This window comes from Ammodytes marinus, assembly GCF_949987685.1.
Source record: "Ammodytes marinus genome assembly, chromosome: 13".
Taxonomy (NCBI): Eukaryota; Metazoa; Chordata; class Actinopteri; order Uranoscopiformes; family Ammodytidae; genus Ammodytes; species Ammodytes marinus.
The window spans coordinates 21,226,433-21,298,521 of NC_137217.1; the positions used below are offsets into that span (position 1 = coordinate 21,226,433).

The following is a 72,089-nucleotide window of genomic DNA, read 5'->3' on the forward strand; positions in this document are numbered from 1 at the left end:
CCGGCTTTCACTGGCTGTGTAAAAGGGGCTTGAGCTGTACCAGCTCACTTGCTATTATCAGAAAAAAAAGACTTCTTGACCAATGGCAGAAGAGACAGGGGGGACCTCCTGGCTTGTGGTTAGAACAGAGGGACTGATAGGTGTGGCTTTACAAACAAAAGCCTAGCTTCAGGCAGAGAAAGGTGTCAAAACACAGACAATGCCTTGGCTCAGGGCAGAGGAATGTTGGGGGTTTTGACAAAACACTATCCGTATTTAAAGTCACAAGGCCAGTGAATGAAATACATGTACACATTCACTACACAGTTTTGAATAATTTAAGTTACTTCACACAAATAAAATTATATTTTCTTTGAGGAAAGAGTGAAATGAGTTCACATGAAATTGTTTATTTTATAACATAACAGTTTTTTTTAGGAAAACCAAAAGAAATTACAGTAAAATCAGAAGTTTGCTTCAATAGATACACATTTTGTATATTTTATTGAAAACATTTCCAAATGTAGTATTTATCTGTGTAAATATTCTATAATTGTAATACAGAAATCAATTCCTGTAATGTTGTCATTTACTGTAAGGATGCAACTCTAAGCTGTTTGTTTGCTGGAAGATTCGTATTACAGATGTGCAACTTTAGATTTTTGCAGATTCAATGCGAGACCATGATTCACAACATGGTCTATCAGTGTTGCCCTTACTGTATTTCATCAGACATTACAGCTTTATGTCTTCTAGGTCTTCCTCCACACATCCACACTCTCACTGCCACTCTTCTACCTCCAACAACCTGTCTTCCTTGGCCCATTTCCCAAAAAAATTATATTTTTGAGCTTTCCCTTTATACTGTATATATGTTCACTAACAAGACATCTTAGTGTTTCAGTTGAAATTGCAATCCGCAGTGTTTGAAAGGCATTCTCTTGAGTGAGTTAGCATTTGAAAAAAGTGCTGGAAATCCACATTGTTGTGCAGGCTGTGGTTAAGCCATGAGATAGGTGTGTAGAGTTTTGAAAATTATGTTTAAGCAATGAAAAACGAGCTAGAGTTTGGTCCGAATGAATCGGTGCTCTGCATACTATTGTTAGAGTTTTGCACTTGTCTTTCCAGTTGTGCCCACTGTGGTTTAGCAATCGTAAAAAACTGTAACGTTCAGTAACGATAACGGCGTTGTAACGACGGAAACAGTAATTAGTTATTTGAAACGGCGTTATTCCCAACACTGCACAACACTGTTGATTTCCAGCACTTTGTTCAAATGCTAACACACTGCTGTCACAACTGTAAACAACACATTCAAAACAGAATGGATATCAGCCTAGTGCATTTCAAACACTGCTGATTACAATTTCAACTAAAACACTAAAAAAGTGTCTTGTTTTAGGCTTGTTAGTGAACATATCTAACAGTATATAGGGAAATCTCAAAAATATTTTCTTTTTGGAAATGGACCAATGACAGGTTGTTAGAGGGATAAGAGAAGCAGTGAGACTGGATGTGTGGAGGAAGACCTAGAAGACATTGAGCTGTAATTTCTGATGAAATACAGTAAGGCCTACACTGATAGGCCTTTCACACCAAAATGAACCAAGAGTCAGTTCCAGGCGGGTGTTGGGGTCAGTTCAAAACTGGTTACAGCCTTATCCCAGTTATGAACCGGTTGGTTTCACATCGACCGGAGACAGCCATGGAGCCGGCAAGAGAGCAACGTCATGACGTCACTGTAAACGTGTGTGTACGTCACCCGACGCCGCTGCTCTTGTGGCTAACGCTAAAGCTACCGCTAGCTTTAAGCACAACAACAGCGGCGAATACGTCTTATTTTTACACTTGTTGGCTCTCGCTTTGCTTTCTTAAGCAAACAGGACCCATACAGCGTATTCTCGCCGGTCAATTTGATCGCTACGTTCGGTAATTATGTTATGTTTACGTCTCGTAGTAGCGGTGTTTTTAAATATGGCGGGCATGAGGTTTGAGTTGCTCTGGTTGGTCAGGATAATCCCTCCCCCAACCGTTCGCGCAAGCAGTTCTTATCAAACCCTGCTCAATCCTGGGGTATGAGTTCCCCCGGTTTTTACGGCCCGGAGCAGGCTCTCTGGCGGTGTGAAACCAAAACACTGGCTCTAATTCCGAACAAGCCCAGAACTAGCTCCTATTTTGCGGCGGTGTGAAAGGCCTATGAGACCCTGTTGTGAATGATGGTCTCTCATTGAGAGAGGCAGGGTTGAGGGTGCAACGCAATCTGCAAAGATCTAAAGTTGCATCTGTAATACAAATTTTCAAGCAGACAAAAACGTAAGAGTTACACCCTTACAGCAAATGACAACATTACAGGAATTGATTTCTGTATTACAATTATAGAATATTTACACAGATACATACTACATTTGGAAATGTTATCAATAAAATATACAGAATATGTATCTATTGAAGCAATTTCTGATTTTAATTAATTTTTGTTATCTAAAAAAATGGTTTGTTATAAAATAAACTATTTCATGTGAAAGAATTTCACTCATCAAAGAAAATATAACGCTATTTGTGTGAAGTAACTCAAATTATTCAAACTGTAAAGATTAAAAGTTTGTAATTTGTGTATTGGGGTTTGATGCCAGTGTTTATACTCTGAGCATGTTCTGAATGACAGTATGTGTTATCTCAATGAGGCTGGTTCATAGTGTTTGCTGCAATGAGCCTATTTTTCAGGTGAAGTGAACTGTTCAGCTCCAGTGACTGTTGATAGTGCAGACTGTAGTTAGAGTTTTGCACATTGAGCTACAGTTGTGGCCACTGTGTTTTAGCGATCGAAAAAAACTGTAAATGCAGTGCGTTACTATGAATTGATTGAATAAACTGTGTAATCCGAACGCACACCTGGCTCCTTACTACACAAACTAGTAAGGAGACCGGTGGGTTAACAACAAGATAAATTCTTATTTCTGTGTTTTAAGATGTGTTTTATTTGGTGTGGATGACATTATAACTGTCAGTTAGCGCCGTCACGTCAGTCAGCCTGAGCGCCTGTTTAGTGAAGTTTCTTTTTCTTTCTCTTTGCCGCAGTAACCACCTATCAATCCACGGTTGAAACTAGCTTTCACTGAGTGTGTTGCTTTTGTGAGTAAGTTCTTGGAGTTTCCCGATCTCTATTATAAGTTATATAATTTATGCACATTATTAAACGGCCGCGATTCGCGGGTCGCAACAGCTGTTTAACGTCAAAGAATGTTTATTTTTGTTGAGAACAAAATAGCCTAATTGAAGTGCAGGATAAAACTCTTATCTTGCTCTCTGTTCATGTGCAATAATTAGGCTATCAAAGGTTATGTAGCATACACGTAGGCTACTTGTTTGTTATACTCATTTCAACTGACTTGTGAAAACTGCTTAGACAAATCCAAATTCTTTGACATAGGCATATAGCAATTTTTTTTTACAGTACGTCTAACGCAAATAGTTACTTTCCCTGGTAACTAATTACTTCTATTATAAAGTAATTCAGTTACTAACTCAGTTACCTTTTGGAATAAGTAGTGAGTAACTGTAACTAATTACTTTTTTAAAGTAACGTTCCCAACACTGGTGTTGTGCAGGTTGTGGTTAAGCCATGAGATAAGTGTGTAGAATTTTGAAAATTGTGTTTTAGCAATGAAAAACAAGCTACAGTTTGGTCCGAATGAACCGCTGCTGTGCATAGTGTTGTTAGAGTTTTGCACATGTCGCTCCAGTTGTGCCCACTGGGGGTTCGCAATCGAAAAAAACTGTAACAGACAGACCGATGGACATACTGGCAAACAGACATACAGTAAACATAAACAAAATCAGACAGGTAAGAATGCACAGAACAGTATAGGAGAATTTGGTGTGCACACCTTGCTAACAGTCACCATCAAACAGGTGCGCTCACTCACACACACTCACACGCACACACACCTGAGCCAAAGCCCTGCGGCTTGTTTTGGGAATACAAGTCAGCAGGCAGCTAGCAGGCGCACAGCTTCACATGGCTGCATGCAGTCACACACTCTCAAAAAGTACATTCAGGCATATACCCATGGGTATGCAGTCAAACACACATGCACACGGACACGGACACACACACACACACACACACACACAAACACACGCACACACACACACACACACACACACACACACACACACACACACACACACACACACACACACACACACACACACACACACACACACACACACACCTACCTCAAAATACACAATAAAAAGCATATTGCACAAACACACTACAGTCACAGTTTTGGATGAGAGAGGACCTTGGGATATTGCCCATGGGATCCACACACCTAAACACTACACCAAAAACACACGCACGCACGCACGCACGCACGCACGCACGCACGCACGCACGCACGCACGCACGCACACACACACACACACACAAACACACACACACACACACACACACACACACACACACACACACACACACACACACACACACACACACACACACACACACACACACACAGCATGGAATGGAGGATGAAGAGAAATAATGAAAGTGGATGAAGAGATGTGTAGGAATGCTTTGCGGCATGCAGTGTTATGCAGCAGTCCTTCATAATGATGGATGGGGCAGGAAATGACAGCATAAGTGGTTATTAAAAAGAGGAAATGGGGGCATTTATAAAAACTATGTTAGCCTGTGTCTGCGGCCCATGTCGCATGTCACCCTGGGCTGCTGTGTCATGCCTCCTGATCTGTGAGACTTCCCTGCGCGGCAAAGGGCCAGCTTTGTTAAAAGCCTTTGTCATTCAACCCACCAGCTGGCAACTATAGCACCTTTTGTACCGGGGTGAATGTGCTGGATTTACAAGGTGCAGGTATACAGGTGCAAAGTTGAACCTGTTTTTATTTTACTTATCACTTTGTATAAAAATAGCTTTGCTCTATTTTCTTTCAAGTTTCAATGTGAAATTAATTCGCAAACAGGTGCCGGCTATACATCTGTTACAAAAATGCAAATATGTGTGTTTGCACCTGAATGATATTTGCACAGCGTGGCAAGGGAGAGGGAACGTCAGCACGGAGATGGAAGAAAGCCTCTGATGAAGATATTTTGATGTTCCCAGGTTTATTTTAATGTGCTGTCTCTCTGCATGTAAATAGCTTCTAAAACTGGCTTTGCGATTTGAAACATTCAAGCAGATATACTCCTGTGTTTTTTTTATGGAGAAAAGTATGAAATGTACATTATGCTTGGAATGCAGGTATTCAGATTCAGGGTCGGGATTGATTTGTTCTCAGTTGGTGGTTGTGGGGTTTCATTATTCAAATAGTTTTTTTAGTTTTTTTCATCGAAGCCTTCTTTAGTCTATCTCCTGAAGGGTGATTAGGAGTGAATTCTCTCTTTTCAATTATGTAATAGCAATTTCAATCAAATTTTTTAATACGAGCCAATAAATGACTCAAATCTTGGTCTGGTGCTGATCGGGCTCATCAAGTTAATTGTTATGTGATCTGTTCAGTGCTAGACGTGGCATATTCTCTACCAAATGCCTCAGCTTTTTGGGAAACAGAAACACTCATTCACACATTTTTGCACCGAGCAGTGATGGGAAATAGCAAGGAGATCAATTGTTGGCACCGGATGCTCTGTGTCATCTATACCCAAACATTAACACTGTCAATCACATTTCACAACACACAATTGGCTATAGGTTGTGTGACTTTGTATAAATGCACTATTTTCTGAGTACGTAGTGTACGTATGCAAGTGCATTAGTGTATCATTTTCATGCATGTTTCTGCCCTTTTGTGTAATTTCAGAAACTTGAAAATGGTGACTAATCACTTATGTGTTTAGTGCAATAGTGATGCTGCCTTCATGCCATATTGGCAGCATGGTAAGATCTGGAAAACAAATCTCGTTGTTCCAACTTGGGAGCATGCGCACATTTTTCAAAGATGGTTAGTCACACCAGATAAATAAAGTACTTATTGTGTTACAAATGTTAAGTATTTCATAAACACGTAAGCCAGAAGCAAATACAGATTACCGTTTATCTTTAACAAGCTGTATTGATTGTAATAGTGGTAAAATACAATTCAAATGAGATGTAACAGCAGCAATGTTGTCACTTTTTTTCAAAATATAATTTTACACAAAATAATTTTCTATAAATGTTTTGGGGATATATTGACATTAACAGTTTTTTTTATCTGGGATTATCGCAAATAAATTCTGTACAATATGACGCAAAACCATCAGAAAGAGCTGTGGTTATATCTCAGACTACTGAGGACCTCTTTGATAAAATGTGGTTGCTCCATGTATTACATTAAAAACACATGAGAAGACATAGTTATTTTACATTTGTTGCTATGAAACAAACATCGCAGGATTAGTGAGTATATGTCTGTTTGAAGACACCACTGTGGGCTTCTGACATTCCCTTCACTAACCTCTCACCACATTTTACTCTGAGGCTGCACAAAGGAGAAAACCTTCATTGGTCTCAATCCTCCAATTCCTCTCCCCTGATGGGCTCCTGTCTGCATGAGAGTACATGTTCTGAGCCCAACTGATCCACCAACATTAATAGGATAGGCTGACACAAGTGTTTCTAACGCCTTCTGTTATGAGCGGGGGCAGAGCCAGATGTGCTGTGAACATGTACACACCATTGTAACATTGCAACGTTACATTTTACGCAGACGGAACCTGACTCGACTTCAGCAACAAGTGGCAATTGCGACTGACATATTGTAGCTTATGGTTTCTCCTACAGTATATACATTTTAATTACATATTTGTTTGGGTTGTGTATAGTGCATGTCTGACAGTCTTGAGTATCAGACGTGTGAAGTCTTCTTGTGTGATTGTGTGTGCACCTGCCTGTGCGTGACCTTGCAGGAACGTGCGATAGTCATCAGTGAGGGTTTCCCACACCAGTTTATTCTGTTTATCCTCTGGATAAGATTGTGAATCTTTACTAATTTGAGTCTTGAGCATCTTCCTAGTTTGTTGTTGCTACAGAATGTTTCACCTTACTGGTCCTGAAGGGCTGCAGTGTCGGCTGCTTTTCACCTTGCTCTTTTAATTAGTGACAGATTTAGATCGGCTAGGTGATCCCAGTGTCCGGCCAATCAATGAGGAAATGAATGGAAGAGCTGGTGCAAGCAGAGTGGAGCAACACTGACTCCAGTATTTGTTTTGAGCAGTAACGTGATCCCTAGACTTAATTCAACTGTGTAATCACATCTGCTGAAAATATTTCATCCAATTTTGTTCCTGATTTCAATCTCAATGCTTGGTAAAAAAACAAAAAAACAAACAAAAAAACAATCATGCACGCTTTTCATTCATGAATGTACAGTAGGCCTTCATTATGTAAATGTACTGGATAAATGCATGTTTATTCTTAGATGATTGCACTGATCTCTTTGCACTGTGATATTATACCTTTTTCCTCAAATACAAAGCCCTCAGTTTCTTTTTAAAAACAAACATAATAATAGAATCCCCCAGGTCGTTCATTGAAAAGACAACTTGACAGAGGATTTAGGAAGAATACAGAAAACAATTATTATGTACATTCAATCCAGTGAATTATGTGGTGTTATTGTCAACCTAGGAGAAAAAGAGGGCTGGCAAGAAAGCAGCGCTGCAGACCTTTGCTCCTCACTGTATTGGATGTCTGGTGTCGAGGTGGGGAAATAAAATATTCTTGCTCTTTGGCCAGCCTCTAAGTAAGCACTTATAATAGCATTGGCACTGGCCATACAAACGATGTAGTCTCCTTACAAAACCATTTTTATTCATTCAAGTTGAGTTAGCAAAGGCCAGTTAGGCTTATTGAAAGAATACCGCTGTACTGTTATGTGACGCAAGAACCCCAGAAATGAGCCTTTCCACATGAAGGCATGTGACCTTACAGATATTTATGTCTGAATGCTCATGAGGCTAGTAAACCATTTGTAGCTGATGTTTTCTCAATGGGTATGTGTGTATGTTTATGTGTATGTTTATGTGTGTCTAAGCGAGCAAGAAGATAAAATAGAGACCGTTTTTTAAATATGTCATTGCATCTTTTATACACAAATTGATTTTGTTTGCAGTCTGTGTAACTCAGTGCTTGTCTGAGCTACGCATGGACGCTCAAGTTTCTTTATTAGTCAATTTTCACAAGGTACATCGAAATTCATTCTTTGCATCCCTTAGAATATGTGCAAGGTTGTATTAAAGCAAAATCAAACAAAACCTCTACTTAGCTAATTATATACCCTGAGATGAATGCTTTGAGATAAAGATGTGGTAATGTCATATATTTCGTTAATGATCATACGTAATGGAGGTGATTTCCAGTCACTGTTTTTCATGTCTGGTGTGACAGATCCCCAGTGGGTAGGACAAAGACGTTTGCTTTTTTTCTTAAAAAATGAGGTCAGAGAATTGTCATTGCTAAACTGTGGCAGGATCCAGGGTCAGCTGCATCTAATTTCCGTCAATCCATAGAGGGAAGGGAAACAAGAAGTGTCCCCCCATTCAAGTAATGAAATGTATCCCTTCCGATGGGTGGAAGTGAAGTCCAATCAATTGACACTGTCTCTTGGCAGAAGTATTTAATCTGAACCAAACAAAAAGTGTTTGAATTAAAGTCAAGATACACTGAACCTTGGAGTGAGGTTTTTTTGTTGGGTGGGGGGGGGGGGGGCCGGGTGGATATTAAAGGGACTTGTCAAAATGTCACAATGAAATGGCATTTTGTTGTGAAGAAACATCGAAGTAGGATGTCCAGGCGACTTTTTCATTTTTCTCTTGTTAAAGGTTACAAAATACAGAAAGGACAAATGGAGACTACCTGCTAGAAATGAGTGTCAGGCAGACGCAAAGGAGATTTACCTTTATCCTCTCCTGTAACAGTACTGTTATTATAAATGTTTTTTTTTTTTTGCATGTAGATAGGAGAATATTGGCCTAAAGCTACATAGAGCAGTTCATTTTACACCTTATAAAGTATTTATTTGTGAAACTGAGTATCAGAAAGAAGGGCATAACAGACCTTTGGATATATCTGAGCCTGTGCGTGCGTGTGTGTGTGTGTGTGTGTGTGTGTGTGTGTGTGTGTGTGTTGTGTTGGCGTGTGTGTGTGTGCCATGAATTAGCCTTACATTTTTAAACTAAAATGTATTTTCCATATAAGCTAGTCGCTAAGATTTAACTGTTCCATATAAAATGTGTGTCACGTTGCTGAAAGCAACCAGCTCTGATTATTAGCCTGTGGCAAGCGTAATTTACTCCTTTTTTTTCTCACAATTTGTAATAAGTTTCATTTTCCTGTGAGGACCGGGTGTCGCAAGGGTTTGATAGATGGCTTAGACTTTGTTACTTGTATGGCTTATGAAAGCCACAGCTATTAAGTCTGAGAGAGGCAGCAGCAGAAGCCAGCTTTACTACTGCTGTTTACAGCCATGCAGTAAAAACACATAGCACTGTACGCCCTGCTGCTGCACGCTGCGCTACTTGCCGATCACTCTGCACACTATGCACAATGGGAGCGAGAGGCGCTCGCCTGCCTGGTGGCTCTTCTGCTCGACGGGGATCAAAGAGGAAGAAAGTTAGAGATAGTGAGACGGAAAAATGAAAGAGGGGAAGTGAGGGAGGGAAGGAAGCAGTGGGTGAAAGAAGTACTGGACAAAGACATGTGTGGAAGGAACGAATGGGGGAGGGCTCGGGGAAAACCGGAGAGGAGTTATTGAGAGTGAGATGGTGCAGACTGAGGTGACAAAGTGAGGGAATTAATGAATGATTAAAGGGATGAATGAACGAGTGACCAAATCAAGTGACTGCATGAGACAGACAGAGTGAGGGAGTGTGTCTGAAAAAGTGTACCTAAGTCCATGTGTGTGTGTGTGTGTGTGTCAAGTGAGAGAGTGCAAGCGAGTGCACGAGTGGGTGAACAAGTGCAGCAGGACAGAGAGAGAGAGAGAGAGATTTGAAATGGAGAAAGAGAGGGAGAGAGGATATGTTCCATCAGAGAGGACACACTCCAGTGGCTGTGATTGAAGTATGGGCCAATTAACACGAGGAGCATTGAGCTCCAGCTGCACCCTTCTCTTCATTCCTCCGCTCCCCCACACAGCTATAGGAAATTGTAGAGACCACATGAAGTAGTGTATACCTCCACGAGCACACACTGCAGTCTGAAAAGGAAAAAATGGTTTTCTTATTCGAGAAACTTACAGTGACTCACAGAGATGCTGCAATTCCTTCTAATGTTGTACAGTAGACTATATATATTAGCGGCCTGCTGCATATATTTCAGATGTTTTGTTGTTGGCTGTGGAAAACTGCCTTGGCTGATTCAGTACAGCTTGTGCCATAGGCAGCAGAGAGCAGGTCCATTACTCTGCATGACAGCCTGGAATGAAGCAGCAGAGCCCCGTTGTGGGCAAAACACAACGCTGAACACTCGCTCCCACAACTCCAGACTCCACACACACACTCCTTTGCCCATTCACAATTCCCCCAGCAGCAGATCCAATGCAGCACAAGGTCTGGCAAGCTGCCTCCACAGGAGTTCAGTGGTAGAGGGGTTCATGGATGCCAGCAAACTGACTTCTCCCCAAGCGGCCTCCTCCTGCTCTCTAGTGACTCACTTTATGAGAGTCACCATAGGCGCTCATTGCAGCTGTAGCATGTACAGTTAATAGGAAGGAGGGGATCTGATAATTTAATACATTTGGATTGTTTTCCTAGCATCACCCTGACACCAAGAATCAATTTTTAATTTTGTGTTTTGAGGCTATACAAGCTCTTCTTTTGGGTTAGGGTTTGTTTTGTCTCTTTGGTGTTTGCAGGAATAACATACAGCTTTACTGTAATCCTCTATACTAAGTTATACCTTTAAAGTTGTTGATTTGCCTTGCAAACCCGTTTTGAATTTTTTATTTTTAAATACTGAAGAAGTTGCAAAAGCTGCACATGCAGTACCCATTAACTTCTAAAGGCACTCATTTGTAATCACAGTGAGTACATTATGTGTGGCGTAATTGAAATGTTTAAGTAGATATATTTTAAGTGTTTTGATTGTGAAGTAGGCTACTGGCAATTTTCGAAGAGAAAAGGGTGTCTGGCTTGCCTGCGTGAATGTTTTCTCTCTCATCTTCTTGATTAGCTGTCTCCGTCAGCCTGAGAATATTCCTGCTCTTAAAGGTCCCATATTATGCAAAATGCACTTTTCCAATGTTTTTTAACATAAATAAGGGTCCACGGTGTGCCTAGAGACTGCCAAAGTATAACAAAAAAACTCTTTCCTTTTCTCACCCTCCCCCTTTCTGAAAACCTCCCTAATGTACTCAGTTTAGAATTAGAAGCCACCTCCCCCCACATTAGTTACCAGAAACTTCCACAGTGCAATAGTCTATTGTGCCCCCCCCCCTATTTCTTATTGGTCCACGGCCCCCATAGCCTGGCGCCGCCCACCTACCTACTTCCGCTCAATTTTCATTTCACTTCAGTAGCATGGACCTATAAAGAAATGGACAGGAACGTAACGCGCATTCATTCCTATGAAAGCTGCTCATTGGCGCAGGGCAACAATCCAGGAAGCATTCCTGGCTTTCATGGGTGCCTAACACGCCCCTAAAGCATGATGTGCAGCGTACGTTTCACTGACGTTCCGGATGAAGAAAGCAGTGTAACATTCTAATATGGCCATGCATTGTTAGCTAAGCGGAGACAAGCACAGTTGTATTGTTTATCTACCATGGAAGTATAAGTTACTTATCCCAGATGATTCTCTATATGTAATCTTAAAATTACACCCCGTTGTTGTAAAGTAATATAGTGATTAACAAGTTTTAAACAAAGATTCCTCCTGCCATCAGGGCAGCAATATTAACTAATGTAAGCTAAACCAACTAGTGGGTTAGCGCTGTTTTCGTAGCGTTTGCTGTTGTAGTGAGCAAAGTTCTTAAGTTATCTATTGAAATAAAGCAAACAAATGTTCAAATGCCTAAGTGAGCGTTTTAAAGTTTAATTATAAGACCAAATGTGTGGCTGGTAAAGCAATTGCCTATTCAGATGTCAAGACAAGATGCCCGTAGTACAGCAAGGCATGCTGAATGTTGCATAAACCAACATAAAGGCCCTTTGCTCATAATCCACTAATTTATCTCAACCACAGCAGTCTAATAATGCCGCGTTTATAACAAGACAAAGATTAGGAAGCTACTAGTGTAGTAATTCCATCGGTGAAACTAAAAGGAATGTCCTCAATGGTTATTTGCCTGTTATTTACCTAGTGTAGCATGTAGCTTCGAGAGTATCATCCACCTTTTGCTCCTATTACACTAACTTAGCTATCCCATTGCAGTCTAATAATACATCAGTTTTAACATGACAAAGTATATGAAGCTATTCCTGTAGAAATCAAACTTGAAGCTAATGTTTTCACTGGTTTTAAATCGCCTGAGTGTTATTTTCAGCCGTTAGCTCCCGAGTAGCTTCGCAGTAGCCTCCATCTTTTGCTGCATTTTGATTGCGAACATGTCATTTCCATTAGCTTGTGGCTGTCAGTGCATCTGTATGAACATAGTCTTTCATGTAGACAAGGATCGGTCATGTCAAACTGTTCAAAGTATGGCTACGCTCCTGCGTTGGCCATTTTGGTTATTCACCTGAGAGTAAACTATGTGTATTTGCACTCCGCAGTAATCACGGCAGAGACGGCGGGAGGGCATAGACCGTGGAAGGGCCCAGTCAGATGGCAGGCTGCAGACACCAAAATAGACTATTCTGAGATCCTGAGCGGAAAATCAGGGTATAGAGGCTTACTACGATAAATGATCTGAACGGGTTTTTCAGCAAACATCTAAAACAATAAGTATTAGGGACTACTTAGACCTACGATGGCGCTGAGCATTCACCAAATAAAAGTTTCACTCCTTATCTAGCCGTTAGCACACCAGGATCTCATAATCATGACATCAGTATCTGGTAATTAGATCTGTATCTCGTAATTACGAGATCTTTTCTCGTAATTACGAGATACGGATGGCGTAATTACGAGATCCTGGTGTGCTAACGGCTAGATAAGGAGTGAAACTTTTTTTTATTTGGTGAATGCTCAGCGCCACCGTAAAGACCATATGAAATTAACAGAAAAGTGCATAGTATGGGAGCTTTAAGTACTCAGTAAATATCCCTGAAGGTGTTTTTAATTTGCTTTTAACAGTTGCATGTATGCCAGCTTCAGTGGTGCTGTAAATGCCACTTACTTTGTTTAAAAGGCCTAAACAGGCTCAGCAGAAATATTTACACTGCAGATACAGTATGCTGCTTATTACAGTGATTGATAGATTGAGATAAAAAATGTACTGTATATATTTTTACATATATTTTAATGTGAGTGCTAATTTTATATGATAAAGAAAGCAAATGAGAATTACGTAAACGTGAATACACAATGACAGCATTCAAGGTGTAAATTAGAAAAAAATCATAAAAGAAAAGCGCTGTACATTTTATTTTTTTGGAGCGAGTGCAGTCACATACAAGAAAATAGTACATTACAATATTCATTGTATGGTGATGAACACTTTCCTGTTATTTCCCAGATAACGAGGATCAAACTGGCAATAGCACACACGTTTAAGAAATTACTGCCTCAGTAACTGATTCTATTGTAACTTTATTTAAACAGGGACAATGTACAAAAGAAACATTAACCTTGTTTAGAGCAAGGAGAGATGCATTGTACCAGGTTTTAGCAAACTGCTATTTTCCATCTGTAGTCCCTGGGCAGGTAAATAAATACTACAAAACTAAACAAGACACAATAATATCTAAACATGGGATTAAATATTTAAAGGATAACAAGATACAATGATATAAATACGTAGGATAAAAAAGTTTACGAAAACGCACTACAGTACATATTTTATAAAAAGAATACCCCCATCCTAGTAGCACTACACAATTCTATAAGTGTGTTCAGCTATGTTGGATGAGCAGCCAAACCTTTGTCAGATGGGTGAAAGCTTGAAAATCATTATTGATTATTAGATCTGTTGGGAGACTGTTCCATTGTTTTATCCCTACAAAAGAGAAGGAGAACTTTTCAAATGTGGTTTTGCATTCCTGACCTTGAATCCTGTTCAGGGAATAAAGACTATACACGTTTTGATTAATTGATCCCTATTTAAACATTCCCTGCTTTGTAGGCATGTCCCTTGACAAATATATATTTACAGTATACACTCTGCTGAATTATAGGCAGCTCTAAACACTGGAGAGGGTCGTTTAAAGCCAGAAGGGAAGAAAAATAAACTAAAGTGGGAACATTTGCATTTTAACAAGAGATTCATTTATGGTGGCAAATCAAATCAAAGAGTAATCTCTCCCTCTTTCTCTCTCCCACTCTCCTTTCCCTTCTGTGTTAGCTGTGAGCCCCCTCACGGCATGCTTTTTATGCTTCAGTTTTAGAAATGGAACACATAATGAACTATTTAGTCATTTATATTTAGATGAGGATTTACTTATAATTTACTTGTCCCAAGTTGTATTGAGGCGCGCCTCAGGTAAAAGTCAGAATACACTGCAGGAAAAGTGGACACTCACTGTATATAGTTCCCATTTTCTCAGGCTCGCTGTAATGGAGTGGCACACACTGGTCGAGCAGTGCAACGTAAACACCTCATGAGAGTGAAATACAGTGACAGTCCTAACAGTTAATGGCTCAGAGCTCAGCACTGTAGAATACGGCTCCACCAAGAAATGATATGACGTTCCGTATTCGTGCAGCTTCATCTACCAACTCTCATTTTCCTTCCAGCCAAATCTTCCTTGCCTTAAAAAAACATCAAAAAAACAACAACAAAGCCTTGTTTTCTCCCTCTCCCCTTCATTATTACATTCTCCTTTTCAGTCTCTCCTACTAACAGGTCTGTCTCTCCCCATCTCTCCACACCTCCATCTCTTGTTTTTGCCCAAATCTATCCGCCTTCCTCATTCGCCCTCTCATTCCATCTCGTTCTACTGCTCTCTCCTTTTCTATGCCTCTCTTTTTCTCCGTGGCCCTCCCACTGCAAACACACACATACATACACACCCGCAACCCTGTCACTCAAAACAGGATGTTTGGCAGTGTATTTGTTTAGGCCGAACACGTATACACATCCCAGTAATCAATATTTATTTTCCTGCTATTCTCCTCACATATGTTACGCCACATACCACCATACCAAGCCACTTTGTTCTCTCCTTTCTCCTCGTTCACACGCCTCCCATCATTCATTCAATCAGTCAGTCCATCTTAAAGTCCCATGCAATGCATTTACTGTATTTACTATTGTGATCATTTGACAGCTGTTTCTGATCACTCCAGTTAGATTTACTCTTTCTCCCTCAACCCCCTCTCTTTTTGCCTTTTGCTGTTTTGTTTTTCGATCTAAATGAGTGATCAGGGTCAAAGAATCGGCGGACTGTGACAAGTAGAGGAGAGTCGGATGCAGACAGGGCGAGAAACATAAGAGGAGGAAAAGAAAGAAATTGAGGCACAGAGAGGGAGAGTGACTTTAGAGGGAATATTATGTCAGCAGACCTCTGTTAATCAATGCAATTGTGTTTGGTACCGGAAGCCATGAAAATTGGTAGAAGAGATGGGGAATATGAAAAGACACCAGCGCGAGACGGAGCGGGGAGAAAGTGAGAAGGAAATGGAGAAAGAAGTAAATTGAAAATGATGTGCTGTTTTTTTGTGTGTGTGTGTGTGTGTGTGTGTGTGTGTGTGTGTGTGTGTGTGTGTGTGTGTGGCTCACATATTACCCAGGTAGTCATTATCTTTCTGAGAGGTTGTTTGTGTGAGTGTGCGTATACGTCTGTGCATACTGCATTAACCCTCATATCTCTCTTATCATTAAGCTGCTATACGAGCATTGCATAGCCATGCATTCATCTTGCGAGTGTGTGTGTGTGTGTGTGTGTGTGCAAATTCACACACTTGTATGTGTCTGTGCGTGGATGCAGCTGTGTGAGGGCGAGTGTGTTTACAGTGATCTTAATTGTTGTTATCATTCATGCAGCACAATAACCTCTTCCGCCCCCATCTTTGTCTCTGTCTGCTATTAACTCTCTCCCTCTCACAGCCCTCCTTCCCTCTAACGGCCAGTATCTAGCATTTCTCATATTATTCTTTCTCAGCCTGCAGCCTGAATAGCACCAATTTCATCTTCTCTGTTTCACTTTCCTTCCTTTCACTCAATTGTTTTGCTCCTCACTGCAATCCGTACTCCTTGTCCAGTATTTTCTCAAGCCAAAGCTAACTTTTGAAACCCCACAACTGGATTAAAAAGTCCTTACTCTGTCGCCAGTTTATGTCTTTCTCTCCTTGTTTCTACAGCCCTTTCTTTCTGTCCTTTTTACTATTTCACCTTTGATTTGAAGTGATGTTCTATACTGGACATAATAGAAAAAGCAAACACCTGAGTCTTAATTAATCTCTGCTTTTCTCGCTTCTTCACCTTCTTCTTCCACTCCTTGCTATCTCTCTTTCTCTCAGGCACCCTCTCTTAGTGCGATATATATCTGCCTCCCCCCTCGGCAGGTTGCCATGGTCGCCATACCTACTCTCTCTCTTCTATTGGTCCTGGCAGAGTGGGCAGGTCTGGTGGACGCCTCCCCCCACCTCCTGCTCCGGCCCAGCCCGCGGGAGCGTGATGCAGGGGCCATGATGAACTTCAACATCGCCGTGATCCACGCCGGTGCTACGGTGCAGGCAGAGGCAGCGGTGGCGGGGCCCGGGGGAAGGGTGCTCTACCCCGGCTTTGGCCGGGTATACGGCTCCCTGGGGGAGAGCGTGGTCACCCAGTGGGGCTCTGCTAACGTCATCTGGCTACAGGTTTGACACTGTCTCCTCATTTAGCCATACTTGAATGAAGAGAATAACAATGACCATCCATTATTCAAACAACCATACATTATTTGAAGTGAATGGGCAGCACAGTTACTGCAGTTGTGTAGGCTCTGCTGAGCGAGCGGGCATCTGGTTCTGCTCTTTGACCACAGCTTGTACGCCAGACATGTCATGCATACCCAAAAATGTCTTCCATATAAACAACACACACCACTCTAGTAGGTCAACTCTATTCGTCTACCTGTCTTGATCCCTCTCTCTCTTTTCTATTTCTTCTATAATGTCCCAGGTGAATGACAGTAGTCCAAAGACGGTGCTGTCCCAGCTGTGTGAGCTGCTGGCGGCGCGGCCCCTACAGGGTCTGGTTTATGAAGAGGAGAGGCCCCCTCGCACAGCCTGGGGTCCTTTGGCCCCAATGCTGGAGTTTGTCTCAGCGCAAACAGGACTGCCCATAGTGGCAGTAGGAGGGGGAGCAGGGCTAGGGAGGATGCCACAGGTAGGAGGAGGGAGGTGGGGGCTGGGGTGGGAGAGTGAAGAGAAAGTTTTGAGTGAGTGAGTGAGTGAGTGAGTGAGTGAGTGAGTGAGTGAGTGAGTGAGTGAGTGAGTGAGTGAGTGAGTGAGTGAGTGAGTGAGTGAGTGAGTGAGTGAGTGAGTGAGTGAGTGAGTGAGTGAGTGTGAGAGAGAGATAGATAGACAGGAGAGAATCAAGAATACAAGAGGGCAGATGTCCCAGACGTGTGATTGTATGCCTCCAAAAGTGAGGACTGTCCAACAATGATAATTAGGTGTGCTGTATACTGTAGCAGTATAGATTGACAGCACTTTGAATAGAGGAATAAAGGGGGAGCTGCTTGTATTGCCATAACAACTTACCATGTCACAATGTCGCACATCCTCTCTGTGAAGAAAAGGCTTGGGGAAGTGCCAGTGGGACGGAGGGGAAGTTGAAGGTCAGGGTCGCTGATCTGCTGAAACTCTGCAGTGTTTGATCTGTAAATGGCACCAACTGGGGCTGTCGCTCTGCCTCTGATGTTCCTGGGTGGGAGGCAATGATAAGACATGGGTGTGGGTATGAGTGAATAAGAGTGTGTGTGTGTACTGTACTTTACGGTGTGAGTGTCTATGAACAAGAGAAACTACTAGTGTGACATGTTATTCACCAGCAAACATTGCATGTATGCATACAAATCACAGTTTTAGCCATTTACTCTTGAGGAATTCAATGAACTTCTTTTGAAGCGGTACCCTCTCCTAGTCCTCATCCCCTAACATCCCCTCAACAGACTTTTAAAAAAAAACACTCCCTTCTGGACGTCATAAGAGAATTTGTGCAACAATCCTAGCTGTTTTAGCCCTGCAGCTGCACAAGTGCTATACTGCTCCATAAAACCTTCAAAGACCGCAAGGCCTTGATGTTGTGCATAGATATAAAGCATTATGGAGAGTTTGTAGTTCTTACTAGTCCAAATGCTTTCTGTTACTCTTAATCACTGTATCGTAGATGTACATTTCAGACACAGGGCAACTGTAGAGGATGGACTTTAAAGTGGAATGTTAAACCAAATCTGCTGCTCTCTTCCCCAAATCAGGAAACAGGTTCAATCTTTCTCCAGTTCAGCTCATCTACTGCCCTACAATTAGAGGTCATCTTTGAGGTGCTGGAGGAGTATGATTGGACAGCCTTTTCCGTGGTGTCGACACGTCACCATGGCTACCAGGACTTCCTGTCCATTGTGGAGGGCCTGACGGACGGCTCGTTCATCGGCTGGGAGAAGAAGAGTGTGGTGATCCTCAACGTGACAGACGACCCCGGGGGCTCACGCACACGCAGGCTGCTGAAGGAGAACGAGGCGCAGGTGAGACAGGGGGGAGGGAGGGGGGAAAGGAGGGAGGAAAGGGGAGGAAGTGCTGCGAGTAGAAGTGGGGGCCCCCTTCGCGACAGGTGGCTTTCCAGCTTTTTCCTTCCTTCCTTCGTATCTCCCTCTGTCCCTCCACATCTCTCTCCCCTCTCTCCTCTATCCCTCTGTTCTTCTCTTCCCCTCCGATTTGCCAAGGCATAAAAAAGTTCAACGGTACAGCGAAAACCATGAGTCAATCTGATTTGCAGGCACGTGGCATTGTACAAAGAGTTAAGTGCTAAAGAATTTTAACCACTTCACATACAGTTTCCACTAGAGTGGATATGGTTGGATAACATCTTAATCCAACTCTCTCACAATATCACACTATATATTTCATTCTATATCTGATTGTTCCAGCTCTTCATTGAAGATACTGTCCATGATGTTACCACTGATAAACATGGCCTGTAAATCTCGAAACACATACATATTTAAAAAGAGCTGTTAAAAGCTTCCATCTTTTCTTAAATATATGATGGTGTCACAACATAAAAAAAATAAAATGTAATTCATTAATTCATTGATGACCAGGATGACTTATGGTTTTTGGCTTTTACCTCTGGTGTGTTTCATACTGTAAAGCCCCTTTCACACATGAACTGTTGCTCGGAAATGATCCAGGGTTTTACCCGGGTGAGCTGTATGAACACAAATGTCCGGGTTATTCGAAACGAGGATATAGCAATATCGCGTGAAACAGAAAAATACAAATGTCCGAGGCTGAAGGAGGAAAGTAGTTTTAAACGAGGCCGAAGACAACAATGTCTGCAAATTGGACCTGCTGGCGTTTCAAGCCGACGTGGAAATAGTCACACAAGTCTAAGCGCAGCCCCTCTCCCAAGTTACCCGGAGCATTTCTAGCAAAAACTTTCCACATGGACAATCCCCTGCTGTTCCCTGCATGTGTGAAAGGGTAGATCCGCACATTCTCTGGGTCAGATTCTCTGGATATTTTTGGGAGTTCACGTATGAAAGGGGCTTATATATGTATACTGGATCCTTCTCCTACTATCATGGCTTGCTGGTTCTTCCCTTCCTTTCCTAACTTCTTTAAAACTTTCATTCACACACTTCCCTTACCCCCCTCAACTGGTTTCTTACCTACACACTCCTACACACGTCATTTGATTTTGTTTTAACCCTATCATTCTCCCTCATACCTCCTCTTTGACCCAATGATTTTCCTGTCAATGTTTTCACTTATCTGTGTTTTCTATGCTTACTCCAGTCCCTCCTCCCCCCTCTGCCTCCCCTCATGCATTTATTTGCCTAGAGACAAGCTCACAGTTCTGTTCTCCTCCATCTCTGTATGGCTATCTTTCATTCCTTCAGTCAATTTGTCCAGCCTGCATGCTGCATGTCTTTCTGGCCGCAGACTCCGCTCTCCACTGGCTTGGTTTAGTCTGGGTCTCAATGTCATCGCTAATGTCCCAGCATGGCCTCTGCAGCTGTGTTTGTGTGTGTCTGTTAGTGTGCATGTGTATTGGTTTCCTTAGACTCCACTCGGTGTGTTTCACTGTTAACATAACATACTGCCTGCAGCGGGTTGCCTATACGCAGTACTGGCTTTTAAACCCTCTTGCTTTCCACAACAACCCCCTCCTTCTTTTAGCCTTTCTGTGCTGCAGGGCAAATACATGCTTTTGGTTGCTTAGCGATGCTGTATATGTTTGCATTCACATGATCTCTCTTTCTCTTTCTGCCAATAAATGGTAAAGTCCTCTACTTTGTAGATGACCTGATGCAAGACTTTGGGTCAATTTCTACTCAAACCTCTTACTGTCTATCTTTTTTTCCCCATTCTTTTCCAGCTTCTGCCTTGTCAGTATTTTTTCTGCTCTCTTTCTCTCTGTGTTGTATGTCCCTATCTTTCTCCATTTCCCGTCTTTAGATATTGTGCGTGTCTGTTTATAACTCTGATTCTCTCCTTCCCTCCTAAATTCAGTCAGTCGCCCTGTTTCTCCCTCCTTCCTCCTCCACCTCTGTAAAGGCTGAATTCCACCGGCTGCCTGTCCGGTCCTTCTCCGCCCCAGCACGGCATCGGAGCTGTCAGGTTTTTACTTAAATCAGTGCGTGAGCGTCCACTAGCTCCGCTGCCACGTCTCTCTGCTCCGCTGCTGCTCCAGCTGTCCGGTGAAATACTCACCGCATCAATTTAGAACAGAACACATCGAGATAGACAGGAACACCGACGCCGACAAAACAATAAAACCTCCGGTTACTGTAAATTTCCAAAATAAGACACTCGGTGTACACTGCAGGTAACAATCTCAAAACGGAAACACATACACTCATGTCCACTGTTCTTTTACTCGTTCGGATGGCAACAATAACTTTCTGTGCGTTTGTTGTTGTTTAAATACCACATATATAGAATCAAATTATCAAGTGTGATCGCCCGTCACTTTTAATTACTGCGGGAACTCCTCGGTCTCGCAACTCCAGCTGTCTGGTGGCGCTTGCCGTGCCTGCTTTGAAAACGGAGCCGGTGGGTGTTGACGGACTTGGACGCAAGGAGCAAAACCGTAGGACACCGTACGCGCAGCCAGTGGAATTCCCTGCCTAATTCACTGGAGGTTTATTGGCATACAGGCGGGATTGTTTTGCCAAGCCATTACAGTTCAAAATCCAATGAGGGCGCAAGTCTTAAATTGTGCTCTCAGTCTCCTTCCCTGACTCTCGCTCCTTCTCTTCTTCTATGAAAGTCATCCTCTTTTTTTGTCCTTTGATTCCCCTTTGTCTCTTATCTTTACTCCGTCATTTTGATGTATTTCTTTTATTTTGAAATGCTCTCACCCTTTCTTTCTTCTCTGGTATTTGTCAGCATTTAACCCATCCTCTTTTCTGCTCAGCTCAGCTCCATCTTCCTCTTGTCTATCCCTGCATTTCCCCTCTAACCTATTTAAAACCCTCATTGGACAATTTCAACTTCCCCCCTCTCACTCCTCCTTCCCTAAGCACTTGCAGCAGCGAGCTAATCCATTGACACCGCTCAGTCTTTTTCTACATTCAAATTCTATCTTTAATGTTTTCTTCTCTCTTTCTCCCCAGCCTCAGGCTATCATCCAAACCCCTTCTTTCGCAAATATCTCCTATCTCTCCAGGCCCTGATTACACCAAAATATGTCATGCTTTGCTTTTTTCTTCCACCATCCCCCCCTCCTCCTTTCTGTTCTCTAAGGAGCCACATTTCTGTTTTCCCTACGTGATTCTTTTCCCTCCATCTCCTGATGTCTCCAGGACGTTTTTTTACCCGCCCGGCTTTTAATAACACATGTCAGAGTTTAACCTGTTCCCCTTGTTTTCCCTCAGGTGTGTTTGGTCTTTAACCTCCCCTTGCCCTTCCTGCCTATTTTCCTATGCTCCACCACGTACAGTTGTTTCATTTTCCCGTCTTGTTTTTACTCATTTTCATTATTAATAACTGTAACTTGTTTCATCAGGCTCATTACCCACCAACCCCCCTTGCCTGTTCCTCTTGCTTAGCACACATCACATTCCTCCATGCAGTCTTAGCACACATCACATTCTACTATGCAGTCTTCCCTCTTTTGTGGTGTCTGCTTCTCTCTCTGAATCCTTTCGCCCTGACTCCCATAAACCTTATCACATCAGCGTTACAGCTATCTCTCCTCTAACCTCCCCCAGCATCCTTGTTTTTTTTCTTGATATGGCCTTTTTCTATTCAACCTCCCCACCGCCCCGTTCAGTTGGACCTCTGCTCCAGCTCTATCTATCTTCCCCCTTACTTCTCCCAACCCTCTGTCTCTCTCCACGTCTCCCCTGTCCCCTCCTTATCTCACTAGTTTGTATGTGTGTGTGTGTGTCTCCCCTCGTCTCTTGTTCCTTCCCTTGCTTTCCTACTGTCCTGCAGGTACGTTTGCTGTACTGCTCCCAGGAGGAGGCTGAGTTGGTCTTCAAAGCCGCCTGGGCCGCGGGCCAGGCCGGAGCCTCCCACATGTGGTTCGCGGTTGGACCGGCTCTGGCAGGTCTGGGCATGGAGAGCCTGCCCCGGGCTGTGTTTGCAGTGCGGCCTCAGGGCTGGCGGGACGAGCCACGCCGTAGGATCGCTCGCGGTGTGTCTGTGCTGACTCACGGCGCAGTGGCCATGCGCAAGGACTACGGAACCACGGGAGGGCCAAACTTTGTCACCAACTGCATGACGGATGCCAACCAGACCCAGAGACTTCGGGGCAGGATGAGGTGAGAGGGAGATAAGAGGGAGAATGTGAGGAGGGATGCAAGAGAGAAATGTTTAAGCTCCCAGACAAAATATGTGACAAAGGAAAGGAAATAGGAAATAGAAACAGGAGCATGTGTATTATTCTATGAAATGAGTTGGTTTGTAGCCAATATGAGCTGTCAGGTAAATGGGAGGAGTTTGTACATTCAGTGTCAGGGAGCAGGCACAGAGAAATATCTGAATTTGGAGCTGCTGGCTATCATCCATGCAGAATAGATGTTGTTGGTGCGTGTAGTTGTGAGTTGGCAAAATTACCCCAGCATCTGTAGCAAGCGGACCGTGTCTCATGTATATTAATGAGCCAGCTTTAATATATTCCTCGTAGGCTGTGCAAACAGGCAGCCGCACACTCTAACAGGTAGTACAAGTGGTTCTGGTTATCATCTTGGTTCATTTTCAGCGTCACTTGATCCACATACATGCCACACACAACATATGGAATAGAGACCACACCAAGGTTTTTCAGTGTACTATGAGCCAAGCGTATAATCAATACATTTATTTGCATGATTTTTGTAAATGAAGCAGGGCACAGTGTTGAACATGAAGGGCAATGATTAATCGACTGTTCTGTCTGTTTATAAACTTTGTCAAAGAACAGAGAAATAATCAAAATTTGCAGTGCTACCTGCTGTTCACTGTCTGTAACTACAAGCTGTTGTTTCAGTTTTCTGTCATGTAAAAAAAGCAAAGCTTTCAGGTTTTGTATTTTGAAGCCAGCAAGATGACAAGGGAAGATAATTAGAGCGTCAAGTCTGTCTCGTGTGATTATCAGACAAACTTTGGATGCAGAGAGCACGATTGTTTGACTTCAAAGGTCCTGCCAGTTCTGTGTGTCTGATCATTTGTCTGTAGATCTGATTAACAGACAAGCCCTCACTGTCATCAGAGAGGTGCTGTGACTTAGTTTCAAGTGGGAAGAGATAAGGGCAGTCTTATTGTTGTATCAAAAACAAATCTTATCATTCCCATATTCTACTCTTCTTCTCCAATACATTTAAATGAACTCATTGTTGATTATTTTAAAACATACTGTATTATAAAAAGTTATTTACTTATTACAGGTATTTCGGCAACATAACGCTTGGTGGTCGAGACTACTCTTTCAATGGTGATGGTTACCTGGCCAACCCCTTCCTGGATGTTATTTCCTGGACACCTGGACGTGGATGGGAAGATGTAAGGACATGACATTACTTCTTAATGTCTAATGATGTGCAAGTCTCACAAAAAGAATCGGCATGTTTTATAAATTACATGATACACTAGTAGATTGTTTATAATTGTTTTTGTCTGCGCAAACAGTTTGAATCTTGGTGATTCATGAGAAACTGTAATTGTGTCCTAGTCTGTGAACATTTGCAAAGACAAAACCACCTAGCAATGGAACCCAGAGCAGGTTGTGTGCTGATTGGAGCAGTGTTCTTGAGTCTTGATCTCTCAATGTCAGCTCTAGGAGCAGATTTGTGCTGCACTGGCATCTGAGATAAGAATATAAAGCTGAAAGTGAGGATAGCAGGGTCACATGGATTAATTTCCATGTAAAGTTCACCATAGCTATCGCTGCCCGAGGCAGAGGAGAAAAGCTGGTTGCTGACCATTTCACTGATTTATGCGCTCCTTTCTGTGGCTGTTCAGTTTCAGCTGTTTCTATGTGTACCTCTGCTATTTCTTTGTAAAAGCCCTCAGAAAATACCACAAACGAGCACACTCACACACATATATAACGCTAAATCATTTATCTGATTCACACACATCTAATGGTTATTATTTTTTTTATAATTGATTATCTGTAAATCTAAAATGTGTGTTTTTAAATTGTATTTAAATTATATTTATCTATTTATATTACCTTGGGGTTTCTGGACTGCTGGGAAGACATTATCATGCCCTGCGGGAAATTGCGATGGATCAATATATCAATAAAAATAACGTCACCTAAATCTTTTGTGATTCTGTAGAATGCTTGTTGTCAAAATAAAATGACGTGATAATCATTGAATATCTCCTCTCATTCCCCTACCTGTAAGACTGTGTGCGCTGACCATAGATAGTATATAAAATAGATATAGCGTCCGGGCTGACCTCAGTTATTCCTACTGCATCCAATTCTCCTGGCTTATGCTTGTCGCCATCTTGTGCGATTCTTACTCCGCCTCACTCACTTGCCGAAAAAGGGCATCGATGTCACGTCTGGGGGAGGGAGATACGCCCATCTAGCTGACGTATACCTCTGAGGCGAAGTGAGGGACAACGGGCGGATAGCTGTCACTCAAGAGATCGCGCCCCTAATTAGTCATACATTTTAACCTCCAAAAGAATAAAAACTAGCCTGCTAAAAAGAAATGCACCCCCCTCAGTGTTGTCACGGAGATATGACCTAAACATACAGACTAGAATGGTTTTGTGGACCAGCCCGTAAATAGGTTTAATAAGACTGTGAAAACGACCTGTTTTCACAAGCGAGTCAACAGAAGATTGCTCACTTTTGGTACCAATTCCTAGTGGCCACCGGAAGGTACTGCAATGTTTGTCACTTCCTCATTGGATGCTGGTAGAAATTGCTGTGGTTAGGGCTTGGCGCTGACATAAACAGAAACAGCGCACGTTCTGTAAATGGGTATGTGAGCAAAGATTGTGAGAAGATATTAACTGATTTTGACAAAAAGGGAATTTAGACAACAAGCATACTCCGCATGCTGAATAGCCGACTCCACTTTTAAGATTATAGATTCACATGTTTTCAAGTCTGTCATACAATAAGTACATACCCATATGTACCTTTAAAGACATATTGTCTGCTGTAATCCTCCTCCTTCTCCTTACTGGTTGGAAAGCCATACCTTCCTAGTGCAATTCCATGGTAAGTGATGGAGGACCAAATCCAGTCTCAGTCTTTCTGCTAAATGCATTTGAAAAGTTTGGTCAAACCGAATGAGGATTCAGCAGTCCGAATGATCAAAATCAAGAGGTTATCCAGTCTTTTTAGTATTGAATTTCCAGTATTTTTGACTTGCTTTGCCTGAATTTTGGAATGTATTGCTACACAGAATGAGGACTGTGGATTTAGTCCACCAGCTTTTACATAATTATAGCAGTATGGAGAAGCCGGAATAGAGAGGACAAAGTATTTTGTCTTTAAATGTACAGTACATGTGGGTAGGAGAGAATTGCATTTGGACCGACTTCTTTGTGTGATCATATCTTTGAAATTAAAATGAAAATAATCAATAGCTGCAGCCCTGCAGTCATACACATCTAAATACATTTGATTTTGTCGTCCTTTTACTGAAAGCTATGTTCTGATCAATAGTTGCTGATTAGTGCTTCTTTGATGCCTGTGTTTTCAAGTGTTATGGTCAAATGAAATGCAGATTAAAATAATGCTGAAGATCTCTGGCTGTCATTACCATATGTTTGTATACTCACCACTGTTCTGTGTGTTTGAGTGCCTTAAAGAAGTGCATACATAACCGTATGCACTTCTTCCAAGCACCAGTGCCCCTGGCATGTCATGCATATTCTATAAAGCTGTGGTTTGTTCAGAAATCCTTAATACGAAGCCCTGTCACCTGTTGGAGATGTTTTTCCCTTTAATACGCAGGGATTTTACTCTTGTCAGTGTCAAAAGAGAGAGCCACGCTCATTTTCTCAACCACACACCAGCACCTTAACACAACACTTTACATAAATATAGACACACAGCACTCTCAGAACATACTGTACACTCTGAAACTGCACAAACACACGCACGCACGCACGCACACACACACACACACACAGAGGTGGTTCTCAACCTCCTGCTGGTTATAACAGCCCATCAGAGTCCAGTCTCAGCTTGTCGTAACATGCTGACTCCTGACATATTTCTCAAAACCCTTTCAATTAGAAGCTCCTGCGCTGGTCCTTCGACTCTGTGCAAACCCGGGGTACAAAACCCGCCCACAGACACACACGCTTAGAACTTACATAAATGTCCACATGCGTGTGCACACAAATGAGGGCAGAAACTGTACCTTCCACACATATGCTTACACCCTTCTTGCATAAACCCCTCATGCACACACACACACACACACACACACACACACACACACACACACACACACACACACACAGGATAAGATGCCTGTATCTGCCTATTATGCACATCCACGCTGTTGGCTCTCCCTGAATATTTAATGTTCTCTTTACAATGAATGCACCATTACCTAGAGCCTGGGAGCACCAAGCCTAGCTTACTGAAACACTGCAGACTAATACTAAAGGTTGTCCAGCATTAGCATGGCTTGTTTCAGCTACAGATACAGATTAATTTAATGAGCATTAGTTAACGCCACTCACAGCTGCTAAAGAATGACATGTTTCGTTTAAAGTCATAGCTTTCAAACTTTTGCTCTGAATCAGATTTTCTTTGCCCAAACATATTCTAGCAATTCCAAAAGAAGTGGCATGGCGTTTCTCTTTTTCTGATATTTGTGTGTGCGTTTCTTGAGGTATTTGTCTGATACAGAGTAGTGTGTTCTCTATCTGTTTCCTATCTTTGTTTCTCGAGTGTGTTTTGATTGAATGCTGTTCAGTGTTGCTGAGCTGCGGTCCAACTGCAGTCGAAATATTGTCATTGATTGTTGCCGCCTTGTCCCTCTCTCCCTTCCACCACTTGCATTACACTACCAAACTTCACACTCCCGTCCTGCTTAATCACTCACATTCTATATATATATATTTATATTCATATCGTTTCTTTTGTGCATGCCGCATCAGTTACAACTGCCATGACACTTAGACAAGACTTTTATCAGGTGATCATGCCAAGATGTGTCACATAATGCAGCAAGAGAAAGGCTCATACAATAAAATAAAAAAACTTGGGTGTGGTTCTGGCTTTTGCTGCTTTGAAGAGTCTGAATATGCAAGGTAACATAATCCAACACATCCAGAGTGCAAGCAGTGCAAAGAGAAGGAGAAAAATAGATACAACCAAAGGAATGATCGACAGACATGCTATGATAAAACATTATAAAAACCATCAAAACAGACATTGGGAAAGATTTTTACCTGCTCCGCCATTGTGGGGGCATAAACATTCACCCATCTGTCGCTCTGCACGTGCACCGGCAGTGAGACGGGTGCCGGTTTGTAGCGTTCTCTCTTCTGATTGGATATCAGTTTCCGTATCCCCGAAAAGTTTATTTGCCAATTGCATGCAGAGCGGGTGACTGAGAGATCGGCTTTATGAAACGCGCACACTATGTAAGTGATCACTGTATGAATAAAGAGCGATTTAACACTTATATTAACCATAGATAGTAAATAATATGGATGTAGCATCCGGGCTGACCTCAGTTATTCACACGGCATCCAATAATCCTGGTTTGTGCGCGTCGCCATTTTGTGAGATTTTTACTCCGCCTCACGTCGGGGGGAGGGAGATGGCTGACGTATACCTCCGAGGCAAAGTGAGGGACAACGGGCAGAGAGCTGTCACTCAAGAGATCGCGCCAATACATTTTAACTTCCAAAAGAATACAAACTAGCGTGGTCCAAAAAAAATCACCCCCCTCAGTGTTGTCATGGAGATATGACCTAAACATACAGACTAGACTGTTTTTTTAATCCAGGCCTGAAAGGTTTAATAATGCTGTGAAAACGACATGTTAAACATTGGAGTCAATGAGAAATGGCTGTCTTCTGCATCCAGCCCCCAGTGGCACTTCCGGGTTACTACAGCTTTGGTCACTTCCTTATTGGATGCTGGTAAAAATCGCTGAGGTTGGGGCTTGATATTAACATAAATAAATCGCTTACTTCACCTTTAAGGTCCACAGGGGACACTGAACAATTTGGTCTCACAAATTATCATTCGCTAAGATTGTTAAAATCACACTGAAATAAAAAACTGTAGCCAACTAGCCATTGGTCCCACATGTGGTTTTTCAACGTGTGAATGCATTTTCAATAAAGTCAAACTTTAAATTAGAGAGGTATCCAGTTTTTAATATCTTTAAACCTTCCCCAAATTATATCCCGTTATACGGTAATACCTTTTGATAGGCTTCCTATTGCTACATTTTACAAGATTAGATTGAACTAATCACTTGTACATGCGCCAAATACTAATTTTTACTGACAGCACTTCACACATCACAATCTACGTTTCAAACGAGGGAGAAGAACGCATGTCTTTTACTTATTAAGTATTTTAAGCTGCATTCTTATAATAAAGATACTACACAGGCATACTATCTTGAAACACAGAAAATACCTCCCAACCCTAGTCAGATTAAATTCATAGGCTATTCCAATGTCTATAGGTTATACATGTGTATTTCTGCTTGCTACTGAATCACTTGGTCACCATAAATCCCTGATAAGCCATTGTGTGTGCAAGCATGAATCTGTGAGTTGCTTGCTTTCATTCAACTCAAAACCATTATATGTAAATTATTGTTATTTTGCTCAATGTCTGATTTGACACTAAAGTAATTAATAGTACAAACATATCTGGATAACCACTATAATCCCATCAATCAGTGTAGCCTAGCCCTTCCACACCCATATAGTGTCAGGTAATTGCTGCCAACTAAGTGCCAACACTGCCAACCCACATAACAAGTATTATTCAGGGCCCAGTGTTCTAAAAAACACAGAGTGGGCACAATATCCTATAATACCCGCACAATATAATGCAATCTGGTACAGGACTACACTAAATACAACCTTCCCTTCTTGAAGCTTACTTTACTCATTGTAAGGGAGATGTTCATTCAATCAGCCCTGTAGTCATTTAGCGGCCATAGCTGGTGATACAGTTGGGCAGGCTATTGTAAAAATTGTAATTGTCTCCCCCATCTGTAGCATGCAAATGAGGGCAAAAATGAATTGGACTCGTTATGATTATTACACTACCCTCTCTCTGTGTGAGAAAGTATTGCACTATTCTAAAGTACAGTTAGAGTATGATTCTTATTATTTTTATATTTAAGTGTTGTATAAATATATTTTAAAAAAGTATACTTTAATGTTTGCTTCACTTAAATTGCATTTAAGTATAGTTATTAAAAGGGTGCTATGTTTGAGTGTATTTCTAATGTGCTTAAGTATAGATAGAAAAAGTGTGCTATGTTTGAGTGTATTTTGTGTTAAAGTTACCTTAAGTATTAGAATTTAATAAATAAAAAAAAGCATTTATAGCTAGTTTCATAAGAGTGCATTTATCATGGGTTGCTAGTGTCTTTTTGATACAGGCTTTGTGTTCAGTAGGTTGAGACTACCTGGTTTTGTATATCATGTTAAGCAAAGGTGGTTGTATCCATAAAATACATGAAGTGATTGTGGCAATGGATTGTGGGTTAGTATAGCTACTCCACCTTTCTTGAATGTTTCTCTTGTTTGTTCCCCCAGGTAGGCTGGTGGGAGAATGGCGTGCTGAGGCTTCGATACCCAGCCTGGTCCCGCTATGGGCCATTCCTTAAACCACCTGATGATGCCCAGCACCTGCGCGTTGTCACGCTGGAGGAAAGGCCATTTGTCATTGTGGAGCTGGCGGACCCGGCATCCGGGACCTGCATCCGCGACTCCGTGCCCTGCAGACGTCCCCTTAACGCCAGGTTTGAATCCATTAGATTTGAGGCTGTGATCTGGCATTTCCTAGATTTCTTAAATGTAGTTGCAGGCAATTCTGGGCCATGTCTTATACAAACCATAGACTGTATATAAAACATAAATAAAAAGCTGGTCTGAACTCAGTACTACCTCATGAGTCTGAAGCTCCCATGTCCTGAGTAAAAGAATGCACAGCTGCAGCACGGTTAATACGTCATAGCCCCTCTGATAGTATAACAGAGCAAAGCAGCCAATACAGGCACTTTCATCAGAGGGTCATATGCTCAATCACCATTGTTTTAACTCACTCTTCGATAGATAGAAACTTGAAAGATAATAAACTAGATGTTAATGTGGTGGATTACATCTTTAAGACAATCCTTAAAATAAGATTTTATGTTTTGAAATGATAATGTTTCACCCAGAATTACAATTTTAACAGGAAAGTGAAGTAATGATCATAAAAACCAAATGCAGAAAAAAGGACCAGTAGCTCTCTCTCTCTATTACGAATTGAGTTCTTGAGTTCTCACGATGCTATCCAATTGAGAAGACCTCAATCACCTATCAGAACTGTGGGCTCTTCTCTCCCTGACCATAATCAATAACAGAGTTCTCTCCAGAGGATCAGTGGAATGACTCAAGGGTCTGGAATCAGATATGACCACAGTGGAGCTTTATGGTTCATCAGCCTCTGAAGGGATGACAGCACCTATCCTACCACTGGTCGATCAAACCTGTCACCGAGGGGCTTGGCCACAGTATTCCTTGTGTGACCATTTTCTTTTGATTTGCCCCCTTTCTTTTCTTTTCCCTTTGTTACTCATTCAATGTTCAAATTTACCATTACACACCATGTCTGGATACAGTTTTAAGGCTTTTTGATTGACACCATTTTTTTCTCTTCTATGAATCTGTTTCACAGTGCCATCACTGATGGTGTGGTTCCCATGAAACAATGCTGCAAGGGCTTCTGCATTGATATCCTCAAGAGATTAGCCAAGATTGTTGGCTTCACCTATGACCTTTACCTAGTGACCAATGGGAAACATGGGAAGAAAATTGATGGGGTTTGGAACGGCATGATCGGAGAGGCAAGTATTTGTTAATGTGTGTGTGCGGGTGCTTGTGGTTCTGCCTGTCTGCCTTTGTGAGCAATGTGCTCTCAATGTCGCCCTGCGTTACTTGTGTATGTGTGTAAAAGGCTTTGTATGTGTGTGTGTTGATGTCTGTGTGGGCCTCGGCATATTTTTGATGTTGCATTTCGAGTCAACCAGCTGCATAGTAAGTAGCATTCCCTCAGCCTATACTCCAGTGACCTGGGTGACCAGTTAGACGTGTCACATCAATCGCTGTGAGAGTTATGGCCACTTAACCACTGCCAGCAATCAGACAGATGTCATTTATTATAGACACACACAAATGTGCAGACAGGAACATAAACTGTAATAGAGGGCAACAGTTACACAATGCACCATAATTTTTTTCATTAGCTGTAAACAGGATACAGTACGCATATCTGCATATCCGCACAATCACACAAACACAAAGCAGCAAAAACACATCTACACACATTGTCAGACACCCCCTGGCTAGTTTGCCATTATCCTTGATATTTTCTTGGCATTACTCACTGAGGTTCACGACCCCCCATCAAGAAAGACGCAGAGATGCTGGTGGGAAAAAAACAGGCACACACAAACAGACACATCCTCGCACACATACTGAGATCGATACAAGGGCCGCTGTAACATTGACAAGCCCCGCTGTTTCTATCTTCGTCCCAGGGGGAACTTGCCAAAAGCCGGTTGTCACCGGTTCCAAAACAGTTCCACTGCACGTTCCTGCTCCATCATTTATAACTTCAGCCCAGGCCAGAGCTGTCTGTCGAATCTATTTTCAAATGCAAGAGGCCAAGCAAATTTAGTTTTCTCAAACTAATGTCTGTCTTTTGATCAGATGCTCCAAAGCCTGCCATTCTTTGATCAGGTAATGCAGAGACTTGACAGAGTTGAGGGGAGGTTGCTTTGCTTTCCGCTTCGCTTAATTTTTCTGCTGATTTGCTCTGAAGAGCGGATGTGCCATGTCTAATGTAGATTAACATTTCACTTGTACAACCAGCAGACACAGCAGTTTTTTAGGTTTTTCTAGATGGTGGCTGGGAGCAGATAGGTCTCAGCTCAATCTGTATGCTAAAAAGATGCACAATAGACGTCATGTTCAGTATTTGTCTTTTTCTAGTGCAGGCACATTTGTGAGTGTACTATGGGTCAGTGTGAAGAAATGTCCCAATCTCACCTGGAAACAAACCTTTTGTAGACTCTGTTCATCTATAACTGCTGCAGGAATTAACTCTAATTTGAATTCGGACTGGTTTCTCGTCCCCTTCAGGTGGTATACAAGCGAGCGGACATGGCCATTGGCTCGCTGACTATTAATGAGGAGAGGTCAGAGGTTGTGGATTTCTCTGTCCCTTTTGTGGAGACAGGGATCAGTGTAATGGTCTCCCGCAGCAACGGAACTGTATCACCATCGGCATTCTTAGGTAAGTGGCTCTGTTTATGTGAGGTGGTTAGCTGATGTACAGAATCTAATCTAATTGTAAAGTGTTGAGTTTGCATAAAAAGCTGCTGCTCCTTACATCTAGATTAGCCGTTACTTTTCCTTAGCTGCTTGTGCCTTTGCAACTTGTAGTTTTACTCCGTCAGCAGACGCAAGGCTCCAGTGGGAGAACAATGTTATTGGCCTATAGATGCACTGCATTGAAATGATTGTAAAAAGGAGTGTGTGTTTATGGACTTGTGAAGAATGTGTTTGCTTCAGTGGTTTTCTATTTTCACTCATCTCTGTGTGTGTGTGTGTGTGTGTGTGTGTGTGTGTGTGTGTGTGTGTGTGTGTGTGTGTGTGTGTGTGTGTGTGTGTGTGTGTGTGTGTGTGCGTGCGTGTGTGCATGTGAGTGCGTGTGCGTGTGTGTGTGTGTATACGTAATACATCATTTGCCAGGTTATTGTCCCTTCTGATAATATTGATATAATAATCTTTATTAAGGACTCAAATGGTCCACTCACATCCAACATACACACACACATAGAACACATTAAAATACATTACTCAATAAAATACTGTACTAAAATAGGTGCAAGCTATCATGCCAATGCTTTCGAAGCCTGGATGTGAACCGATAGCCCATCATAGGGTTGGTTAAGCCCATAATGATGCCATTCTCTGACAAATCCAAACGACACATGAAACTGAACATCAACTTTCGCAACAGTGCCTGACATGTAGGTACATTAGAGGACACAAATAACTGGCTAGCACTGTGCCACCTAGGAACACGGAGCAACAACCTCATGGCATCATTATATGCCACTCTAAGCCTCTGCATACAAAAAAATAAAAAATAATAATAATGATAATAATTAACTGCAGTAAAAAAATTAAAATATTCTCTTATGCTATTTGCTTATTTAAAGTGTCTTTTGTTTCCCTTCAAAGAGCCCTACAGTCCTGCAGTGTGGGTGATGATGTTCGTCATGTGCCTGACCGTTGTAGCTGTGACTGTCTTCATTTTTGAGTTCTTCAGCCCTGTGGGCTACAACCGCAGTCTCCAGAATGGCAAGAGTGAGTATTGGGTCTTAGCTTTCTGTCTCTCCCAGTCTTATAAATGGGTTTGCGTGGAGTCCATTGCTTCTGCCGCACGGGCCCAATGGACAAATATTGAACCACCACAAATAATTTGTCTTTTTTAATGTGATTATGAACTTTTTTGTTCATGTTTTTAAATGTATTTTCTTGATGTCTAATTGGTCAGTTGTGGCAATCGAAATGTGCTGCTCTGAATTCTTAACTGTGAGCGGGGTGAAGAAGAAATTATACCTGCAGTATATTGAACTGCGTCCAAGTTTTCTTGATATTAAAGCAGTCATTCATTATTTAAAAGCATAGTTTGTACCCTTGGGATGTTCAGTAGGCCTGATGCCTCGGTCCAATACCCAACCTGACTCGCCTCTCTTACTGCATGATTACTTTGCTCTACATGATTTTACCTCTCTGTCATTCTCCCATTATATCCCTCTCATTCACTCTTGTCTCCCTCCTTCCTTCCTTCCTCCTCCACTCCTGTCGTATAAAGGCAAGAGGAGTGTTTGAGCCCTTTGAATGGTGATTTGCACAATGTGCTTTAATTATTTGTAAGTTCAAGCTGCAGCTGAATTGAAAGCTGCCATGCCAAGGAAAGGTATATTCACTACCGCCTTATGAGCTCCGGTGTCAAAAAGTCTGAAAGGTATTTTCATATACAGAAAACCCATTTTAAAGATCATTCAGTGAGTTTAATTTGAATTGGCTTCTGCTACTGCTCAATAAACTATGGTGCCGTGTATTGGATGCCTAGAAAAAAGTTCATGTTACAACAACTCATTACACTAAATGAATTGTGCTTTTTTTGTCTCTCTCTTTTTCCCTCATCATCATCTTGGCCAGAGGCTGGAGGGTCTACTTTCACCATAGGAAAGTCTGTATGGCTTTTGTGGGCCATTGTCTTCAACAACTCTGTGCCCGTCGAAAACCCCAGAGGAACAACGAGCAAGATCATGGTATTGATCTGGGCCTTCTTCGCTGTCATCTTCCTGGCCTCCTACACTGCTAACCTGGCTGCTTTCATGATCCAGGAGGAGTACATCGACACAGTGTCAGGCCTCTCGGACAAGAAGGTGCTACCACCACATTGCTTGAATACTGATTAGGTATAGGGAAAGCAGAAGGAGAATTAAAGTCTTAGCGTGAGCCAAATCCCATGTACTCGAATGTTAAATTGATTAAAGCACAGGAATTTAGAAAAGAATAAAATCTCATTTAACGACGTAACTCAATTACCACCGTTCTTGAATACTTAAAATACCGTTATAAATACTACTTTAAGTCCACCAAGGACTGCTTCGTCTCTCTTTTTTTCAAACTATTTGACTGTGTATGGAGTGTTGCAAGTTTGTTTTAGAAAGTGGACAGAAATAGGTCAGACAGATTGGTGCACAGCCTGCTGTGTCTCATGCCCCTTCCGTCTTCCTCCCTTGTGTCCCTTGGCTCCTTTAGTTTCAGCATCCCGAGGAGCAGTACCCACCTCTGAAGTTTGGCACGGTGCCCAACGGGAGCACAGAAAAAAATATCCGCTCCAACTACCCAGGCATGCACCAGTACATGGGCAAATACAACCAGAGAGGAGTGGAGGATGCCATACATAATCTCAAGACAGGGTTGGTCTGCTACAATATGACTTTGTTTTGCTCATTCCCTCACATTTACACGTATCCCGCTCAATTTATTTCTCCACATCCTACTTTTTTTTGCACAAATTATTGTTTGTGAAATGAAGCAAGTTGTTACACATTACAAACCTTCCTCAGGCAAATATAAAACTGTAGTGTAGTGTTTGTTTGCTTGAGTCAAAATATGTTTGTCTGTGTAGGCTTAGACAACAACAAAGATGCTCATGTAACAAATTATTTCTGCACAGATCGATGCGTTTAAGAAAACACTTAAAAAAAACATTTTACATGACAGAATTGCTCTATTGTGAAGGATACAAGATAATATGTCCAAGCAACCATGCTTTTTCTTCTTTTTTTGATTAAAAATAAATAAATTGAAGCCAAAAAAAAACACATACACAAATCATATGAAGTAGTTAACTCATAGGTCGCTGTTACCAGGCGATTAGAGAAGGTTAGACAATTGAAATAGCAACATAGAAAAGGCTCAACTTGGCTACTGAAATCTATATTTCATTGTGAAATGTAAGATGGTCATTGTCATATAAAGAATATATGCGTTTTCCTTCTGATGACACATGAGGAAACTGAAAACTAGCAGTTTTGAAGCGATTGCATCATACAATCTTCTCAATGTTGCCTGGTTCTCATAGAAGTGTAGATGTTCAAATGACTATTCTCAGATCTTATATCATTTTTTCCCCATTTTTCTTAACAGCAGTTTCCCCTAAAAAGTTGAAATTTGGAAAATTCATTCCATACTTCGGAAAGAGCTGTTTTCAATACGATCTAAGGGATGCCTTGCTTTTTGGGGGATTTTTTCTCCCTCTCGTTTTGGCAGTCCATCATACACCGTGGCATTCTCTACAACTCTGAATAACATTTCACATCTTTATGTCACACGTCCTGCTCTCCTGCACAGATTCTCTCACCTTTACTCTCTCTCTCTCCACCTTTACCTCTCTCTCCACCTTCATAGCTGTCTCAACCCACCCCCACAGTGCTAGCAGCACTTCCCTCTTAAGTTTCTAGTAGAATCTCTATCACCCGTCATGTCTCGAATAATCCCAGTTTACTTTATCCTAAGCCTCTGTCATCGTTTCTCCCGCCCCTTTTGCCTTGTCGCCACAATTGTAACTCAGTGTTTAACATGCACAAAAATAAGGAACTTTTCTTTTTTTCTTTTCCTCAGAGCTTATCTTTCCATTCCTGTCAGTCCTCATCTGTCCTCTTATTTGACCCTCTTTCCCTCTCTTTTCTTCCTCTTCTTGTTTTGGTCCATTCTGTCCCCTGCCCCAGTGTGCCTTCTCAGTGTGTCTGTATTTAAACTTTATAATCCTCATCACTCTCTGGCTCTATCCCATGTCTTTTCCCCCTGAAGTGTGTAAATCTTTTCCCCCCTCTCTTTCTCTCCCTTTCCCTGTCACTGCGCTCTCTGCGCCGTATAAATCCCCATCCTCCTCCTCCCCTTCTGCCTCCCCCTGCCACTTTCCCGCTCCCTCTTACTCACACATCTCTCCCTGATCGCATCCTTACTTTATTCTCAGTGTGTTTTCACTCTCTCCGTCAGGCCTGCTTTACTTTTCCACCATTCCTCCCTTTTCTATCATGCTGTACGCCCTTCCCTGTATGCCATATACTTTTGCAGCCCAACTATCCTCCCAGGTATATTGCAGTGTTCCACCTTCATATCTCCTCCCCCCTTCCTCCGCCTCTCTTTTCATCCCTCCATCCGTCTGTCTCTCCCATTAAATGATGAATGAATTCTCCCTTGATCCCTTTACAGGAAACTGGATGCTTTTATTTATGATGCTGCAGTATTGAACTATATGGCCAGGAAGGACGAAGGTTGTAAGGTGAGGACAAACTTCACAAAGGCACTACTTCTGCTAACACTAAGATTCGTAATGTATTTCTGTCTTTCTTTTTGTCAGTCTTTTTTCAATATCTGGACTTTGTCCTTTTTTCTTTCTCCTTTCTTCCAAGGTGATGACCATAGGCTCGGGGAAGGTTTTTGCCACCACAGGCTACGGTATCGCCCTGCACAAAAACTCGCGCTGGAAACGTCCTCTTGACCTGGCCCTGCTGCAGCTGGTGGGAGATGGTGAGAACTGTGGGGAGGGGGAGAGAGGAAAATGAATTAGTACAATGGAGGGGCAAAGGGAAGGTCATGGGTAAAATGACAGGATAGAGAAACGAGCAACAGCGTCAAGCAACGGGGGGGGGGGGCGGGGGGGGATGGTGGGTGTATGGAGGACAGGGGGGGTAGACGAATGAGAGAATGTTGAGTAGTGGATCGGGGGGCCTGTGAGCAGCAAGGAGAGTGATGGCTGTAAGTTGTTTTGATTGTGACGGAGGGAATAATGATGTGTAGGAGAGGGCTGATGGTGATGGCAAAGAGGTTTGTCGGCCTCTTTAATGGCTACAAGAGTATAGGGGCAAAGGGGGCGGGGTGGGAGCGAGAAGAATATAATTTGTTTGTTTCAAGCATTGCAGAAATGGCTCGATTCTGTTCTGTGAAGGTGCATATTCTCTTCCACTGTTTTCACTGCACTCGATCTATCTAACTTTCATTCTCTTTGCCCTTTTCCTTCTCGGGCTGTTAAAAAAAAGGATTTACGTGTGTGAGTCAATGTTGTAAAAAGAGATCACGACAACTTGTGCGGCGACAGATTTACACTCATTACAGATTAGCCGAGACTGACACAGACAGTGAGAAAGTGTGAGAAAGAATTAAGCAAAGAGAAACACCTGAAAATACCCCGAACATGAGATGTGTGAGGTGTGCTATGCTGAAGAAAACAAGAGATACCGAAAAACGGATCGGATAATTGAATAGTTGATAGCTTTGGGAGCATTATTAGTATGTTGTTTGCCTGCTGCACATCTCGGATTAATGTTTGACAGAGAGAAGCTCTTTTTAGCAATAGTAGTCAGTACACTAATGCTTGACTGTCATTTTGCACAGTCCACCACACGCATTTATTGCCTCAATAGGATGCTGCTTGTTTGGCTTTTCCTTGTGTTTTAAATCAGCTTTGCTTATGGCGTGGCGGACAAAGCCCTTTAGCTGTTTCTGGCAAGCAGACACTTTAGCTGCTTAGACACTGATAATGCCAATTTGGTGCCAAGATCTATTAAATAAGGCTGGGGCTGAATAGTTGGACACGGGAATGTGTGTGTGTGTGTGTGTGTGTGTGTGTGTGTGTGTGTGTGTGTGTGTGTGTGTGTGTGTTTGTGTGTATTTGTTGTGTGTGTGTGTGCAAGAAAAACAAAGAGCCCAGACAGCCTTGACATGCTATGTCTGTTGTGTATTTTAATTCCTGGTGTGTGCCCTTGTCATTGCAGCTGTTTTGTGTCGCAAAAGCCCTTAACATCAGCTGTGCCATGGATGATGTTGAATGCTGAGGGTTCTAGTAGTAGGCAGGCATTATTGGAGTGGATTACTAAGAAAGAGGATTGGTTTGTTTGGATGGAGAGGGAGGGGAGGGGAGGGGGCCTCACATTCAACCTGACCTCAAAAGCTGCATCTCAACAATCGCCCTGCGGCTCAAGGACTCTGCATCACACCTTGAGCTGGGCTAAATCATGTCACTGTGTTACATCATTATCGTGCCATGCCATGTGGAGTCATATAATTTTACAACTGCATTAGAGAATAGAAGGGCACTAGAGAAGTCTGCCACAGCTTTGTCAACCCTGTGAGTGTACTGTTCTCCTTGTTGCTGCCTCTGGTGATTCATACCACAGCTTTCAGAGATGCTTCATTGATCTCACTATAACTTGTGTCCTGATGAAGGCAAACTGCTGAGCAGCAAGACCTATTTTTTTCTCTTATCAGATCCACTCCTATTTTTTTTTGCATAGTATCAGTATTTTTTATCCAAGAGTATATTATTCAGTAAGTAGACATTTTTACAAAAATTTAGAAGCTGGATTTGCAGCTCTTGGCTGGCAGGGTGTTTTTCAGAAATCTTGCAACGAATGCAGAGAGGTTTGTCATGTTGTGATAAAAGCGCAGGGTTGTACGGGTCACGGTTCGCTGCTCAACATCTGGAACTCATCGTCTCCGGACATGTCTGGCATCATGCCACATCTGGCACACTGCAAAATGCACAACCTATACATGCAGGCATTTGCACATTTTATATATATATATATATATATATATATATACACACACACACACACACACACACACACACACACACACACACACACACACACACACACACACACACACACACACACACACACACACACGGGTTTGACTTGTAAAGACACACACAAACAGTTTCCTTTATTAAATAACGTCTATGCATGCCAGCTCCGTGTTTGCAGCGTGCCAACTCTACATAACCTGACCTGCCAGGAACGACAGAGGTGGAGGTTGGATTTGACACACCTGTCAGATTTGGCAGGAATGCGCTGGCTGTAACTGCGGCTGAGGTGACTGCCATCACAAAGGTCTGAGGGAAAGGGAAAAAACGGCAAAGTGTAGGAAAAATGGTATAAGAGGGCGACAAAGAGGCACAAGATGAATCACTGGAAGTCAAATGGCTTGAGATGAGACTAAGAGCTTAGGTAACGGATTGGACTAGGGACTTGTGAAATGCAGTACAAACATGAGACTGCCTGCCTGTTTATCTGTACTCATCACTAAGACACCTGTTGTTTTCATATCAGGCTCCTGTTTGGACACACAGCTGCTAACGAAGGTCAATGGCACAGATACATCCTCTTCAATAGGGCTATACTCTGGAGTTAAATACCAACCTTTATGTCTTGGAAGGCATGCCTGTATGAGTGAATCCTAGACAAGTTGCTACCTGAGTCTGCCAGTGGGCTGCAGTAGCACTGTGTCCATCTGTTGCTGTAGCTGGAGGCCACGGCTGATTGGCTAATAATGTTCTACAGGAGACACATTAGCCAGATCACACAGATGACTGAGTCGACTTCATCTAAGCTACGCAAGCACGGCTAATGATGGCACAAATGAAAGAAGCCAGAGCTTGTGGTTTTTCTGCGGCGCAGCGTTTGTGTTGCAAGTGGATGTGTGACTTATCCTTTAAACTTGGCTCTAGCTGTTTAACTTGGAACTATTTCAGAGAGTGTAATTTTGCAGTAAAAGGTAACCTCCAGACTTGGTTATTGCAGCGCTGCTCATCCTGCCATTGCTATTAATGTAGCAGAAGCTCTCATTATGGCTTCTGTTGGAGAATACACCTCTTTAATTCACATCATGAATCATACGCGGGCAACTTCTGCCTGTCCATCACTATGGTTACACCAGCAATCCCCCGCAGCCAATCACAGGTTTAGCAGGGCAAGCTTGCTCGGATTCAGTGGGCCAGTGAGATCATAAATGAAAAAGCAGAGTAGTGGGTTTAAGCGGCCTTGCCTGATTCCTGGTGGGTCTACACGTAGGAATCTTGAATCCCCTCAGAGTTTACCACCTTGATGGAGATTCTGACCATCCCTCCAGCACAATTAAATGATTATGATCTTATTTCTCTGCCTCTGTCTCTGTCCCTTCCTATTGGTTCTCTCTCTCTCTTCAATTTTCCCCTTTTTTTCTCTCCTCTCATCCTCCTCAAGCTGAGGAGTGTTCCTGCTGTTTGTCATAATGACACAATCTCAGCCTCTCGTCCTCCATCTCTGCTTCCCTCGTTCCAGCTCCCTCTAACTCTCTCTGGCTCTGTGTCTGTCTCATTTCCCCTGACACATTCGTGGACTGTGAAATAATCCTGCTCCCCTCCTCTGTCTTTGTAAAATATTCTTCCCAACTCTCTCATTACCTCTCTCGCCCTCTTCCATGCTTGTTCAACCTGTCCAACCATCTCACTGTTGCTCCTGGTCTCCCCTTCTCCTCCTCCTCTCCTCCTCCTCTCATTTACTCTGGGTTACAATGTTGAGATTAGGTTGTCGGTGGCATTTTACCTCTCAGTGCTACTTCATTGTTTTGGACTCTCTCTCAGTCTCAGTCTTCTTCCTCTTTGTTACTTGGGACACAGCGCTGCCTTCTGTATTACTGACCTTTGACCTTGACTAGTCACCTTGTATAATGGAAGTAACAAGACCTGTGCTATCTATCTATCTATCTATCTATCTATCTATCTATCTATCTATCTATCTATCTATCTATCTATCTATCTATCTATCTATCTATCTATCTATCTATCTATCTATCTATCTATCTATCTATCTATCTATCTATCTATCTATCTATCTATCTATCTATCTATCTATCTATCTATCTATCTATCTATCTATCTATCTATCTATCTATCTATCTATCTATCTATCTCAGTGCAACCTTGAAATACCCCCCAGCCTCTCAGCATTAATTCTTCTTATATCCAACATGATCCCTTCTCTCATCACTTAACCATTTTATGTCTTGTCCTGTCTTACTTTACTTTTTTTTCTTATATTGTGCATTTCAATCCTCTACTTCTCCCACTCTATTTCTCTCTTTTATGTCCTCCTCTCTACTCTTACCCCCTTTTAACCTCGTCCTTTTTCTTTTCCTGCTTCTCTTCCTCCTCCCACCCACCCAACCCACCCCTTTCCAGATGAGATTGAGATGCTGGAGCGCCTCTGGCTGTCAGGTATCTGCCATAATGACAAAATTGAGGTGATGAGCAGTAAACTGGATATTGACAACATGGCCGGGGTCTTCTACATGTTGCTGGTGGCCATGGGCCTGAGTCTGCTGGTGTTTGCCTGGGAACATTTGGTCTACTGGAAGCTGCGCCACTGCATGGCAACCAGTTCTGGCAAATTGGACTTTCTTCTGGCAATCAGCAGGGTAAGTGTCTTTGTCTGTGTGTGTAGTGTTTTTTTCTTCACTACCACACTAAGGGCCATTTCCACAAAGAATGGATTGCGCTTGCTAATAGCTACTAGGGCTGTAATGATACAAAAACCCACTATTCGATTTGTATCCTGATTTTTAACCCATGACTCGATAAATACAACGATTTTTGAAATTTGAAAAGCATTTTATTTAAATAACATTTATAATAACATTTAACTTAATGTAACATGTGTAACAAATAACCTGAACATATTTTAACACAAAGAACAATATAAGCAACATGAATAAATAAATAACCAAATATATAACATTTCTCTCTTCACTGTAACAACATAATACTGTTAAAAGTTTTTAACTGTGCTGTAACCCAAAAATCAAGTTAGAAAACAAATAAAAACGTAATACCTACAGCTTCCTTCACCAAACTTTTATCCAAAACTTAAGCCTAAAAAAATGAAATAATGAAAAATAAATAAATAATAATAAATAAGTAATAAAAAAATCACTATTCTGATTTCTCACATCGCCATGCGGGATCGTGGCTCTGTGTATCGCGATTCGGTTCGATACACATATCGTTACAAGCCTTAACAGCTACATGATTTGGGGAGAATTTGTTCTGGAAATTATCCTGTTTTTAGCACCATATCCACAAAGGAATTTGCACTAATTATATGCCGGTGCTCACACGCCTACATAGTTTTGCAGCAAATGAGCCCTTCTTTTACATTTAATTGAGTAAGCAGATCTCTTCCCAGTGTTTCTCAGTATTTCAGGCTACACTGCACACTTTTACACACAGTGCTGTGGTGAAATTATTTGTAATAAGGCAACCCTTATTGAATAATCCTCTGCTCCATCAGAACTGTTTCATTTCAGAATCCGAAATATGCTCACAACCCACTTCCCCCTGGCTGAATTTTTTAATATTCCCTTATTTACATACAAGCAAATAGGACAGGTGCTCTCCGGACGCTTGCTTTGCTTGGCAGTGCGGTTTGCGTGCATTTCTCTCATTTGCACAGGATTAGAGGCTGAAAAGCAGCGCAATCCTTTTGTAGTTTTGGCACCAAATGTCTTAAAGTTTTGCAGACATTTATAAAAGTGTTTTATAATCTTATATCCACATTTCCAGTGCTAATCTTTTAATGCTCACTCTGCATCCTTCTGTGGTTTTTATTGAAATCCCACAATTTAGTGCACTAAAACTACACCATCCTAACAAGACAACACAATTTGACAATCCTGTACATGTAACCGTTATCACACACTTCTGAAAGCATGTGTGTTCCTTCTTGTGTGTGCCCTTATCTGTTACGAAGTGTGAGTGTTAGGTGTGAGGTCTGGGGTCAATTCAATTCCACTGAGTCAATTCGGGAGATTAATTGAAATTCAATTCTGCTCACACCCTGGATATCCTGTTCCTTTGACAGTGACCTTGAAAGAACAGGCCCACACATATGCATTTGATTATTCTAGCTTCACTGATAAAAATTTAATGTTTCACCATTGTGGTTGTAATTTATGCATTAATGTATGCACTTTAATTTACCAAACAATGCACAACTGTACTGTAAATAGGAATGGATATTTATTTATTTTCAAAACTGGGAATTTATCTGAAATACTGATGATTTCCTCTCTCATCACCTCTCCTCTTTCACTCTCCCTCATTATCTATAATCTACATACAAAGCATATCTTCAGACTGCTGCATATTTACACATCTATGTTGTTATTTTATGCCAATATATTCCTATTCCTTTATCTCTAAAGGGACATCATTCATCTAATTAATTTTTAATTGTTGTTTATTTCATGTCACTCTGCGATTACACTCTGACTCTTACTTTCTGTTTTGTTCTATCTTCTTCTCAGGGCATGTATAGCTGCTGTAGCTTTGAGGATGAAACCACCCCAGGTGGATCTAAATCTTTGCCAACTCACCACCATACTACAATGGTTACAGTTCCGTCACAGCCACATGTTGTCTCAACATCTATGACTAACCCAGTCCTTGTCATGGCGCAACAGCAGCAACTACCGCAGCAGCAGCAACCACAGCCTGTTTACAAAACACCTCTACCGGGCTCTCCTCCCACCGTGGTGCATTCTGGGACAGCACTGGGTCCCTCCAACACCCCCATTGCCGGTGCACCCCTCCCTTGCTCCACCTTCCTGCCCCGGCCAGACCGCAGACTGGCTGTGGTGGATCGCTGGAGGCTGCCCAAAACTGCTACAGCCACCAACCCAATGGCTGTAATGGGGGGCATCACTGACATGGGGCCCTTTGCTCAGAAAGTCCCACCAAATTGGGCTTCAACTGCTGGAGGGGGTGGGGGACTTGATGGTTACAAGAGATACTATGGTCCCATTGACCCTGAGGGACTGGGGCCCTGCATGGAGCAGCAGGCAGGGTCCCAGACCCCCAAGACTATGCCCAGGGGCCACCCCCAGCCCCCTCCAGCCAGTGTGGCCTTCTACTCAGAGAAGGGCATGGACCACGGGATGGGGAAGAGGGTGGTGGGAGGTGGCAGCGGAGGTCAGGGGAAGGGGGCCGTTAAACCTCTGGGCACTCCCAGGATGCCTCCTAAGAGTCAGGCCCCTCTGCCCCCTACACCCCCGCTGCCACACCCCTCTCCCCCTCTCCCCTCATCCCTCTGGAGGAAGCGCAGGCCCAAGAAGCCCAAAGAGCCCGGAGGGCCACTGTACGAGAACATTCTGCCCCTGGGGCGGAGGGGGGAAGCACGAGATGGAGTGAGGGAGGGAGGAGGGAGGAGGGCACGCCCCCTCTCTCCCCCGCTCTCACTTCCTGTGCCTGTACCCCTCAGCCCCTCTTACACCCCTCCTTCACCCTCCGCATCCTTGCACTACACGTCCTCGTCCTCTACGTCGACCACATCATCTACATCCACCTCTTCGTCTGGCTCCTCTTCTCGCTCCACCTCTCCCACCTACTCCTACAGCTCCTCCAGGAGCACACGGGACAGGACTGGAGGGATGGATGGAGAGGAGGACGATGAGGATGAGGAGCTGACAGAAGAGTCCAGCCTCCTCCTGGGCAGGGGGAGGGATAGGGAACGCTCAATTATCAGGCCTCGGTCCCTCAGCCACGGGCGCCTGCCACCACCCATACCCCCCAGGAAACCACGCACGTCCTGGGGTGACAGAGAGAGGGAGCGAGAGAGGGAGAGAGGGGGAAGCCAACTTTCTCAGCTCCAGGAGTGGTGGACCAGCTGGAGTGAGAGAGAGAGGAGTGGAACGGGCGGAGAAGCCGAGAGGCAAAAAAGGGAAAAGAAGAGGAGAAAAGAGAAGGAGAAAGAGAAGAAGAAAAAGAAAAAGAGCAAAAAGAGGAAAAAGAGGGAAGAGAGGGAAAGAGAGCGGGATAGAGAGAGGAAGAAGCGAAAGGTGAAGAAAAAGAAAAAGAAGGCACTGAAGACAAAGAAAAGAAATAAATCAACTGGGGGAAGACGCTCTGAACCAGAGGAGGGAGACGTGGAGCCAGAGAGGGAAGGAGACGGGGAGGGAGAGAGGGATGGAGGAATACCAGACTACTCGTCCTTCTCGGCCCAGTACAGGAGCACGTTTGGGGAGAAGGGTCGGGATTCGTGGGAAGGAGATCGGGAGAGAGGGAGGAGAGACGGAGGAGACGAGGGCAAAGACAGAGAACAGGAGGACAGCAGCAGGAGCAGGGAGAGGCGTCCCAAGTCCTCACGCTCTCATTCCAGACATCACACCCCTAACAAGCGCTACCCCAACCTCAACAAACTCCCTGCGTCTGTCAAGTTTTGGGTGAACGGCAGAGGGGACACTTCCAACACTCCTCCGGCGTCGCTCCACCCACTCCTTCCCTCCTCCAAGCGGAGAAGGAGCGCAGGGATGGACAGAGAGGACAGTGGTAGACTGGGAGAGCGCCGTCCTCTGCTAATGCATTTTGAAAAAGAGAAAGCACAGACGAGAGAAGGGCTGTCCTTCCACGAGTGGGACTCTGAGGATGATGAGGATGGTGATGATGATGATGAGGAAGAGGAAGAGAGGGAGAGAGGGAGGGAGCGGGTGGATGAGAGGGGAAGGAGAGCAGGCAGGGGGGCAGTGTCCGAGTCGGAGAGGGACAGGGCCAGGGCAGAGGACAGTTATTCAGATGAGGGCTCGTCGGGGGAGTTTGGCCGTTTTGAAAGATACTGGGAAGGGGGAGCGGGGGGAAGCAGCGGTGGAATAGGGGGCATAGGTGGAGGAGGCTGGTTCTTTGGCACCTACCCCTCCAGAGAGAAAGGGGGCAGTATCAACAGCCGGGATGATTCCTTAGTGGGAACTCGGGCAGAGGGCTGGATCGGTGCTGATTTCTGGGGTTCAGGGCCAGGAGTAGGGTGGGGATCAGGGGGAGGTAGTGGAGGGCTTAGCTCGCAGTGGCCGCCACCCCCCACAGCTTTCCCTCCTCCTAGAAGATACTGGTCTATGGACAAGATCCCTGTGAAGGGAGAGAAAAAGTGGAAAAGCGGAGGAGGAAAGAGCAAGGGGCGAACCAGGGACAGAGGGGAGGTAGCGGGAAGGGCCACTATGTGTTCCTGTAACCTTTACCCTCAACCCCATCCTTACCCACATCCCCACGACCGCTCGCACGCCTCCCACTCCAAGAGAGTCGCCACGGTGCTTTCCCACAGCCAGGAAGAGCTTCTCCCCCACTGCCACAGCTTCAGCGGGGGTTCTCGCCCAAAACCTTTGCCTCCAAAACCAGATCCCAGTCAGGCCAAATCAGGCAGCCAATCTAACCTCAGCCTCAGCACACAGCCCACGGACCATCCGCCGCAAGCTTCGCCGTCACCGCCACAGCAGCCGTCCATGTCCCCCACCTCGCTCCCCATGCCCATCCCTCCTCCGCCCTCCTCATCTTCTGTCTCACCACCAGCAGGGGCAGGGATGGCCAGTGCCAAACTCCAGTACCAGAGACTGCGCTCGGTGCCACAGCCACAGAGGTTCTACTCCCCCCACCTGCCACTCAAAGCCAAAAGCCTGTGCTCGCGCCGAGGGTCGGCCCACTTCTCAAGCCTGGAGAGCGAGGTATGACAGGGGGAGAGGAGAGAGGGAGACGTGGGAGCTAGCACCACTGCTGTTGAGAACCGTGGTGCCATGTCAGCCGGAGCCAGAGACATGGCTGACTTGGTAAACCTGGGAAATCAATTAGCAACCATCACCGCGGGAACTAATATGGACAGTGGTTCTACTGCCATGACGACTCTGACGAGTGAGAATAACACCACGGCCACCCGCTCTATTGTGCGCGTTCTGGTGAGGGCGACAGTGAGATGCCACACTAGGGTGAGCTACATCCGTTTGGACGGTTCCCATGACGACGAGAGTGAAGGTGAGACTGCATCGGCGGGGATTGCAGCTCCTGAACTTCTTCTCCGCTCAGAATTGAGGTTTGTGATGTCATCATCGGTTCTCCTCCCCTCCCCGAGTCACAACTATGGATAAAACTAGTCTACAGCCTGTGAGTAATGATGTCATATTTGTACACACACACACACACACACACACAGATATATGCTCAAAACGTCTCCCTCCCTCTGGCTTTGAGAACACATCTCGGTGGGATGTAGAGAGACCCGCCCTCTCCCAAAAGAGACCATTGTTTGGTCAAAAGACTCTGGCTCCCTGTCCTCATTGGCTGTTGGCTTTTGAACTGGATTGGTGAACTGCTTCTTGGTGTTGGAGAGACTGCCCCCTCCTCTTCCCTTTTGTAAATCAGTTGATATGAAAAGCAATGCAGTCAGCTCTCTCACTCACTCTGTCACCCTGATCACTACTCACTGGGTAGCGAGGACAGTGCTATTTTATTTGCCCACAGTGACATCATGACATCATCAGACACATCTAGCTCTACCCCAGGACCATCTACGTGATGTCATGTTTTACTAGAAACCCTTTTAACCAATCAGATTGAACAGGACAAACTTCTCCTCCTCCCTGTTGTCATGTCACCTCTGGTCCCACAAGAGTTCTCATACAGAAAAAAATATTTGAACAACAGACTGAACTTTAAAAGAGAAAAACACAATATGAACAAAAAAGACATGTAGCAGATTTTCTTTTATGTCTGTCTTTTATTTCTTTCTTACTCAGACTTTTCTCCCCATACACTCTTTTTTAATCTATCAATATATTTCTCTCACTGTGTTAGTGTTTTAATAAAGAGAAGGCTGGATGTGGCTAGTGTTGGAAGTGGGAATGATTCAATAGCAGTGCCAAATTTCCGCTTAAGAGCTTTTACGCAAGATTGGTTTTCAAGTAATTTGTTTTCACAGATAAAGCCCCACCTTTCTTTCCGCATGTGAACAACGCATAATTCACCATCATGTAAGTGGATCAAGGGGATGATTGGTGCAATATCTGTAATTGGCACTAGATGGCTGCATAATATTCAAATAAGCCTTGGCGATTATTGTGCAAGAGGCTTCTGGTGAGTTTAATAATTGTAGCTACATGATACAGAGTAAAGGGCGTGCAGCTATGAACTTTATTATTTTTATGAAAGTGACGAGACAGGATTTATAAAGAGGGATTGAAACCGAGTGGAGTGCAGCGTTAAAGCTCTCCTTAGGATATTATTGTATTTCACTAAAATACTGTAACTTGGCAGTTGGAATTTGTAAATTTGTAAATGATGGAATATATGAAGCACAATTCTTCATTTTATTTTTGAGATATGCGTGCCACAGTTGTAAATGCACAATCTACAGGTATCATATATTTGCTGATATGTGGAAAGCTATTCAATTGATGTTAACTCATGTTGCTATTTTATGGAATTAAAATGTCAAGGTTCGAATAACAGTGAGGTACCAGAGATGCTTGTGCTGAGGAAATGATCTTGTATTTTGACTATTTATTTTGGCCATTAAGACAACGAAATACTGTGAATGTTTTGAGTTTGAATTTGAGGTGCATATACAATAGCTGAGACTTCACTGATTGCAGTCAGTAATAACTCATGTTATCAAGTTTGTCAGATGACTGTTTGACTTTGAGCAATATTCCCACTTTTAATGTGACAGGGATGCAATGGCACATCTGTTTGCCTCTAAGACATTGTAATTGTTTGTCCTCTAGTATAAAATGAGATCATATGTTTCAGCCAGGGTCAGAAATTCAATTTATTTTAGCTAAATAATTTGGTCAAATGAGTTTTAAGTCCACATCACCTGACTCTGGCTGACAAATATGAATACAAAATGCTTTGTGTTCAAGAGAGAGTAGTGAACCGTAGCATTGAAGCTCCTGTAATTTGTGCCAAAAGCCATCTATTGTGTAAACTGTGCCAATGTTGCCAACATTGCAATGCATAGGCTCTCCATTTCCATAAGGTCAACATATCCACCTCATTTCTCACACTAAGACCAGCCACAGACCAGCTCTTCTTCTATTGTAGTTGAATGTAGCTTTGACATGATGTAGCAAAAGAACATCTACTTTCAGACTGGATGCTATTGATAATGGCTAGAAGGAAAGGGGATGTGGGGGGGTTGACCTGCTTATGTGAGGGACTGTGCGTTGTGTTTGTGCATGTCGTCACAGATCGAAGGGTTAGTGGACCTTCTCAATTCCCCTTTTAACTCCTTTGCCTTTCAACGAGGGCCAACCTTTTATCTGCACATGGATTGCTTTTTTCTAGGTCTGCGCGGGGCAATTTTTAAAACAATGTCTGTTTTTAGAGAAATGCTTTTGCCGTTTCCTGTCCTTTGGAAAGCCCCAGGATTATTGCATGTTTACATGAATGAAATCTCAAAGATTTGTGGTGGGAGGGTTGTGTAGTTCAATTGTAGCAAATGCTTAGGACCCAGGGCAGCCACCTTGTCAGTTAAGTAGTAAGCTCGCTCTACTCTGCACCCCAACAGTGAACCACGGCAACAGTTTGACTGCTTCCTGTGTAGTATAACACAGTCATTTTCAACCAATCAACAGGGCTCAAACCTGGTATGTCATTGAGCATTATTGATTTCTATTGAGGCGCTAATACTTAAGTCTGTGACTGCATGAACAGAAGTGACTCTTAAAAACCCTCTGGCTTATTTTGTTTAGTTTTATTTTATGCTGAGAAAAAAGAATATATTAAAATATACTATGTTTTTGAGAATGTACCATGTTATACTGTGATTTAACTGAGATATTTTATTGTATTCAATTATCATTTGAATTCTATCATTTATCTATAAAGAAATATATATGTACAAATAAATATATACATATATATACATACAGGTATATATATATATTAGTTAAGTTTGGTATATTTGGAGGAAGTGTTAGATGAAATAGTTTTAAATGTTTTAGCTTTGTAGCGATTCCAGACACTGAAATCATTTTTGAATTTCGATTCCTCCTATATGACTGTGAAGACATTAGTGCCTGTGAAAAAAAAGACAAGTAAAAGTCAAAACTCTCTATTCATCTGTATCTACTATAGTTATCAGTCTGTCACTCCTCTCGTACTACCTAACATTACTTTTTGACACTTGCTTTTGCACATCAGTTATTTTCTCTCACACAGTCTGCTGTGTCCTTTGCTCTCCTCTGCAGTTCTTTCTCATGGTTTCCATCAACATGCTATGAACATACCTTACCGTTCCTCTTTTAAAGTTTTCTCACATGGTGATCACACTCTCCCGTTAATTAACCCATCCATTGACCTTTGCTGTTTTTCATTGATTACTTTCTTTTTATGTCAGCTCATTCCTCTGTCCGTTCCTCACTTAGCAAAAAACAGAGACCAGTAGATACTGTGTTCTTGCTCCTTTTGACTGATTGATGATGATGATGATGATGATGATGATCAATTAATTGATTGATGAAATAATTAATGAACAATGTTACTATTACTGATGTGACTGAAGTGTGTATCTGACGACCATGCCACTGTAGCAAGTCTGGGCTGTACCACACCACCAGCGAGCAAATGAGGCCACAGTTGCTATGGTGTTGCCATGGCATTTTCATGGCGTTGCCATGGTGTCCTCTGCACCGCCACCACCTGGTGCCTGCTGGGTAATATAGTATGATGTCCTTCACTTTCCCCCAAAGCACTGGTCAAAGACCTGCTATGCTCCCCTCTGCTCAGTCCTGACCTTAATCAGTGGGAAGTGATATATTTAAAAGCTCACATTGGGAGAGTGCTGAGGGGCAACATGGTGGTGACGTGTCTGCAGTCTATGCTGATCTAGACTGGACTGGTTTGTCTTGATCAATTTTTGATATTGTGCTGATCACCTAATCATTAAATCATCAGTTTATGCTGCCCTGCATGTTTATTAGTTATCCCTAAAGCTCCATATAACCGATAGCATTTAACCAGTCGGGACAGAAGTGTGCTTCTTTGTCTATACACTCATGTTTTTCCACTATTCTTTGCCTTTTATGTTGAGTGTAAACGTTATGTATGTGTATTGCATGTGCACTAATCATGTCGAAAAAAACCCCTGCAGCATAATTCTGTAGTACTCTCCTTCGCTTTCTTTCAGTTTTTTCCTCTCTAGCTTTTTCTGAGAAAGGCATCCACACACACTTTGCTGTGCATGCATATTTAACACACAATGCGTACATCACTCAGCCAATGATCCTCATCTTCCTCTAGCCCTAAATAAGCTGCAATACAAAGCCTTGCCTCAAGTTGTCTGATCACCCCACAGAGCACACGTGTGGCTTCACAAACACGCACACACAGTGCAGTGCACGCCACACACCTGAAGCATGCTCTAATATCTTGAAAATGAAAATTTAAAATATTTTGTGGCAAATTGAAGATTTGGTTACCCAGAGGAAGTTAAGTACATTCACAACAACTGCTTGTTTTTGAGCTATATGTCTCTTGATTTTCCTGTATAGTACTGCACTCTGCCTTGCACTGTCCTGCCTGTTCTGATTCATCATCAGAGTAGTCCGGTTCAATTTGTTTTACTTTGTTGACTTTCCTCTTCTGATTTACCCTGTCTTCCTAATCTTCTTTGATTTATCAGATGTACTGTCTTGTCAAATCATATGCTCTGAACAGTCCAGTCCAGCATAGTGCAGTGTGCTCCAGGCGAGTCTAGTGCCTGAGACTCTGTGCAGCCTCAAGCCTACCCCCTCTCTCTATTGGCCCCGGTACCTGGGAAGCAATGCGTGTGGTGCTCCAGAATACAAACAGGGTCTTCATTGGCTAAAATGGCCGTGAATTATATCAAGGAAATACAGGAGTGCCACACGTTGTACTCACCAGGTCTTGGGTCTGCATGTTGCACCATGAAAAACGTACCTACCACAGTGACAGGGCATGTATACCCACAGAAACCAGAGTGTGTGTGTGTTTTCAGCATTGTGCAAGGCCCAGTCCTGCTCTAGTCACCTCACCAACACTAAAGGCCTACTTACGGGTTGCTAAGGCAGGTTGCTAGTAGCGTGATGTTGCTCCTAGCCCAGACTGGTCTGGTCTATTCCCTAATTTAAGATGTGTTAGTTTATTTGACATTGTCTGTCTGGGGTGGGGCTGGACGGGGCAGTGCTGCACTTACTTCCTGAGAATTGCTTCATAAAATATGATTCTCTTTAATTAATGCCAGTGGTGCTGTGTTTCCTTCCAATTATTTTGTCACAAATGCATGTGATTATGAATATAATGGGCTTTGAGATTGTGTTGTGCTCTGTGGGGACGTTTTTGTGTGCGTGTGTGCGCCTTTTCTCTGCTGCTGACAGTATTTTCCATACACGCTATTACCCAGTCAGAACTCCTTCAAAGTAAATTTACGGAGAGCTCCAAGAGTAGTTTCTCTGGCTTTCTGACAGACATATTCCTTTGCCAAAGTGTGTGTGTGTGTGTGTGTGTGTGTGTGTGTGTGTGTGTGTGTGTGTGTGTGTGTGTGTGTGTGTGTGTGTGTGTGTGTGTGTGTGTGTGTGTGTGTGTGTGTGTGTGTGTGTGTGTGTGTGTGTGTGTTTGTGTGTGTGTGTGTGTGTGTGTGTGTGTGTGTGGGCACATGCTTACTTGCATAAGTTTCTCAGAGGTTCCTCGGTTCTTGTCAGACGTTTTCTTTGATCTGGCCGGAGCTGACCTAATCATAAACATAATCTAATTCTTTCAAACTCAAAGAGAGCAGCACACTCTGCCTCAACTCCTGACCTTAGGCAACGGCGGCGACCTGTTCAACTACAACAACAAACACATTTCACGTTTCTGCTGGCCAGAACCAAACTCAACCCTGATGCCACTTACTGGGAAGTCCTCCATTGACCTGTGCTGCATGATATTTACATTGATAGCCTTTTAGATTTTAGTTTTTTTCTTTTTTTTTATCCTTTTTCCTTTCATCGTTCTGTGTGGAGAAACTCTTATCTAGTTTCAAAGCTAATGTGAAATGTATTCACAAATGCAACTCAGCCAAGCGAGACAGAGAAACATCTAAACATTACCTGACATATGATATTCTGTGAGAGTGTTGATGAGGATATTAAATATGTTTTGTTCTGCTCCCTGTGCGCAAGAGATCTGCTAATTAGCCATGCTTTGCCAGTGTGATGGGCTAATGGCTAATTGCATTGTGAGGCCTTTGTGTGTACATGCAGTAATGACTTAACGCTCTAATAAGATTGAGTTACAGGCAGTAGGATCATGTTGTACCCAAACACCGATCCGAGGTCAGTGTTATGCTTTTCTCTCTAATGGCTATGATGGGAGAGTGGAGGGGATAAACTGATCCTTTATCTCCCACGTGGGATTTCTATCACATCCATTGTGTTTTGTCATTTATCCTTTGCTGGGCACAGTTAGATGCCAGCAGTGAGGTAATTTGCTATTTAGCATTTTTATGGATATCAAGAAATACAATTTTTATTGGATTAAAAATACATTATGTCTAGGGAATGCTGCTCAACTTTGCTTTTATCTTGAAGTCGTAAAATATGCATGGTCTGGATCGGTCAGTTGATAAATATATGCACCCACCACGGCTATCTATCTCTGTTTAACTCCTGCCGTCTCCCACCCTCTCTCATCTCCCCACTGCTCCCTGCTACAGCACCCCTCAGTCACTTCTGTTCCAACTCTATGGTCACACACATACACACACACACACACACACACACACACACACACATACTGTTCGGTACAAAGACACACATAGATAAACGGCTTGTGGAAGTGGAAGGAATGTGCACGCTTTGCTGCTGAGGTGCAGCAGATTGATCCTATACTGATCTGCCACCGGCTCCCTGTGGATTTGTAACGCATGTCTTTGCCGCATGGCGTTACACTGTCTCTCTCTCTCTCACTCTCCGTCTCTCATTCTCTCTCTACAGCGACTTGAGCGCCGTCTCTCGCTTTGCAGTGCAGTGGCCCTAACACCCCTGCATCTCTCACCCTCCATCTTTCACATTATTCTGCCAATAACAGGCTCCTTTTCCACTCAGTTTAGATTTTCTTTCAATTCTATTTCTTCTGACTGACTGTAATTTAATTTTTTCTCTGCCATGCTTTATCTCTGATTATCCCTTCGTTAAAATCCCTCTTTCCTCCCTCGGTTTCCCTTTCCACTGCATTCTGTTAATTATTTCTCTGTGGTTTCTTGCATTACTCTTGTGCTGACACTGTTGTCTTTCCTACATGTGTTTGTCCAAATACCTATTCATGTGTATCGATAACTACAGAATAAGCAAGCATACAGCTATGCGTATCTACACACACATTACTTGGGGCAGGCGAACACTGTTTCTCTTTCATCATGTGTGCAGCGCTGCAGGGTTCTACAACTCATCGGCTTGATCTCTGAAGTTGGAAAAAAACACCCATGCACCCTTTCATCTAATGCTTCTTTTCCCCTGCTACACAGCCAATCTTTCGCTTCCTCCATTTTCACATGAGCCACACTGGGCCAAGACCATGGACAAATGAGCTAACTGGCGCACGGCTTATACAACACTGTTGTGTGTGTGTGTGTGTGTGTGTGTGTGTGTGTGTGTGTGTGTGTGTGTGTGTGTGTGTGTGTGTGTGTGAGAGAGAGAGAACATGTGCATGAAGAAGTGTCTTTCGTTTCCACTGCACGTTTCTCCGAGTGTGTGTGTGTATGTGTGTGTGTGTGTTTGTATGTCAGCATTTTTGCATGCTTTTTTATCATTTCAAGCAGCTGTAGTTAACAATCTGTGGCTAGTTGTAATGGTAATTAAAACAGAGTATATTTACACAATAATGCAAATGCAAAACACTAGCATCAAACCCCAATACACAAATGACAAACTTTTAATCTTTACAGTTTGAATAATCTGAGTTACTTCACACAAGTAACGTAATATTTTCTTTGAGGAAAGAGTGAAATTCTTTCACATGAAATAGTTTTATTGTTATTTTATAACATACCAGTTTTTTTAGGTAAACAAAAAGAAATGGAAATCAGAAGTTTACTTCAATAGATACATATTTTTATTTTATATTTTATTGATAACATTTCCAAATTTAGTATTTATATGTAGGGGAGAACGGAGGAATCTGAGGCATCGGGTAATGTGAGCCACCCCCTGTATCTAGGCAACGGAAAACATTTGTGGTCATGTGAGATATATGTTTTCAAGCCCCTCTCATTTCCCCTTGGCCCTGAAAGAGAGGACCTCATGGTGCTGTGGTAAGCATGTTTTTTTCACCAAAATAGGTATTTTACATGTAAAAGTAAATGTTCTTGCTGTCAACTTAATCAACTGTTATGCCAAAGTGTGCTTCCCAGAACTGTTTAGCTATCTGCCAAACTCAGCACCAACGTCTAGGAAGGGCAGAATACAAAGCAAATGTATTCACGTAGAAAAACTTCTCTCATGCGTGTTGATGAACTACCAACATATAAAAACCATGTGATGATATTAGCTAAAGATTAGCCTGAAATGCTGAGAGAGTTAGTTTTTTCTCAAATTGTGGTGGTGCGGGAAAGTGAGCCTAATGCTGTGGGGGAAAGTGAGACACTGTCTCACTTTCCCCCACCATGAGGCACAAGTTAAGTTTAGTCTTAAACATATTTTAATGTAATATTACATAACATATGTTTTATTTTAATGTCATACACATTGTAGAAAAGCCATCATGCCAAGGAAATACACCAGGGAGACGACCTGGGGCAACCACACGGAAAGAGCACCTTCTCATCTTTCCCTGTAACCTTCAGGGCTGGAATGTAGAGTAGGCCTAGTTGTAGAGTATGACAGGCTGATGTTATAATCCAGTTGGGTGTTCTCCTGTGTTCTGAGTCCCAGGCTGTTCTAGCTGGTTCTGATTTTCCTATGCTTTGACCCCCAGACACAAGCTGGCTCTAAGGGTCCTGTGTTCTGACCCCCAGACTGTGTTCTAATCTAACTGGTTCTATCTTTCATTTGAATCTTATTAAAACCTTTTGAATTATAATATGTTGTATTTGATTTTGTTCAGAGTTACTTTCAAGTGTTTAGAAAATTTGCTTTGCTTAATTGACCAAACCCCATCATTCTTTTACTAGTCCGACTTTAGTTCTGGAATGTGTGGCTAGCTTTCAGGATTCTAACTGTTACAATATGTGTTGTTGTGGTAGTTTCAGAGTGGAAAAAGTAAGTGGATCAGTTTAACCCCAGCTGGTTCACTTTACCCCCTTGATTTTTCTGGTCTGTCTCAGTTTACCCCACAGCTGGGGTAAAGTGAGCCACAAAAGGGGCGACTGTGGCTCAGTTGGTAGAGCGGGTCGGCCGATGATCAAAGGGTTGGAGGTTCGATCCCCGCCCTGCCACCTGTGTCATAGTTGTTGTGTCCTTGGGCAAGACACTTCACCCACCTTGCCTCGTGTGAATGTCGATAGTTAGCCTGCTATCGGTGTATGAATGTGTGTGTGAATGGTAACGTGTAAATGGGAACAGGTCTCCCTTGCAAAAGAGTCTTCGGACTCAATGGGATATACCTGTATAAATAAAGGTTAAAAAAAAAAAAAAATGTAAAAAGTGGCTCAGATTACCCCGTTCTCCCCTATACAGTAAATATTCTATAATTGTAACACAGAAATCAATTCCTGTAATGTTGTCATTAACTGTAAGGATTCAACTCTCACCTTGTTTGTTTGCTGGAAAATTCCTATTACAGATGCAACTTCAGATCTTTGCAGATTTGGTTTCACTCTCAACCCTGCTTCTCTCAATGGGAGACCATGATTCACAACAGGGTCTCAGTGTAGCCCTTACTGTATTGTGTATTGTGTGTTGTGCAGGTAGTGGTTAAGCCATGAGATAAGTGTATAGAGTTTTGAAAATTGTGTTTTAGCAATGAAAAACGAGCTAGAGTTTGGTCCGAATGAACTGCTGCAGTGCATAGTGTTGTTAGAGTTTTGCACATGTCGCTCCAGTTGTGCCCACTGTGGGTTAGCAATCGAAAAAAACTGTAACTCAAGCTATTAAACAAACTGACGCATTGTTTCTGTTGTTCTGCATTATGCCCATGCTCAACCTGGTCCATATCACATCTCGCCCCAGCGAAGGGCAGAAAATATTGAAAAAAAGCCCATCACAATTTCCCAGAGCGAAAGGCGATGTCTTAAAAGTGCATTGTTATCCCAAAACTCAGATATAAAAAAAACAATGGATAGCAAGAAACACATCAAATAAGTTCTCTATCATCAAATATTAATTTTCTGTGGAAAATTGACAGCACAAATAAGTCTTATGGTCAGAATGTAAAGCACAAAGAATGAAGAGCTCTGTGTTCTAACTGTGTTCTAACTGTGTTCTAACTGTTCTAAGTACAACTTCTTATAGAACGGTTACATCGACAGAAACGGGAGTTTGCTGTGTGCTGCAGCCAGGAAACATTACAACCACATCTAGGACACAATAAGAATTTATTATTCTACACACTTGTTTTCTTCTGTACGTGTGTGTGTGTGTGTGTGTGTGTGTGTGTGTGTGTGTGTGTGTGTGTGTGTGTATGTGTGTGCGTGATGGCACCGTGTGTGTGTGTGTGTGTGTGTGTGTGTGTGTGTGTATGTGTGTGCGTGATGGCACCTATACCCAAAGGGAATTCATCCTAGAGAACTGGGATGGAAATTAAGATATCCTCAGACTTTACCTTGTTCCCCTTGCCTCATTATCCAATCGCCTCTCTTAACCTGAATCTTCTGCCCTCCTGCTTTCATCCTTCCCCTTGAGCACATTTTGTTCACAACCTTCCCTTTCTGCCTGAAGCAGTAAGAGAGGGTTTGCAGCCTACAACCGAGGCATTGAGTTCTTGTTAGTATTTTGCACACTGTGAATAGTAATACGTTTCAACTCACACACCTATTTTGCTCATGTTAGTTTATTGGCTTGGCCACGGTGCCAAACTCATTACACTCTACGCCTCAAGCTCAAACTCAATGGAGATCTGCCTCAGCCAAATAGCTCATTTGGATGTATCTGTAGATCTAGTAACACTGTTATTTAAATAGGCAGAAAGATATACGAAATCATGAAATATTGATTTGGTACTTGTCTTGTTTAAAGCAGCTTTAATCAATGTTTTAACATTAATAATGGATCACATCACCACTTGTGTGTGAAAGAGAAGTTACTTGTGGTTATAAACCCACAGAGAGTTATCAACTCTGCAGTTCCCCTCTAGTTAATGGAGCATTTTATTGTCTTTAAGCTCATTGTTTTGGGGTTTTACGTCCTGCGACTTTACTGATAGCATATTTCAGCAGCAGACAACTGTCTTCTCTGTGAAAAAGGCACTTGAAACCCACTGTGCTCTTAGCATCAAACAACATACAGACACAGTGAGCTAGCCTTCTAGCTTGCGAATATAGTGGAGTAGCTATAGAGACAAATATTTGCCTCAAAAGTTAGTGGAGACAAAAACAGAGATAAAAGGAAAGTAAAAACTAGACTGACATTCATCAGGTGACAAGACATGAAGCTAAAAATCTATTATTGCAAGTGACAAGTGATTGATCGCACACAGACAAACATTTGGGCATTTTTTTAAGATATCATAACCAGGGAAAGGCTGTAGAACACACTGTCATTAACGTGATTAATATATGACTACTCATATTATCAGGCCTCAGAACATTCTCTTACTAGTCTGAGTGTTTCTCTCCTGAGCAACCCCCAAGCCTCAATCCATGACTTTACTTCTCTGCATAGTTTTCCATTTTATCAGCATTTGTTGTGGCAGTCAGCAGTAAAATAAATATGGAGAACAGGCCAATGTGCTTCAGAACTGAAAGTTTGTAGGCTGCGTTGATGGGCCTATAGTCGTCCGCCAAACGTCTCATCTGACGGGCGTGGAGGTTTCGTTGCTCTCTTCCAAAAGCACAGCGGACCGCTCTTCGTTAAAAAAGCAAATAGAAGCATACCCCAACAGAAAACAATACAAGCAAATTGAGCCAATTGGTTCTGAAGGGACAAATTTAACAGGCCGATATGATTATCTCAGACACCACTTCTCCTCTGATTCCACAAAAAATAGTCAGGCAAGTCAATTTACCCTTAATTTCATTGGAGGAAAAAGCCAGCCAGGTTGAAGTCGTTGCCTGATGCGAGTGAGCACTCGTTAGAGGATAATGGATGCGTGTAATTGGTGAAGTTCTGATTGCTCCCCCAAAAAAAGATTCCATCGCAGGAAAATGTTCTGTTTCATTAAGCCATGGTCAGAAATAATAAGATAGTCATCTGTAGACTGAGAGAGGAAAAGAGAGGGAGGCCGGGGTATGGAAAGTTCTCTTTTTGTAATAACTAAGAGAACTAAGAGACGGATTGTTGTTATTTATTTAATTTAATTTATTTATGCTCCTTCACTGAATTATCATAATTGTTCTGTTTTCTGTTACCGTATGCCAGCTATTTTATTTTCATCAAGATTCGTGTTCTATATGTCAATGTGATTCATGCAGGCTGAATATAAGGTATGTGTTTTTTATTCTGCTGTGTGAGTACTGTGTACATACTCTGGATTTACGGCCTTAATGTATCATTGGCTGTATGCACACCAACCCACTTTTATGGCCTGGGATCAAGCACTGTAATGCATGCTCTGATAGGCGTGCAAACACACATCGATGAAGACACTTCAGAGCCACAAGTGCTTACTCATCACACCGCATGGAGCGCAGGCATTGTGAGCCGTTTATGTGCTTTGTTTTTCAATGCCCTGATTACTTAGAAGTGCATGTGCTACAGCTCATATTTTGAGCCCCTCTTTGTTTGTGACCGGGTGAGGACATCTCCCCCATTTATTTGTTAAAACAGAACAAGAACATGACTCATCCAAGACAAGGACGATGAAGAGAGTGTGAGTCTTATAGGCCAGAAATGAAGAGCAGTAATGGCAGCTCTGTAGAGAGAGGTCTGACTTGTGTAAGGAAAAAGCCCTCAATCAGCTGCAAGTCCTGCATGACTAATGCTGAAATAACATGTATCATTGTCACATAGGGCATGTTCGCACAGCTGTTTAAAAAAAAAAAACCACACAGACACATAATAATGACAGCCTCCAACACACACTTATGCACACTGACTCGCTCTTATCTTGCTGGCTGACACAATTTTGCTCTCTAACTATCTGGCTAATTATAATTGGTAATTAATTCTCTGCCAGTGTCCTCATCAGGAGACTAATAACCTACATTTCCATTAATTAGACCTTCGACCCCTCGCTCCCTCTCAGTCTCTGCGTCCCACACCAATCCACCCCTTCATCCCCTGCCTGCCTGCATCCTTTCTCCGGCCTGCTGATCTCTTCTCACAAAAATGTCCTTAGACCACGTGGACACACAGTGAATAAGTATGCGTCTGTGAAACTGTATTGTAGGGACCGATCTGGATGCACATTAGGTATACTAGCTGGCTCTTGAGCAATTTTTTTTTAAATTGTGCGCTGTCCCTGTAAAGTAAACAAATAAATAAAATACACACAATTATTCACACAGACACTTCCCATTAGGTGACAAAACAATGGTCCCCACAAGGGATACCATTGAGTTTTAGGGTCACAGGGATAGTTTGACATTTTGCGATAAGAAAATTTGATATAATTCTCACTTCTTTACAATTGAAGCTGGAGCCAGCAGCTGGTTAACTTAGCTTAGCTTAGCGTAGCATCAAGACTTCAAACAGGGGGCTACAGCTAGCCTGGCTCTGCTCAGAAGTTTAAAAGATAAATCAGTCCATTGGGCCCCCTAAAGCCCACTGATTAACACGTTATAATAGTCCAAGTCTCTGCTGGTTGCCTGGCAACTGGTCCCAGCCAAGAAATATTCTGGCACATTACCCCTTACAAAACAGCAAACCGCTGTTTTTACAGTTTTTTTCTGATTGAAAAAGAAGGATATTTGTGGATTAGATAGTTTTAGATTTGCTAATTGCTGTTTTTTGTCTCCTTTGGACAGGGTCAGGTTAGCTATTAACCTATAGTCTTTATGATAAGTTTACCAGCTGCATGGCTATACCAGCTGTGAGAGTTTTCTCATCTGTCTTTCTCAGAGAAGCACATAACCATATATCTCCCAATATGTTGTGTTATAAATGTTAGTCAAACCATGTCCTCCTAAATGAAAACGACAAAAGTCAGTGTGTGTGTGTGTGTGTGTGTGTGTGTGTGTGTGTGTGTGTGTGTGTGTGTGTGTGTGTGTGTGTGTGTGTTTCTGCCCTGATGGTATGTGCAGTCCATGGAAAAACAGCCCCTATCACTTTGAGACTACTCTTCCCATCAGGCTTAGCTGACCTGATTTCAGTGTACAGTGGAGCAGTGTTATCAAGCCACAGCTTGATTTGATCTGAGAACAATTTTGAAATGCGGTGAACATACTGTTACAGAAAAGATTAACAGAGTTGTTTATTTCACAGGCCTGTTGATCCTCCAGTCATCTGGATCTGCTGCAAACTCCAAGATTTTCAGCTGTTTATTTTTTATTGGACTCCCTGCCGCTGAATCTCTCTGCTCTTTTCTTCTAGACTGGATACTCTCTCTCTCTTCTGACTCTCTCACTCTTGCTCTTTCCCCTTTCCTCTCTCCATCTGGCACTAGAGGAAGTGGGGGACAGTTGGCACTTGCTTGTCCATACTGTAGCCTACTGTTGGTGGCAAAATGGCTTCAGTCTCATCCATCCTCCTTCCTCTATCTCCCTCACCCTCTCCTGAGAGAAGTAACCCAGATTTCAAAATGAATAGCTGCCTATTCCCCTCAATCTCTCTCTCTCTCTCTCTCTCTCTCTCTCTCTCTCTCTCTCTCTCTCTCTTCCCATCTCTCTGTCTCTCCATCTCTCGTCCTCTTCTTAGTAAAAAGAGAATCAATCTTGGAAAGAGAATACCACCTCTCTATCTCGTCCTCCTCCTCACCCTGCCTCTGGGTTAACGGATATATGCAACTTCACACTCCTATCTTTGGTTCCTAGAAAGCTTGACTTTCTACAAACGCTTGTTGCTTTTTTTGTTGATGTAATAAGGTTTTTATTTTTATTTATTTGATCTTTTTTTGGCTGATTCTATTCTTCCGGCCCTCAGCACTGCTGCTGTCTTTCCTTCCCATCTTTCTCTATTTTTCTGAGGTGACTGGCTACAGGTGTGACACTTTAGCCAGATCTTTTGGAGCTAAACGAGGAGACGAAAGGGGGAATAGGAAGAGAAGAAAGCTTCCTTTTAGTCCAGCCTTTCCTTTAAAATCACCACAAATTCAGGTAATATGTCTTAGTTATCTTGGCCACATGGGTGTGCACACATTTTTTGAACATATCTTTACTTTGTTGGCATTACTCCACTCATCTCTGAGCACTGTGCCATATTCCCCACTTTTGCCCTTTTTTGCCCTTTTGATTGATTTGAGACACAATCATTTCATCACGTTATTTCTCCTAACATCGGTTTTTGCTATGGGCTTATCTATGTATTCATCTCTGTTGGTGTTTAATTTATCATTTAGTAGCACACTTGCACCACAATCTCTCTCTCCCGCTCATTTCTGCTGTTTTGCACATTTTTCAGCACATCTCATTCCCTATAGACGTATACATATTATTCTGGTCCAAAACTTTACTTCAGAAACAAGACTAATTGCTAATAAGGGCAGGCAGGAAGTGAAGGGAGGATACACGCTCTAATATTGGAGCAGGTGGTGAGGGTGTTGTTGACATGGCAACAGGAGGTAGAGTTGACATGACGACAAGGGGGCTGGGGGGATAATCATAGCTGCCAGGGGATGGAGATATACAGGGTTACATAGAGAGAGGGAGATGTAGGTAGAAATGGACAGGCGGTATGTGGGACACAGTGTGTTGCACTAATCGTTCAGCGTCTCAGAGTCTCTTAGGAGAGTTCTGTCTCTGTGTGTGAATTAACCTCCCTGTCTCCCTCATTACACCTCTTCTTTTCTCTTTTCCCTCTCATACCTGTCGCTTTCCCTCTGCTCCCTCCATCTACTTCTGGCACTTCCGGGTCCGTTCATCCTTTTTCTCGATCTTTCTCTAACATCACGTCACTCCACTCCTCCGCTGCTCCCCATCACCCAACATCCATCCCATGTGCCATTAATAAACTCCTGCCTCAACCATGACCCAGTACACTTTCCTTCCCTCCTCTTCCTCCTCCTCCTCCTGCTCCTGCTCCTCTCCCATCTTCACGTTCTTTTTCGCACGTTCTGTGCAACTGACACCCCCCCCCCCTCTCTCTTCTCTTTCCACTGTATCCTCCAGGCATCATGTCTACCCCAGTCTCCCCTCCCCCATCCCTCTCCCCATTGACACTGGCCTCCCCAATATCGGCGCCCTCCCCTGGTGCCTCCCCCCTGCCCTCGCCGCTCTGCCCTCCGCCCAGGGAGCCCGTGTTCCAGCGGAAGGGAGCGCTCAAACACAAGAGGATCGTGGAGGTGAAAGACCATCAGTTCACGGCCCGCTTCTTCAAACAGCCCACCTTCTGCAGCCACTGCACCGACTTCATCTGGTATAACACCGACACACGCACACACACACACACACACACACACACACACACACACACACACACACACACACACACACACACACAGTTTAGTTTTCTGCACATTTAAACACAGAAACCAATCGGCAGTTCATAAGCCGCCTCCTCCTCAGGCATCCCACTACTCCATCCGACTCTGACTTTCTTTGCACGTTCCCAGATCCAGCTGCCTGCTGGAGGAACATCCTACACTCTGCACCCCTCCGCACTGCAGCCCACACCATACGGAAGTTACTTTACTTCACACATGCAGGCACACATAGAGTAAAATACACACACACACACACACACTGTATACACACAAGCAATAACTTAATTAGGGCACACAGTTTTTCTCCCGAATTTAGACTTGCACTCAGAGCTACAGTTCATGCACAAACACACACAAGTTGTAGTGTAGGAGGCATTATTCACATCTTAAAGGGTTGCTGTGATTTATTATGTCACCTCAGTAAAGATTAAAACAAAAATAAGCAGAAGTGGCTTAGATATCCTGACTTTATTTTGTATTATGGGTTCAAGCTCCAAAAAAGCTGGATTCTGTCCTTCCAATAATGCAAGTAGCGACTTCCATTAGGTCCAGCCATCTCAGCATCATGTGGGTTATTTTTCTGAGTTTTGAAAGCTCCTCCAGAGCCACAAGATACATTATGTAGCTGTTTACTCTTGCTGAGTGGCAGTATTTGTGACAAGAAAAACTGAACTCCCCGTGTGCAATCTGTGGAGAGTACCTTTGGTGCAACAACATAAAAAAGGCTCCAAGTAAGAAAGTATCTTTATTCAAGAAGAATCCAAAATACTGTTCAAGGTGGGATTTGTTGAACAAGTATAAACAGTAAAATGGATTTAGATATTAATAATATAAGATGTAAATGTAATGTGTTTTGCGTTATTAGATTTTGAATGTGTTAACATGTTACAAAATTAATAGTCGTATTTACTCACGGTGCTTTTAGATGTACATTAACTATATAATACGATTAAAAGACCTAGAAAAACATTCCTTTTTAAAAATGGTATTTGTTGTCACAGTCCCACTTTGTCTCCAGTTCTCACAAACTGTAACTATCTGATTTTTTTTAAGGGATGCATCATGCAACAGATTCCAGTGGTGTGCCGTTGTCCTTTTTTGTAGGATGTCCTGTGTTTTATTTCTGTAACACTAGCTGTTTACTATTTATTCTCAAGCTTGGTGATTTAGAATATGTCAGATAAATTGACGTTTTTAGTGTTTTTATTTATGGCTTGAAAAAGTTTCCCACTTCTTCCATTTGCTAATGAGTAGATGAATCATAATAGGGGAGAGTGGCCTAAATTGTGCCGGTGGGGAAGCTGTGCCACCCATTGTTTCTAGAAAACCATAGAAGAAATTGGAAATGTGAGCACATATTTAAGAAGAGCCATCCATTTGACTCATCCTGTAAAGAAGGGAGAAACATGGAATAAGATATAAGCACATTAAGCTCAAAAAACTGTTTTTTGCCTTTCAAAGTAACATTTCCATGATCAAGGTTTTTTGGTTATTGTGTCTGAACAATTATAGACACGTTTGAAAACATTTGACACATGTTTTAGTGCTTTAGTATGCTACACTTTGTGTCTATATAGTTAGCACGATGTCAGCCCTAAACTGCTGCATCATGCTTATTATCCAAAATTCTGGGGTTGGGGTGATTTGTGCCAGAGGGCCTGGGGTGAGTTATAAGTAAGTAAGTAAGTAAAATGTATTTATAAAAGCACATTTATAACAGTTTGCACTGTCCAAAGTGCTGAACATAGTGCATTCAGTAGGTAAAAAATGAAGGTAAAATAACAGTAACAAAAATAAAAGACATAAAGCCCAGACATCCACATATAAACAAAGATAGTAGTGCAGAGGTAAGATAGTTAATGGGGAGGAAAAACCAGGGTGTGCAGATGGGTCTTGAGCCTTGATTTAAAGGCAGAAATGGAGAGGGAATCGCATATGCCAGGTGGCAGTTGGTTCTACAAGGGCGGAGCAGCTAGTGCAAAGTAAATTTCTGAGAGTTGTGCCATTGGCATGGCTGTATACGCTGGTCACCAAAGGAAAGTTATTGTCTACAGTAGCTCAGAAGAGACTGACATCTCCATTCCACTTAACGACACCACTGATGAGAGTTCAGATGGCCAGAAAGATGATGATGGTGAATTTGTCATTGTGAGCTTTGCAGGTAAAACCATTAGATCTGCTAGGCCTTGTTTAAGAAAATTGTCCTTCAATCTTTGTAAAATATTTACTTTATTTACTTTAAATAAACCTTAAATAAGTGATTGTCTAATGGATTTGTCTTGCAGTACAGTTTATGAGAAAGATATCAATGGAACAATTTACCCCATGGTATTCGCTCTTGTGTCACAACTTACACCACACAGGGGGCAAGTTGTGCCACAAGACAACTTTTTTTCCAAAAGCTATATTTCTTAAACAGTTGATTTCAGATCCAAAGTTATTGTTGCCGGGGATGCACAACACCCTGAAATATATGTACATATTTGAGTTGGAGACTTTACTGTCAAGGCCTCACTTTAAAATCACTTTGAGTAAAACGTGGCACAACTCGGGCCACTCTCCCCTACAAATGGAAAACAAGAAAGTTTGAAAAAATGCATTGTCAAAATTTGAAAATAGGACTACTTTCCTCGATGATGATGTTTAGTAGGTATGTGATTTGCAAGGAACAGGAATGATTTTTTAATAATATAGAAATAGAATAGAAATGTAGACCTTTGCCGTGTGGGCCCTCGGATATTCATTCAAACATCCATGCAGTGAGCTTGTTCTGTCCAGTGAAGCCATGGAAGTGTGTGCAAGTAATTATGTTTGGAAGTGGTTGTGTGTGTGTGTGTGTGTGTGTGTGTGTGTGTGTGTGTGTGTGTGTGTGTGTGTGTGTGTGTGTGTGTGTGTGTGTGTGTGTGTGTGTGTGTGTGTGTGTGTGTGTGTGTGTGTGTGTGTGTGTGTGTGTGTGTGTGTGTGTGTGCGCGTTCGTGTTTGGACATATGGTCGAGTGTATGTCAGATGCAGGGCTGTGCGCGTGCCAGCAGCCTCTGGGTAGCTTTCAGGACATTCCTCCAGCTGGCTGCTGTCTTGGCCATGGTAGCATTGCTTAGCTCAGGGTGAAAACTCCTTTCCTTCACACATGATTTCAACCTGGGTGTCGAAGCCCCTGGGGGGGATTGGTACATTAATTAAAGCCTAAGAAGAGAAAGTCAGAATTTTTAAAATGTAAAAATCTTGTTTATTTAGTCAGGCTCTTAAAAGGAATGGGTTACTCCTTGTATGGCTGATACAATTGTTATCAATTGAGTAAAATAATCTGATAAGGCTTTGGTTTCACAATCTTATTTATGGTTAGAGTCATTAACATGCTGTTAATATGGTTCATAAATTTAATACAGAGGACCGATCCAAAAGACCTTTCACACAGCAGACATTTTGAAAATCACAGGTGTTGCTAACAACATTAACAGTGGCTCTGTTTTATTCTTGGTCCCTGTGAGCCATGACAGTGTGTGCCAGCATGCACAACACCTGGACCCTAAAACTAAAGCTGCTAATGGAAGTCATCCTTCATTGATTTTAATATTTACTGTACACCTGCGCTTGTCCTACTGTGACATGTCAACATGTCTTCAGTGGCCCTTTGGCAAAAACTAATCCATGTGTTGTTGTTTTTAATCTCTCTTTTAAAATGTATTTTTAAGTATTTTAATAAATTATTTGTAATTAGTGCTTTATAGTTCAGAAGGTTTTTACCCGATTCTGGTAAGTTTTATAGCGTTTTCTCGTTGTATATTCACCGTACATTTTTATTTAATGACATGTGTCAGAGAGGTTTCTCAATGGATCATTACATTTAACAGGTAGTGAATTCCCTGTGATATGTGGCCAGCAAGCATCACTATTGATTCTCTCCAGATCCATACATGGTTCTCTAATGCGCTCTGCTGGTGGAAAGGCTGAACTGGCCTCAAACGCTCAATGCTGCAGACAGAGACTTCAGCTAACTGTTGATCGAGGATCAGATTACCTTCTGCAACCTCATCTTTAATTATTGCTCAGCCAGATGGTGAACTGATATGAGATCAGTGATTATGGTCAGCTTCCTATGATTGTTGACGAGCACTCGGCAGTGTCTCGTTTCTAGCCCTCTTAATCAAAAGTTGATTCACAGCAGGTAAGCCGCTGAGTGGACTCTTTAGTCAATCAATGGCTTTAATTATTCAATTACATCTTCAAGGAGACACTGGAAACCAGCCAACACCACAGTTCTGGAAACGGCAGAATTGTGTTTGTATGTGTGTGTATGTGTGACAATAATAGATACTGCTCCACTTGACCTGGTCCGCAGTGTGGCTCAGAAAGGATCGACACTCAAACTTCATACATTATGACTTTGTTTTTAAGGTCAGGAGTCTCTAAGACAGTGCTGTTTGTTGTTTTTAAAAGAGACAGAGACTGTTATCTGCTTGTACCTGCATGTCTGCTGCTCTTAATACAGGGTGGAATAATGTAACAGTCCTATCGCTGTCTTGGAACCCTTATCTATACTCTTCTGGCTGAGAAGAGAAAACATTTCTCAAAAGCAAAAAGGCTCATCTTATAGAGGAGTAGAGGAGATTGTATTTGTGTCTTAATCCATGTGCCTTCTTCATTCAGGGGCATCGGCAAACAGGGATTTCAATGTCAAGGTAAGGATAAACCGCGGTATTGTCTCTTTCCTCAGCATTTAATCTCCTCAGATGATTTTCTCAGTGTGGCCGATTCGTTTTGTAAGGGTGTTTTTTTTCTCTTCCATTTCCTTCCCGAGTTTGCAGTTTCGTGGTCCACAAAAGGTGTCACGAGTTTGTGACCTTCACCTGTCCTGGCTCGGTTACCCCACAACCAGATGTGAGCAAATGTGCCAGCGTCGCCATCACAACACTTTCACTCTCTTTCTTACGTTCTTGTTTTCCATTTCCGTGGAGACGTACCCCATCATCAGCGGCACACTTAGCCATCCGCTTGTCACCAGTAGCACGTGTGCATGACTCATCTGTCACTGCATATGCATCCTTCGCATCGCGCAGTCTTGTCCCCATCTGTGACGTCTGCAATCTTGTCATGTCATCCCGCAAGGCCTCGGAAATGCAGGGAGTTGGAGATAGGAGAAAGAGAGGGTGGGGGGGGGGGGGGTACAGGTGTAGGGTGGGAAGAGAACAGATAAGAGGTAGAATTAGAGGGGAAAGGGGGCGGTGGGGGGGGGGGGGGGATTCAGGAACAGTCAGTCTGCTCATTCTTCCTCTATGTGGCATTTTTAGGATTTCAGAGAGATTTGTCTTTTATTCGCATATTTTTCTTCTTCTTACTGCCAGCCACTTACAACTGCCTCCATAAATGAGGTTAAAGAGAACATGTGTGTGTTTGAGTGTAAAAGGATACGAGAGTGACAGGAAACACACACACACACACACACACACACACACACACACACACACACACACACACACACACACACCCACACACACACACACACACACACACACACACACACACACACACATAGACACACACACACACACACACACACACACACACAAATCGGAGAAACAGGATGACGGTGTTTTTAGATAACCGCTCAGAGGGGTTGAGGGAGGGAAAACAGTTTCGGCGAGGCATGGTGCAAGGAGAGCGGTTGTGTTGAAGCGAGCTAAAAATGATTCATCCCGTTCTGCACAGTACACACGCACGCGCAGACACACACACACACACACACACATACACACACAAGCACTCACACAGCCTTGCCTAGAGTAGATGCACTCTCATTTATATGTCCTCTCCCAGTGGAGGAATCTAATTGGCTTGTCCATGAATAACCCACTCAACCTCTCTCCACTAATCATAATCCGCATTTATGTGTGTAAATGTGTGTGCGCTCACAGTTTATTCCATGGTCAACTCTGTGTTTGTGTGCGTGTGTGTGTGTGTGTGTGTGTGTGTGTGTGTGTGTGTGTGTGTGTGTGTGTGTGTGTGTGTGTGTGTGTGTTGCGTGAGTGAGTTTGTGCTTGTGTGTGTGTGTGTGTGTGTGTGTGTGTGTGTGTGTGTGTGTGTGTGTGTGTGTGTGTGTGTGTGTGTGTGTGTGTGTGTGTGTGTGAGTGAGTGAGTGAGTGAGTGAGCGAGCGAGTGAGTACTCAATGCGGATTGTTCCCTATTGCATTTCAGGACTTGAAGAGTCAACACGAGTTTAAGGTCCAAACTTACTCTAGTCCCACCTTCTGCGACCACTGTGGCTCGTTGCTGTACGGCCTAATACACCAAGGCATGAAATGTACCTGTGAGTTTGACTGGGGAGCTGGGGACAGAAAGCTGGTGCAGACAAAATGTGTTGCCTTACTTAAATTTTTTTTTGATTTTGGGAAAACTCTTTCTCACTCTCTTGCTGTGAGTTAAACGATGAGATTGGCCTCCACAAAGTGATTCGACCTGGCTAGGGAATAGTCCAGTAGGCCTACACAGCGCCTGTAAAACCGCAACTCTTAATTTTTCCACTATAGGTTTTTGTACCTATTAAACAAGTGAGATATAATGTGCTGATTAGTGGGATTTAGAGTTTCTGCTGGGCAAATGTTGCCACTATGAAACAGAGGGAGGCCAGCTGTTTCCCCCTGTTTCTAGTCTTTATGCTGCTAGCCGTAGACCTATAATTACAGTTGAAAAATAAATGTATTTCCCAAATTGTTGAACTACCCCTTTTAGTTCAGGATATGATCCTAAGGGATGTTTTTTGTGTGTGTCTCAAACCATGGACGTTGTTTAGAAATATGTACATTAACAAAAAAAAATTCTGTCTTTTGTTTTTTAAAGTTTTTAATTTTATTTATTTATATCTGATTATGTTCTGTTTACTGCTCCGTTAACTTTTGTTATCTAATTACTGTGTGTTGCCCCTTGTCATGTATTTGTTCACACTTGTATTTGTGTGTGAGGTTGTGACATGAATGTCCATCGACGGTGTGAGAGCAGTGTTCCCAGTCTCTGCGGGGAAGACCATACAGAGAAGAGAGGGAGGATCCACTTGACTATCAAAGGAGAGAGCGAGGACGTCTATGTCACAGGTGAAAGGACCCCACTGCATTATGGGAAGTGCTGTTTTCAAACAAAAAGTCGGGTTACGTTGGTAAAGAAGGATTTATCTCTCTGTATGCTCTATTATTATTCTACTCTTGTCTCCAGTGCACGAGGCTCGCAACCTGATGCCCATGGATCCAAATGGCCTGTCAGACCCCTATGTTAAACTGAAATTGATTCCAGACCCAAGGAGCCACAGCAAACAGAAGACAAAGACCATCCGCTCAACACTCAATCCCGTCTGGAGTGAGAATTTCATCTTG

General features: G+C 42.7%; 2 protein-coding genes across 2 annotated transcripts in view; both read left to right on the plus strand.

Moving 5' to 3' along the window:
- Window positions 1-16,589: 16,589 nt before the first annotated feature.
- Window positions 16,590-47,795, plus strand: grin2db (glutamate receptor, ionotropic, N-methyl D-aspartate 2D, b; the record flags this gene model as incomplete). The annotated part of the gene is made up of 15 exons (XM_080039293.1): window positions 16,590-16,877; window positions 17,182-17,388; window positions 18,482-18,748; window positions 22,668-22,996; window positions 24,101-24,215; window positions 30,441-30,646; window positions 31,567-31,735; window positions 33,033-33,186; window positions 34,140-34,265; window positions 35,127-35,356; window positions 35,736-35,896; window positions 37,698-37,767; window positions 37,898-38,015; window positions 42,487-42,722; window positions 44,610-47,795. The coding sequence occupies 15 exons, from the start codon at window positions 16,590-16,592 to the stop codon at window positions 47,793-47,795; spliced, it is 5,862 nt and encodes a 1,953-aa protein (XP_079895419.1).
- Window positions 47,796-64,419: 16,624 nt separating this feature from the next.
- The window catches only part of prkcg (protein kinase C, gamma), a gene marked incomplete at both ends in the record, with an annotated part of 16,104 nt that continues 8,434 nt past the window's right edge, over window positions 64,420-72,089 (plus strand). The window contains 6 exons of the mRNA XM_080039140.1: window positions 64,420-64,661; window positions 69,376-69,407; window positions 69,527-69,606; window positions 70,921-71,032; window positions 71,685-71,813; window positions 71,932-72,088. Coding sequence (XP_079895266.1) covers window positions 64,420-64,661; window positions 69,376-69,407; window positions 69,527-69,606; window positions 70,921-71,032; window positions 71,685-71,813; window positions 71,932-72,088 — 752 coding nt within the window. The remainder of the gene's footprint in view (window positions 64,662-69,375; window positions 69,408-69,526; window positions 69,607-70,920; window positions 71,033-71,684; window positions 71,814-71,931; window position 72,089) is intronic.